This window comes from Coregonus clupeaformis, chromosome 6, assembly GCF_020615455.1.
Source record: "Coregonus clupeaformis isolate EN_2021a chromosome 6, ASM2061545v1, whole genome shotgun sequence".
NCBI classification, from domain to species: domain Eukaryota; kingdom Metazoa; phylum Chordata; class Actinopteri; order Salmoniformes; family Salmonidae; genus Coregonus; species Coregonus clupeaformis.
Genome location: NC_059197.1, coordinates 3,552,418 through 3,618,811, shown reverse-complemented (window position 1 = coordinate 3,618,811; position 66,394 = coordinate 3,552,418). Strand labels below are relative to the sequence as shown.

General features: G+C 43.2%; 3 protein-coding genes across 5 annotated transcripts in view; 1 reads left to right on the top strand and 2 right to left on the bottom strand.

Moving 5' to 3' along the window:
- LOC121567326 (RNA-binding protein FUS) overlaps positions 1-11,215 on the top strand; it is a 22,309-nt gene extending 11,094 nt beyond the window's left edge. For both annotated transcript variants that reach the window (XM_041877282.2, XM_041877281.1), the window contains 6 exons: positions 214-343; positions 428-532; positions 9,944-10,055; positions 10,198-10,277; positions 10,434-10,587; positions 10,779-11,215. In XM_041877282.2, the coding sequence (XP_041733216.1) occupies positions 214-343; positions 428-532; positions 9,944-10,055; positions 10,198-10,277; positions 10,434-10,587; positions 10,779-10,818 (621 nt within the window). In that variant the 3' untranslated portion in view covers positions 10,819-11,215. The remainder of the gene's footprint in view (positions 1-213; positions 344-427; positions 533-9,943; positions 10,056-10,197; positions 10,278-10,433; positions 10,588-10,778) is intronic.
- A 16,652-nt stretch (positions 11,216-27,867) lies between these two features.
- On the bottom strand, positions 27,868-45,234 carry LOC121567328 (protein FAM124B). 2 transcript variants are annotated; one of them, XM_041877283.2, is made up of 5 exons: positions 44,136-45,234; positions 40,267-40,355; positions 34,001-34,032; positions 32,997-33,790; positions 27,868-31,274 (listed from the first exon to the last, which is right to left on the bottom strand). In XM_041877283.2, exons 3-5 carry the CDS (start codon positions 34,014-34,016, stop codon positions 30,429-30,431), a joined length of 1,656 nt encoding a protein of 551 aa, XP_041733217.1. In that variant the 5' UTR covers positions 34,017-34,032; positions 40,267-40,355; positions 44,136-45,234; the 3' UTR covers positions 27,868-30,428. The 2 variants fall into 2 exon arrangements, with proteins under 2 accessions (XP_041733217.1, XP_041733218.1); XM_041877284.2 differs by lacking the exon at positions 40,267-40,355.
- A 93-nt stretch (positions 45,235-45,327) lies between these two features.
- LOC121567327 (cullin-3-like) lies at positions 45,328-64,744 on the bottom strand. Its single transcript, XM_045217352.1, has 16 exons — positions 64,504-64,744; positions 59,237-59,434; positions 54,000-54,113; positions 53,152-53,312; positions 52,071-52,185; positions 51,542-51,770; positions 51,022-51,167; positions 50,536-50,712; positions 49,391-49,561; positions 48,738-48,845; positions 48,197-48,321; positions 47,944-48,040; positions 47,501-47,635; positions 47,012-47,198; positions 46,500-46,645; positions 45,328-46,366 (listed from the first exon to the last, which is right to left on the bottom strand). The coding sequence occupies exons 1-16, from the start codon at positions 64,564-64,566 to the stop codon at positions 46,235-46,237; spliced, it is 2,304 nt and encodes a 767-aa protein (XP_045073287.1). The 5' UTR covers positions 64,567-64,744; the 3' UTR covers positions 45,328-46,234.
- Positions 64,745-66,394: the final 1,650 nt, after the last annotated feature.

Sequence of the window (66,394 nt, the reverse complement as noted above, 5' to 3'; positions counted from 1 at the left end):
TATGGTGAGCAATATGTCTGGAACATCAAATCGCAATAAAATCACAGTATCGAATCGAATATACATATAGAATTGTGAGAGTCGTAATACGTAACATATTGGCGCCTAAGTATCGTGATAATAACTTATCGTGAGGTCCCTGGTATTTCCCAGTCCTCATGGCTGCCCAGATTTGTGTGTCCCCGTGTTAACCTTTGTGTCCTGTTTTGATAGTTGAACAAGAAGACTGGCTTGCCCATGATCAACCTGTACTCTGACAAGGCTACTGGAAGACTGAAGGGAGAGGCCACGGTCTCATTTGATGATCCACCTTCTGCCAAAGCGGCCATTGAGTGGTTTGACGGTAAGGGTGTGCTCTCTAATCCCATTCACATATGCTGTGTACAGTTCTTCTGTTCCATTCTCATTGATGTCCATTTTCTTCTAGGCAAAGAATTCCAAGGGAAACCCCTCAAAGTGTCTTTTGCCACCAGAAGAGCTGAGTTCACGCAGAGGGGTGGCGGTGCAGGAGGAGGAGGAAGAGGAGGTGGTGGTAAGTTTCATTCACTTTTGGGTGACAAACCATTCAAATGTTTGTCACCCAAACTACCCGTGGGTGAGTTTCCCAAAAACACAAGATTGTCTTTGTGCTAAAGATGAGCTTTCAATCCATTGTTAGGCAATAGGGGTATAACGATTCACCGTTACGAATCGGAATCTGGTTCAAATGTTTAAGATATAAGTGCAAATGTAGCATGCATCGGGCAGTAAAACTCCAATGGGCGGTAGGCCTATTCCTGATTTTTGCACATCTGTGCAGCATCTTCTGCATTTAAATGCTTGTGAAATGGATTGTGCAACATTAGGCTTTATTAGTTAATTGACAACCAGGGCCGTGCTCAGACCTTTTGGAGGGGGCATGTGCTCAAACAAAAAAAGGGCACCCCCCCCCCCCCCCAAAAAAAAAAACACGGTCACAGACTCCTTGAGGGGAAAGCAGAACAATCTGATGAGTGAAGTATTTTACACAACTATTTTGAACTGGAATAAATGTTACTTATTAACCAACAGGACCAACAGAATTCTAGTCAAAATAGATGTAAGAAATAATGTAGCCTACCATTACTATATCCAACCCCACTCCATTTGTTGCCACTATCCCAGTGGTTTGCAAACTTTTTGACCCGCGCTGCCCAAAAAGGAGTGGTACAGAAATTGCGGACCCCCCCCCCCCACATAAAATGTTGCATCTTCATCCTATAATATTGAAGGCAATGTGACGTTACAGCTGCTTATCTTAAGACAAACGGTGCATTCGGAAAGTATTCAAACCCCTTCCCTTTTTCCACATTTTGTTACGTTACAGCCTTATTCTAAAATGGATGAAGTTATTTTTTCCCCCTCATCAATCTACACACAATACCCAATAATGACAAAGCGAAAACAGGTTTTTAGACATTTTTGCAAATTTAAGTATTCAGACCCTTTGCAATGAGACTTGAAATTGAGCTCTGGTTTATCCTGTTTCCATTGATCATCCTTGATGTTTCTACAACTTGATTGGAGTCCACCTGAGGTAAATTCAATTGATTTGACATGATTTGGAAAGGCACACACCTGTCTATATAAGGTCCCACAGTTGACAGTGCATGTCAGAGCAAAAACCAAGCCATGAGGTCGAAGGAATTGTCCGTAGAGCTCCAAGACAGGATTGTGTCGAGGGACAGATCTGGGGAAGGGTACCAAAAAACCTCTGCAGCATTGAAGGTCTCCTAGAACACAGTGCCCTCCATCATTCTTAAATGGAAGTAGTTTGGAAACACCAAGACTCCTTGAGCTGGCCGCCCGGGCAAACTGAGCAATCAGGGGTGAAGGGACTAGGTCAGGGAGGTGACCAAGAACCCGATGGTCACTCTGACAGAGCTCCAGAGTTCCTCTGTGGAGATGGGAGAACATTCCAGAAGGACAAACATCTATGCAGCACTCCACCAATCAGGGCTTTATGGTAGAGTGGCCAGACGGAAGCCACTCTTCAGTAAAAGGCACATGACAGCCTGCTTGGAGTTTGCCAAAAGGCACCTAAAGGACTCTGACCATGAGAAACAAGATTCTCTGGTCTGATGAAACCAAGATTGAACTCTTTGGCCTGAATGCCAAGCGTCACGTCTGGAGGAAACCTGGCACCATCCCTACGGTGAAGCATGTTGGTGGCAGCATCATGCTGTGGGGATGTTTTTTAGCAGCAGGGACTGGAAGACTAGTCCGGATCGGGAGAAGGATGAACGGAGCAAAGTACTGAGATATCCTTAATGAAAATCTGCTCCAGAGCACTCAGGATCTCACCTTCCAATAGGACAACGACCTTAAGCACACAGCCAAGACCACGCAGGAGTGGCTTCGGAACAAGTCTCAATGTCCTTGAGTGGCCCAGACAGAGCCCGGACTTGAACCCGATCGAACATCTCTGGAGAGACCTGAAAATGGCTGTGTAGTGATGCTTCCCATCCAACCTGACAGAGCTTGAGAGGATATGCAGAGAAGAATGGGAGAAACTCCCCAAATACAAGTGTGCCAAGCTTGTAGCGTCATACCCAAGAAGACCAAGGATGTAATTGCTGCGAAAGGTGCTTCAACAAAGTACTGAGTAAAGGGTCTGAATACTTATGTAAATGTTATGTCTTTCAATTTGCGAAAATGTATAAAAAAACAGTTTTTGCTTTGTCATTTTGGGTGGGGGTTATATTACCACTGAAAAAGGGCACTTTGGAGACGGGAAGGGCAAAGGGGCGTGTGCTCTGCACAGGTAGAGCCCCATCTGTGCGTGTGCTTGGTGACAACCAATGTAATTTGCTAGGTAATTGTCATAACATTTTACCGGAATCAAAGTATGCTACCGGAGACACTACTCATCTGCTGATCTGGGCTTAAATCATTTAGATTTTATTTGGATTGTTAATGTTCCCCAATCAGTATATTTAGTCATTTTTAGTGTAAAGTTGATACATTTGTAACAAGGACAGCGATCACTTTTGCGAGCCACACTACATGGTCGACGCGACCGGGAGGAGAAGAGAACCTCTGAAAAAAGCTCAATTTTAAATGTAAATATTGATACATAACTAGCTCAAACACTTATCTGCAAAAATGACAAGATAATTAGTGGGTGACGAGTTGAGATCGTAAGTGGGGGGGACAGAAAGCATACATTTCTCCCACCCCCTTATCTGAGGTGGGGTGGTAGATGCCCAGTCTCCCCTATGGTTCAGCTCCGGTGCGTACATACACCATACACAAATACATAATTCACTCACACACATCTCAGAAAAGATGGCTCTGAAAGATCCAGCACCTGAGCGCCATCAGCAGCAGATTTTAATTTAGAATAGGAAATTCAAGCGTTTATGCAACAAATGTTAGCGCATCTATTCGCATCGAACAATCTCATAGATTCGTTCCTCTAATCAAACTGAATCGCACCGCATCGTTTCAAATTAAAAAGTATCTAAATCGAATAGTCTTGAAATGGAAAGCTGCACGCCCCTAATAGGTAATGGACGAATGATCTTAATGCTAAAGACTAGATGGACATTTTCCATGAAGGAACATTTTGACTTCAGCTTTTCGAAAGTATTTTTGTGGCAGTGGATAGGATAGCCTGAACATGTGAAAGATGGTTTGGTGTCTCTAGCTTGATCTAGGTTTGGGCAGTATACCGGGGTATTGCGAAATGCTGATTGACCAGGTGAAGGCTATGATCCCTTATCCCTCACTTGTTAAATCCACTTCAATCAGTGTAGATGAAGGGGAGGGACAGGTTAAAGAAGGATTTTTAAGCCTTGAGACAATTGAGACATGGATTGTTTGTGTGCCATTCAGAGGGTGAATGGTCAAGAAAAAATATTTAAGTGCCTTTTGAACGGGGTATAGTAGTAGGTGCCAGGTGCACCAGTTTGTTTTCAAGTTTCCCGTGTGTCTCAAGAATGGTCCACCACCCAAAGGACATCCAGCAAACTTGACATAGCTGTTGGAAGCATTGGAGTCAACAAGGGCCAGCATCCATGTGGAACGCTTTCGACAACTTGTAAAGTCCATGTCCCGTCGGGGGAGTGCGCACAACTCAATATTAGGAAGGTGTTCCTAATGTTTGATATTATTATAATAATATGCCATTTAGCAGACGCTTTTATCCAAAGCGACTTAGTCATGTGTGCATACATTTTTACGTATGGGTGGTCCCGGGGATCGAACCCACTACCCTGGCGTTACAAGCGCCATGCTCTACCAATTGAGCTACAGAGGACCACAATGGCCATTTTGAAGCTTATCTTTCAACAACAACAAAAAATGCAAAAATATTCTCAAATAACTTTGTAAGTTAGCCGGCTAACTCCTTGATCCTGCTTGATAGTATACCCCTCTGGGCTAGCTCCCTCCAAGTCAATCGTTCCCATACGATGGGCTGATGAAGATGAAATCAAACAGAAAGAAGAGAACGGCGCTACATGGAACATACCATTATCTAACAATAGGGGTATTCATTGTCTATCAAACAACTGTTAATGTGCTAGATATTTTACACATTAAATACGAACAAAGCTATATTCAGCACACATGTTTTGAAGGTTACTTGGTTTCAAATTATTATTATGCGTAAGAAAATGTAAAACAATTAACTCAGAAGTTGGTTCATCCCAGCATCAGGTCAGAGTTCATAATTGCCGCAGTGTGTGTGCGGCTGTGCGCTCATGTTACTGGGTTTTTAATTTGTAGAAAAGTGATTCATCAATTTTTATTTTTTTAAGAAAAGAGAATGGCCTCCGGTAAGTTTAGTGTGAACTAAGTTTGTGATTTGTTCAATGTAATTTTTTTGTCACATTTGTTATAACATTTTTTATGAAACTGCTGAGACTGATGGTCTCAGTTAGCGAGCTAAAGTTAGCGTTAGTTTAGCAAGGTTTCAGGTGCGACCATCAGAGAATAAACCCTATCCATAGTTTGTTTGCGAATGTATTACACAGTGTAAATGTGTGTGTGCGTGCGTGCATACATGCATACATACGGTGACACAGTGAATTTGTTTTTTTGGCTCTGTACTCCAGCACTTTGGTTTTGAAATGACCAGTGGGAAATGACTAAAGTGCAAACTGTCAGCTTTAATTTGAGGGTATTTTCATCCATATAGGGCGGCAGGAAGCTTACATTTACATTTACATTTTAGTCATTTAGCAGACGCTCTTATCCAGAGCGACATACAGGAGCAATTAGGGTTAAGTGCCTTGCTGAAGGGCACATCGACAGATTTTTCACCTAGTCGGCTCGGGGATTAGAACCAGCGACCTTTCGGTTACTGGCAGTACGCCTCTTAACCACTAAGCTACCTGCCGCCCTTAGTGGGTAAGAGCGTTGTGCCAGTAACTGAAAGGTCGCTGGTTCTAATCCCCGAGCCGACAAGGTGAAAAATCTGTCTGTGCCCTTAAGCAAGGCACTTAACCCTAATTGCTTCTGTAAGTCGTTCTGGATAAGAGCGTCTGCTAAATGACTAAAATGTGAACAGGTAAAAAATTACAGCACTTTTTGTAAATAGTTCTCCCATTTTTAGGGGACAAAAAGTATTGGGACAAATTCGCCTAGAGTTTATGTCTGTGCCCCCACGGATATCTAATTAGCGTTTGTGTGCGCCATCATGCGCATGTTGGTTTTCTCTATCCCCACCAGAACCTGTGCGTTCATGACACTCAGGTTAAAATACCAAAACCAACTATATACAGTTTGGGATGGGTCATTTAGCTAGCCTGCTGTTGCTAGCTAAGTTGTCCTGAAAATAAACATTGGTTTGTTATTTTACCTGAAATGCATATGGTTTTTTTTTAAATATTTTTTTTTGTTGCCTGGTCTTGGTAGAATTTTGACCCATGTTGAGTCATACAAAATCGTGTGTTCTCTACTCCGGCAATTAGTCCACAGATAAACAAACTAGGTTTCCCCTTTTTTTCTCCTTGTTCATTCTTCTTCTGTGGGTGTGTTATAGTTGGCAACCAACTTTAAGGTGCATTACCACCACCAACAATACCGGAGTGTGACCCTAATTCATCTTTCAATCACCCATGTGGGTATATGCTCCTAAAAACCAAGTTCTTTTTTAGCGCCTGGTTACGAAGACGCTCGTTGCCTCGTGCGAGACGTTTGTATGAAATTGAGTAACATGTATGTGTACATTTATTTAGCAACACTCACACACCAACGCGGGTGGTGTGGTTAGCATGTATGCCAATGGCGGCCTTTCACATCTGCGGTGGAAGGTGGCAGAGCTACAGGGGTGTTTGTCAGGCCATGAGAGCGCCTGAAAATCGGTCTTTTCAAGAAAACGTTTGAAGCGTCCGAGCAGTTTGGCCTATAAACTAATATGACCACTATATGGGAAGATGACTCTCACGTTTTGCTCTACGACCCCCACAATTGTGGCGAGGCTCGTCTGAAGTTGGTACCGCCGATCTGCCAACTTCTGTCTGTAGCGTCCGAACAGTTTGGGCTACACTAATATGACCCCTCTATGGAAAGGTGAGACTCTCGAACAAGCACATGTCGGTGTTGCTCTAGGACGCCCACAAGCCTCACAAGATTCCTCTGAAGGTAGCCCAGTACCAGTTAAAACAATGAATGGAAGTACAGTGATTTGAAAGTATTCACACCCCTTGACTTTTTCCACATTTTATTGTGTTACAGCCTGAATTTAAAATGCATTACATTTAGATTTTTGTCACTGGCCTGTACACAATACCCCATAATGGCAAATTTGAATAGTTTTTAGTAATTTATTAGTTAGTATTCAACCCCTTTTGATATGGCAAGCCTAAGTAAATTCAGGAGTACAAATGTGCTTAACAAGTCACATAAGTTGCAGGGACTCGGGTCTGTGTGCAATAAGTGATTTTTGAATGACTACCTCCAACTCTGTACCCCACACATACACATTTTTGTAAGGTCCCGCAGTCGAACAGTGAATTTCAAACGGATTCAACCACAAAGACCAGGGAGGTTTTGCGAAGAAGGGTACCTATTGGTAGATGGGAAGAAAAAAAACAGACATTGAATGTCCTTTTGCGCATAGTGAAGTTATGAATTACGCTTTGGATGACGTATCAATACACAGTCACTACAAAGATAGAGCCTTCCTTCCTAACTCAGTTTCCGGAGAGGAAGGAAAACACTCAGGGATTTCACGAGGCCAGTGGTGACTTTAAAACAGTTACTGAGTTTAATGGCTGTGATAGGAGAAAACTGAGGATGGATCAACATTGTAGTTACTCCACAATACTAACATAAATTACAGCAGGAAAAGCAAGCCTGCACATAATAACAAATATTCCAAAACATTTATCCTGTTCGCAACAAGGCTTTAAAGTAATACTGCAAAAAATGTGTCAAAGCAATTCACTTTTTGTCCTGCATACAAAGTGTTATGTTTGGGGCTAATACAACACATTACTGAGTACCACTCCATATTTTCAAGCATAGTGGTTGCTGCGTCATGTTGTGGGTAGGCTTGTAAACGTAAAGGACTATGAAGTTTTTTTTTAGGATAAAAAAGAAATGGAATGGAGCTAAGCACAGGCAAGAACCTGGTTGTCTGACTTCCATCAGACACTTGGAGATGAATTCACCTTTCAGCAGGACAATAACCTAAAACACAAGGCCAAATCTACATTGGAGTTGCTTACCAAGAAGATGGTGAATGTTCCTGGGTGTCGAGTTACAGTTTTTACTTAAATCTACTTGATAATCTATGGCGAGAACTGAAACTGGTCGTCTAGCATTGATCAACAACCGATTTGACAGAGGTTGAAGAATTTTGAAAAGAATGAGAACGTTGCACAAAGTCTTGGGTGTCTTCTTATGACATGCATTATTTGAATTAGGTCCACAGAATTATACCTAGGGGGAGCGGCTTCTATGGGGGAACTTTGAAGGTTCTTTGAGCTAGCTAGGTAACTAACAATCTTTAGTTATCTAGCTAACAAGCTTGTGTGTGCAGAGCGGCACCATAATTAAAAACACGTCTTACCTTTTTGTAGTTTATAAATCCATTGTGAAATGTGATAACTAGGCCTATAGTATCCTTAACCAGCATTGAAAAAGTTAATCCATTCATCTCTAGCTAATAAAAAATTGCTCTCCCCATCTTCTGAATCAAGCTTGTAACTACAGTACTGTAGCCTATTCTGGGGAGGGGCAGGTAGCCTGCACACGCACTGGCAAAGATTTTCAGCTTGCATGCAGACACAGGTTTCTGAGTGAAAGAGGGCTTTCCATAGGTGCTTTGTTGCATTTTGTTGTGGGAATAGGTAAAAAAATGCCTGAAGCATAAAATAACGGTTCTGTTCCGGAACAGTATGGATCACTTTCGTTCCAGGTTCCATTTATGTTCCTTAAAAATGTATTGTTCTGTTCCCCTGAACCATTTCCAACTCGTTTTTATAATGCATGTAAGGATATTGGTCTATAGATATTGTACACCCAAGTTTTGGAGAAATCTGTTTATTGTTGTCAAAAGATGTTGAAACATTTATACCATTTTCAAAATGGTGGATGATCCATCACGGTGACATCATTGGTCCAAGAGGCAAATTTGTTATTTGGGAAGAGGAACCGATGTGCCAAATTCCAAGACTGTAGGTTGAACGATGAGGTGGGGCTGACCTTTTGAAGTCCAAGGTGGTTCATAGCGCCACCATTTGGCAGTTGCACCACGTGTAACGAGATGTATTCATGCATCATTTTACACCATCCCACCAAGTTTGATCTCTGTAGGTCTTACCATTTCAGACCTATAGCTCTCCAAAGAAAATAAAAAAATACTCAACCATTTATAATAGGGTTCCAGCCTTTTCATCATTACTCTATTGTTCTAAATTCAATCACCCTCTTCATCATCATTTTTGCCTGTGAGTATCCATGGCAATGGCTCGATTTGGTGTGCTCAATGACGAGGCATGAGAGCTGTTAGCTGGCGTTAGCTAGCTACTTTGTCACTCAATACCGAGAAACAGCTGTAACTTTTGATTGGTAGTAGATAATTCTTTTTCTGATTCTTGATTTGAATAGCAGAAAAGTAGACCAAGATGTCATACCCTCTAAGTTTAAGTTTAAGTCTAAAGTCCTGTGACAGTTGTCAATTTCACGTGTTTGGGGAAAGATGTGATGCGGTTACTGAAACCGCTGTATTGGTAGCAGATATTTTTTCTGATTTGAATAGCAGAGAAGTAGATGAAGATTTCATACGCTCTAACGTTTTGGGGAAGTGGTCAATTTCAGTTTTAAAAAACGTTAGAGAAAATGTTGATGCGGTTAGTAAAATAGCTGTATCGTTTGATCGTTAAACATTTTTGTTCAGATTTGAATAGCAGAATAGTAGAGGAAGATTTTATACACTAACTTTTTATGTTGTTCACAAAGTGGTCAAAGTAGCTGATTTGTGCCAAGTTGCGTTATTGCATTTACAGTGAATGGAATGTTGAAGTCGTCACAATGGGACCTTTAGAATGCTGAAAAAAGTCCCATGATAGTGAATTAAGATGGGCAAAAAGCTTAGTGGTTTAAAAAGTACAGAAGATATCAAAGTGATATACAAGCAACTCCATCCTGACCGGTCTACACGTTTTAAAGTTTGAACGGCGTTTCTAGCTTAAACGGTGTACGAGGAGTAGCGTGCTAAAGAATAACTATAAGAAATATGTAAAAGATTAAAAGTGGGGACTCTTGCTTCCCAAGCCCAAATAATAACTAGAAGTCAGAAATATGTGGTACAATTTAAAGTGTGGCTGCTTTTGCAAGCCACAATAATTATTTGTTTCTGGGAAATTACTTTCCCATAAATGGGTTTTTGGAACCCATTTGTTGAAGCTAGGCCTTCAGAGGTCTTTTGTCCCTTGCACTTAAATAAGTGGTGTTTGATGTGGCTCTTTAGGTTTTGGCGGCCGTGGTCGTGGACGTGGGTTTGGAGGAGGAGGAGGAGGAGGTGGTGGTGGTGGTGGACCCAACTTTGACATCAAGGGAGGGGACTGGCCATGTCCTAACAGGTATTTATTGCAATATTTTATTTGAAGCGGGGCAGACACAATTGAGTCATCCATTGCACATTGTATGTGCCACTGAATTCTGTTCTGATATGGAATGGCTACATCTTTGAATGTGATGGTTGACAATTGTTCCCCTTTTCAGTTCTTGTGGCAACATGAACTTTGCGCGTAGATACGAATGCAACAAGTGTGGCACACCGAAACCAGGGGACAGCGGAGGAGGTATGTGATGATGGATATTGCTATGAGCCTTTTGTAGAGAGAACTGGGTGTCAGGTACACTATAGGGGGTAGTTGAGTAATTTAACCACTAATACTATAAACTATTATTACTGCTGTGTAGGAGAACTTGCTCTAATGGCTGGTTTGTGTTTGCAGATCGTGGTGGTGGAGGCAGAGGAGGGTATGGTGGTGACAGGGGCGGTGGCTACAGAGGGCGTGGGGGATTCCGTGGAGGTGACCGCGGTGGTGACCGCGGTGGTTATGGCGGAGGTGGATATGGTGGTGACAGGGGCTACAAGATGGGAGGAAGGTAAATTTGATTACAGCGTCATTTCCCTCCCATGCAGTTAGACATTTGACCAGAAGATGGCATACCTGAGATGTGAAAGTGAACTGTAGAATATTGAATTAGGGTTACTTTTTTGTCTGATTTTGCTCTAATAGTAATATAATATAATATAATTTACTATGGGTCTATTGTTTTCCCCCTTCTTCCCTCAGAGGTGACCATAGAGAAGACAGAAGAGACCGGCCATACTAAGCATTCACATGGACACCATTCCAGAATGCCCAGGGGTTGGGGTTGGGTTAAGGGGAAGGGAGTGGGGGGATTGATCTACACTTTGATTTGCATACCTTTCATTACCAATGCATCTTCACATGTATTGCTTCTGATCTGTCTTGTTGGGAGGTCAGGGAAAGATGTGCAGCTACTGTGAAAGGACTTTTGGGCTGATAAGCAGGGTTGTTGGTGTAGAAAGGGGCAGGGTCAAATGTCATGTTATTTTGTTTATTTTCATTTCCCCGATTTCTATTAGGTCCAGGCATTGTGAGGTAGACTTCTAAGACTTCGTATTATTGTTTTGTCAAATTTAAATGAACTGTTTTACTTGGGTTTTTTCTTTTTTTCCAAATGATATTAAACTGTTCCGATCTTAGTGTCTTCATGTATGTTTTATTTCAAAGTTCTAGTGGCTATCTATATGATTTGTTTAGTGCTTGGGTAGTAATTGCTAAGTATCCAACACTAGCAACATAATACTCCAGCACTAAGTAAGCATGTTGTCAGCTCTTTAAATATCTGTAGGTCAATTAATTTGAACAATATTGAGGTAGCCTATACAAAGTACCAAGAGAAGGGAAGTTTTGACATTCAATGTACAGCATTTTGCTTTCAGCTCTCATCCAGCCCTTGAGCTGTGTGGGTGGTACTGTCTCTCCACTATGTGAGCAAAATAACTGGGACAGGAGTGGCTGGTGTAGCCTACACAACACTGGGATCACAAACATTGATATAGCCCTGGTTGTTGCACATTAGACAAGTAGTACTTGGACATTTCTTATTTGAATTTACATGTATGGTTATGATGTCTGTGTGGTTAGTCTAATGGTATTGCAAATGTCATACAATGAGTTTTTGGCTCTCCGGACCAGAATAAATTGTGGCATGTCGGTGCATGGATTATAACTGCGCTGGTACTCAAGTCAGTGGTTTGCATGCCAGTGTCAACGGACTGGTGGGTCGAGACCGATGAGGCAGAGGTACTTTTTTTGTATTTTTAGGAGTTTTCCTATGTTTACAACAACTTTAGAAATAGCCTATTTTTTACAAGATATTCTAACACTGGCTGTGTTTACACAGGGAGCCCAATTCTGATCTTTTTTCCAATAATTGGTCTTTTGACCAATCACAGATCTTTTTCAGACCTGATCTGATTGGTCAAAATACCATTTAGTGAGGGAAAAAGATCAGAATTGGGCTGCCTGTGTAAACTCAGCCTTAGTATATGATGTTGTGTACAGATGAATGAATATAGTAATTTGACTCACTTAAATTGAGCCAGGTAGCATACGCCCACAGCAACTGTCAATTTAAAGTCTGGTTGTTTTAAGAGGGATAGGCATTTCCTCAGATTGAGCTATGATAATGCAGAACCAAAGGGTAAATGGTTGTCTTGAGTAAAATCAATTAGAATCTAATGCATGAGCATAAGACTTTGCTATGTTTTTTCCAACATTTACATTTTAGTCATTTAGCAGACGCTCTTATCCAGAGCGACATACAGTTAGTGAGTGCATACATTTTATTTTTTACTATTTTATTTTTTCATACTGGCTCCCCGTGGGAAACGAACCCACAACCCTGGCGTTGCAAACGCCATGCTCTACCAACTGAGCTACATCCCTGCCGGCCGTTCCCTCCCCTACCCTGGACGACGCTGGGCCAATTGTGCGCCGCACCATGGGTCTCCCGGTCACGGCCGGCTACGACAGAGCCTGGATTCGAACCAGGATCTCTAGTGGCACAGACCACTGCGCCACTCGGGAGACAACATCTTGTGCTCAGGGTTGGATGGGTTTTGGGGATTATTATTTTGCCTATGTGACCTGGGCAAATTCTAGCATGCATTTTACCTTTCAGCAAGATTCCACAGCTAAATTCTGCCACGTATAAATACCCAAATGAAAACGAGCATCCTGTTCTACTGTGGTTACACTGACTGTCCACAACACCATTACAGTTCCTGTTCAGTTTTCAAACATAAAATATAGCCTAACATTTTAAACGTTTTACCGAACTCAATTTGTTATACTGTTTCAGTATTTACATAAAAAGTAATGCAACATGCAACAATTTCAAATATTTTACTGAGTTACCGTTAATAAAGGAAATCAGTCAATTGAAATAAATTAATTAGGCACTAATCTACGGACTGGGAATACAGATATGCATCTGTTGGTCACAGATACCATAAAAAAAAGATGGTACGGCCGTGGATCAGAAAACCAGTCAGTATCTGGTGTGACCACCATTTGCCTCATGCAGTGCGACACATCACTGCATAGAGTTGATTAGGCTGTTGATTGTGACCTGTGGAATGTTGTCCCACTCTTCAATGGCTGTGTGAAGTTGCTGGATATTGGCGGGAACTGGAACACGCTGTCGTACACGTCGATCCAGAATATCCCAATTGTGCTCGTTGTCTGTAGCTATGCCTGCCCATACCATAACCCCACCGCCACCATTGGATACTCTGTTCACAACATTGACATCAGCGAACCGCTTGCCCACACAACACCATACACGTGGTTGTGAGGCCGGTTGGATGTACTGCCAAGTGTTTGGAAGTTTATGGAAGAGAAAATAACATTCAATCTCTGGCAGCAGCTCTGGTGGACATGAAATGCAAAAACAATTCCAGATGGTTTTTTAAAGACATGTAGAAAGGCCCTAAGGAAAAAGTTGAAGTTTACAAGGCTGAGGCAAATTAGTGTCTGATTTCATAATGTTTAAATACCAAGTAAGTGTGGGAGTCTCATGAAAAATAATGATTTTTGACAACATTTATTACAGGGCTTCCTGGAGAAATATGGCTACCTGCACCAGGACAATCACATACAGTGAGGGAAAAAAGTATTTGATCCCCTGCTGATTTTGTACGTTTGCCCACTGACAAAGACATGATCAGTCTATAATTTTAATGGTAGGTTTATTTGAACAGTGAGAGACAGAATAACAACAAACAAATCCAGAAAAACGCATGTCAAAAATGTTATAAATTGATTTGCATTTTAATGAGGGAAATAAGTATTTGACCACTCTGCAAAACATGACTTAGTACTTGGTGGCAAAACCCTTGTTGGCAATCACAGAGGTCAGACGTTTCTTGTAGTTGGCCTCCAGGTTTGCACACATCTCAGGAGGGATTTTGTTCCACTCCTCTTTGCAGATCTTCTCCAAGTCATTAAGGTTTCGAGGCTGACGTTTGGCAACTCGAACCTTCAGCTCCCTCCACAGATTTTCTATGGGATTAAGGTCTGGAGACTGGCTAGGCCACTCCAGGACCTTAATGTGCTTCTTCTTGAGCCACTCCTTTGTTGCCTTGGCCGTGTGTTTTGGGTCATTGTCATGCTAGAATACCCATCACGACCCATTTTCAATGCCCTGGCTGAGGGAAGGAGGTTCTCACCCAAGATTTGATGGTACATGGCCCCGTCCATTGTCCCTTTGATGCGGTGAAGTTGTCCTGTCCCCTTTACCAGAAAAACACCCCCAAAGCATAATGATTCCACCTCCATGTTTGACGGTGGGGATGATGTTCTTAGGGTCATAGGCAGCATTCCTCCTCCTCCAAACACGGCGAGTTGAGTTGATGACAAAGAGCTCGATTTTGGTCTCATCTGACCACAACACTTTCACCCAGTTCTCCTCTGAATCATTCAGATGTTCATTGGCAAACTTCAGACGGGCCTGTATATGTGCTTTCTTGAGCAGGGGGACATTGCGGGCGCTGCAGGATTTCAGTCCTTCACGGCGTAGTGTGTTACCATTTGTTTTCTTGGTGACTATGGTCCCGGCTGCCTTGAGATCATTAACAAGATCCTCCTGTGTAGTTCTGGGCTGATTCCTCACCGTTCTCATGATCATTGCAACTCCACGATGTGAGATCTTGCATGGAGCCCCAGGCCGAGGGAGATTGACAGTTATTTTGTGTTTCTTCCATTTGCGAATAATCGCACCAACTGTTGTCACCTTCTCACCAAGCTGCTTGGCGATGGTCTTGTAGCCCATTCCAGCCTTGTGTAGGTCTACAATCTTGTCCCTGACATCCTTGGAGAGCTCTTTGGTCTTGGCCATGGTGGAGAGTTTGGAATCTGATTGATTGATTGCTTCTGTGAACAGGTGTCTTTTATACGGTAACAAGCTGAGATTAGGAGCACTCCCTTTAAGAGTGTGCTCCTAATCTCAGCTCGTTACCTGTATAAAAGACACCTGGGACCCAGAAATCTTTCTGATTGAGAGGGGGTCAAATACTTATTTCCCTCATTAAAATGCAAATCAATTTATAACATTTTTGACATGCGTTTTTCTGGATTTAGTTGTTGTTATTCTGTCTCTCACTGTTCAAATAAACCTACCATTAAAATTATAGACTGATCATTTCTTTGTCAGTGGGCAAACTTACAAAATCAGCAGGGGATCAAATACTTTTTTCCCTCACTGTACACAATGCCGCAGAGGTCAAAACAGCAGTCCGGTACGGTACTACTGTCTCTCAAATAACTCTGTCACTCTTTTGAATTGTCTCCATCTCCTTCACGCAATGCCGTTCTCTGTCCCACAAGGTACTGTTCTTCTACCTTATGTTTTTTCTCTCTTTGTCCTCTTCATGTGTCCCCCTTACATTCTCCACTGGCTAAGACTTGACCACTCTGTCTCGCTCACACTGTACTTCACAGTCTCACTCTCAGTTCGACCAGGGGGGCATAGAGTAGTCTTCTTCCTCAGAGAGCCTGTTGCCCAGTGGAGCAGAATATTTATGTTGGCCCGAAGACTCAAGTCGTAATCTAATTACTTACATTGGAATATGCACTTATCAAGATCTCTGTTGGCTGATAAGAGTCAGTTCTAGGCTATTAGCCTGGTAGCTGAGTCAGGCTGTGTGGTGTTAAGGGGAGGGTGTAGGTCTGTGGGCCAACCCCTGGGGGGGGTCATGTAAAAAGGCAGACAGTAAAATACTCCCTCATCACCACCACCACCGCACTGGGAAACCTCCTCTGTTGAACCCGCTCCTCCTAACCACTTGGATGTAGAGTTAAAATCTCACTAAGAATGTTATACTGTTGATGTACAGTGCCTTCAGAAAGTATTCATACCTATTGACTTATTCCACATTTTGTTGTGTTACAGCCTGAATTCAAAATTGATAAAACATATTTTTTTCTCAGCCATCTACACATAATACCCCATAATGACAAAGTGAAAACATGTTTCCGTACCCATTGGATGCAGTGATCATAATATATTGGCTATATCCAGGAAAGCCAAAGTTACACAAGCTGGGCCTAAAATAGTGTATAAGAGATCATACAAAAGATTTTGCTGTGACTCTTATGTGGATGATGTTTAAAATATTTGTTGGTCTGATGTGATTAATAAGGAGCATCCAGACGCTGCACTTGATAAATGTATGAAATTGCTTATTCCAATTATTGATAAACATGCATCTGTTAAGAAATTGACTGTTAGAACTGTTAAGGCTCCATGGATTTCTGAGGAATTGAAAAACTGTATGGTTGAAAGAGATGGGGCAAAAGGAGTGGCTAATAAGTCTGGCTTACTGCAAATTGAGAAATTATGTGACTAAACTCAACAAAAAGAAGAAGCTGTATTCTGAAGCTAAAATCAATTATATAAAGAATTATGGAAAAAAAACTTTGGAGTACTTTAAATTAGATGGCTTTTTCATAACAAAACCATTTGATGTTGCCAATTTTTATTATTATTACTTAATTGGCAAAGTGGGCAAACTTAGGCAGGAAATGCCAACAACAAACAGTGAGCCAACGTACTCATGCATAAAAAAAACAAATAATGAAAGAAAATAATTATAAGTTAGAATTTTGTAAAGTTAGTGTGGGAGAGGTGGGAAAGTTATTGTTATCGATCAATAATGACAAACCTGGCATTGACAACTTAGATGTAAAGCTACTGAGGATGGTAGCTGACTCTATAGCCACTGCTATCTGTCATATATTTAATCTGAGCCTAGAGGAAAGTCTTTGTCCTCAGGCCTGGAAGGAATCCAAAGTCATTCCGCTACCCAAGAGTGGTAAAGCGGCCTTTACTGGTTCTAACAGCAGACCTATTAGCTTGCTGCCAGCTCTTAGGAAACGGTTGGAAATAATGCTATTTCTCTGTAAACAAATTAACAACAGATTTTCAGCATGCTTATAGAGAAGGGCACTCAACATGTACTGCACTGACACGAATGACAGATGATTGGTTGAAAGAAATTGATAAGAAGATTGTGGGAGCTGTACTGTTAGATTTCAGTGGAGCCTGTGATTTTATTTAACATAACCTGTTGTTCAGAAAAAGTATGTGTTATAGCTTTTCAACCTCTACCATATTGTGGATTCAGAACTATCTATTTACAGTTGAAGTCGGAAGTTTACATAGACTGTGCCTTTAAACAGCTTGGAGAATTCCAGAAAATGATGTAATGGCTTTAGAAGCTTCTGATTGGAGGTTTACCTGTGGATGTATTTCAAGGCCTACCTTCAAACTCAGTGCCTCTTTGCTTGACATCATGGGAAAATCAAAAGAAATCAGCCAAGACCTCAGAAAAATAATTGTAGACCTCCATAAGTCTGGTTCATCCTTGGGAGCAATTTCCAAATGCCTGAAGGTACCACGTTCATCTGTACAAACAATAGTATGCAAGTATAAACACCATGGGACGACGTAGCCGTCATCCCGCTCAGGAAGGAGACGCGTTCTGTCTCCTAGAGATGAACGTACTTTGGTGCGAAAAGTGCAAATCAATCCCAGAATAAACAGCAAAGGACCTTGTGAAGATGCTGGAGGAAACAGGTACAAAAGTATTTATATCCACAGTAAAACGAGTCCTATATCAACATAACCTGAAAGGCCGCTCAGCAAGGAAGAAGCCACTGCTTCAAAACTGCCATAAAAAAGCCAGACTACGGTTTGCAAGTGCACATGGGGACAAAGATCGTACTTTTTGGAGAAATGTCTTCTGGTCTGATGAAACAAAAATAGAACTGTTTGACCATCGTTATGTTTGGAGGAAAAAGGGGGTTTCTTGCAAGCCGAAGAACACCATCCCAACTGTGAAGCACGGGGGTGGCAGCATCATGCTGTGGGGGTGCTTTGCTGCAGGAGGGCCTGGTGCACTTCACAACATAGATGGCATCATGAGGAAGGAAAATGATGTGGATATATTGATAGGTAACAACACATCTGCCACACTGATCCTCAACACGGGGGCCCCTCAGGGGTGCGTGCTCAGTCCCCTCCTGTACTCTCTGTTCACCCATGACTGCATGGCCAGGCACGACTCCAACACCATCATTAAGTTTGCCGACGACACAACAGTGGTAGGCCTGATCACCGACAACGATGAGACAGCCTATAGGGAGGAGGTCAGAGACCTGGCCGTGTGGTGCCAGGACAACAACCTCTCCCTCAACGTGACCAAGACAAAGGAGATGATTGTGGACTACAGGGAAAAAAAGAGGACTGAGCACGCCCCATTCTCATCGACGGGGCTGTAGTGGAACAGGTTGAGAGCTTCAAGTTCCTTGGTGTCCACATCACCAACGAACTATCATGGTCCAAACACACCAAGACAGTCGTGAAGAGGGCACGACAAAGCCTATTCCCCCTCAGGAGACTGAAAAGATTTGGCATGGGTCCTCAGATCCTCAAAAAATTCTACAGCTGCACCATCGAGAGCATCCTGACTGGTTGCATCACCGCCTGGTATGGCAACTGCTTGGCCTCCGACCGCAAGGCACTACAGAGGGTAGTGCGTACGGCCCAGTACATCACTGGGGCCAAGCTTCCTGCCATCCAGGACCTCTATACCAGGCGGTGTCAGAGGAAGGCCCTCAAAATTGTCAAAGACTCCAGCCACCCTAGTCATAGACTGTTCTCCCTGCTACCGCACGGCAAGCGGTACCGGAGTGCCAAGTCTAGGTCCAAAAGGCTTCTCAACAGCTTCTACCCCCAAGCCATAAGACTCCTGAACAGCTAATCATGGCTACCCGGACTATTTGCACTGTCCCCCCACCCCATCCTTTTTACGCTGCTGCTACTCTGTTAATTATTTATGCATAGTCACTTTAACTCTACCCACATGTACATATTACTTCAACTATCTCAACTAGCCGGTGCCCCCGCACACTGACTCTGCACCGGTACCCCCCTGTATATATAGCCTCCCTACTGTTATTTTATTTTACTTCTGCTCTTTTTTTCTCAACACTTTTTTGTTGTTGTTTTATTTTTACTTTTTTTGTTAAAAATAAATGCACTGTTGGTTAAGGGCTGTAAGTAAGCATTTCACTGTAATGTCTGCACCTGTTGTATTCGGCGCATGTGACCAATAAAATTTGATTTGATTTGATTTGATTTGAAGCAACATCTCAAGACATCAGTCAGGAATTTAAAGCTTGGTCGCAAATAGGCCTTCCAAATGGACAATGACCCCAAGCATACCCTCCAAAGTTGTGGCAAAATGGCTGACCTCAATCCTATAGAACATTTGTGGGCAGAACTGAAAAAGCATGTGCGAGCAAGGAGGCCTACAAACCTGACTCAGTTAAACCAGCTCTGTCAGGAGGAATGGGCCAAAATTCACCCAACTTATTGTGGGAAGCTTGTGGAAGGCTACCCGAAACGTTTGACCCAAGTTAAACAATTTAAAGGCAACGCTACCAAAGACTATGTAAATTTCTGACCCACTGGGAATGTGATGAAATAAATAAAAACTGAAATAAATCATTCTCCCTACTATTATTCTGACATTTCACATTCTTAAAATAAAGTGGTGATCCTAACTGACCTAAGACAGGGAATTTTCACTAGGATTAAATGTCAGGAATTGTGAAAAACTGAGTTTAAATGTAGTTGGCTAAGGTGTATGTAAACTTCCAACTTCAACTGTAATAGAACTCAGAGGGTTTTCTTTAATGGAAGCTTCTTTAATGTCAAGTTTGGTGTACTGCAGGGCAGCTCTCTAGGCCCTCTACTCTTTTCTATTTTTTACCAATGACCTGCCACTGGCATTAAACAAAGCATGTGTATCCATGCATGCTGATGATTCAACCATATACGCATCAGCAACCACAGCTAATGAAGTCACTTTAACCCTTAACAAAGAGTTGCAGTCTGTTTTGGAATGGGTGGCCAGTAATGAACTGGTCCTGAACATCTCTAAAACTAAGAGCATTGTATTTGGTACAAATCATTCTCTAAGTTCTAGACCTTATCTGAATCTGGTAATGAATGGTGTGGCTGTTGAACAAGTTGAGGAGACTAAATTACTCTGTTACCTTAGATTGTAAACTGCAATGGTCAAAACATTTAGATTCAATGGTTGTAAAATGGGGACAGGTCTGTCTGTAAAAAAAGAGATGCTCTGCTTTTTTGACACCACACTCCACAAAGCAAGTCCTGCAGGCTCTAGTTTGATCTTATCTTGATTATTGTCCAGTCATATGGTCAAGTGCTGCAAAGAAATACCTAGTTAAGCTGCAGCTGGCCCAGATCAGAGCCGAGTGTCTTGCTCTTCATTGTAATCAGAGGGCTAATATTAATACTATGCATGCCAGTCTTTCTTGGCTAAGAGTTGACTGCATCACTTTTTGTTTTTATAAGAAACAATGTGTTGGAAATTCCAAATGGTTTGCATAGTCAAATTACACACAGCACTGACACACACACTTACCCCACCAGACATGCCACCAGGGATCTTTTCACAGTCCCCAGGTCCAGATCAAATTTAAGGAAACGTCCAGTATTACACAGAGGCATGAGTGCATAGCGCAAGTGAACAGCAAACCTGGTTTCAAAAAACAAATGAAGCAACACCTCTCGGCACAATGCCTCTCCCCCATGTGACCTACTTGTTGTGTGTATGTACTAACGTATGTGTAACTAATACACGCACACTACATGTTAATGTTTTTAAATGTATGTAAATAGTAAAGTATTTTGTCTGTAATGTATTTTTCGTTATGTGTCGAATCCCAGTGAGACCAGCTGTCGCCATTGGCGTTGGCTAATGGAGACCGTAATAAATCGAATCAAAATGTTTTTAGAAAATGTTGCACATTTATTGAAAATGAAATACAGAAATATCTAATTTACATACAGTACCAGTCAAAAGTTTGGACACACCTACTCATTCCAGGGTTTTTCTTTATTTTTACTATTTTCTACATTGCAGAATAATAGTGAACACATCAAAACTATGAAATAACACATATGGAATCATGTAGTAACCAAAAAAGTGTTAAACAAATCAAAATATATTTTATATTTCAGATTCTTCAAATAGCCACCCTTTGCCTTGATGACAGCTTTGCACGCTCTTGGCATTCTCTCAACCAGCTTCATGAGGTAGTCACCTGGAATGCATTTCAATTAACAGGTGTGCCTTGTTAAAAGTTAATTTGTGGAACTTCTTTCCTTCTTATGCGTTTGAGCCAATCAGTTGTGTTGTGACAAGGTAGGGGTGGTATACAGAAAATAGCCCTATTTGGTTAAAGACCAAGTCGATATTATGGCAAGAACTGCTCAAATAAGCAAAGAGAAACGACAGTCCATCATTACTTTAAGACATGAAAGTTTCTTCAAGTGCAGTCGCAAAACCATCAAGCGCTATGATGAAACTGGCTCTCATGAGGACCGCCACAGGAAAGGAAGACCCAGAGTTACCTCTGCTGCAAAGGATAAGTTCATTAGAGTTAACTGCACCTCAGATTGCAGCCCAAATAAATGCTTCACAGAGTTCAAGTAACAGACACATCTAAACATTAACTGTTCAGAGGAGACTGCGTGAATCAGGCCTTCATGGTCGAATTGCTGCAAAGACACTACTACTAAAGGACACCAATAATAAGAAGAGACTTGCTTGGGCCAAGAAACACGAGCAATGGACATTAGACCGGTGGAAATCTGTCCTTTTGGTCTGATGAGTCCAAATTTGAGATTTTTGGTTCCAACCGCCTTGTCTTTGTGAGACGCAGAGTAGGTGTGTGGTTCCCACCGTGAAGCATGGAGGAGGAGGTGTGGGGGTGCTTTGCTGGTGACACTGTCTGTGATTTATTTAGAATTCAAGGCACACTTAACCAGCATGGCTACCACAGCATTCTGCAGCGATACACCATCCCATCTGGTTTGTGCTTAGTGGGACTATCATTTGGTTTTCAACAGGACAATGACCCAAAACACACCTCCAGGCTGTGTAAGGGCTATTTGACCAAGGAGAGTGATGGAGTGCTGCATCAGATGACCTGGCCTCCACAATCACCCGACCTCAACCCAATTGAGATGGTTTGGGATGAGTTGGACCTCAGAATGAAGGAAAAGCAGCCAACAAGTGCTCAGCATATGTGGGAACTCCTTCAAGACTGTTGGAAAAGCATTCCTCATGAAGCTGGTTGAGAGAATGCCAAGAGTGTGCAAAGCTGTCATCAAGGCAAAGGGTGGCTATCTGAACCAGCCAGTTTATCAGTGGCTTGCGAAAATATTCACCCCCCTTGGCATTTTTCCTATTTTGTTGCCGTACAACCTGGAATTAAAATTGATTTTTGGGGGGTTTGTATTATTTGATTTACACAACATGCCTACCACTTTGAAGATGCCAAAACAATTTTTTTGTGTGAAACAAACAGGATATAAGACAAAAAAATAACAAAAAACTTGAGCGTGCATAACTATTCACCCCCCCCCCCCAAAGTCAATAGTTTGTAGAGCCACCTTTTGCAGCAATTACAGCTGCAAGTCTCTTGGGGTATGTCTCTACAGTGAGGGAAAAAAGTATTTGATCCCCTGCTGATTTTGTATGTTTGCCCACTGACAAAGACATGATCAGTCTATAATTTTAATGGTAGGTTTATTTGAACAGTGAGAGACAGAATAACAACAAAATAATCCAGAAAAACGCATGTCAAAAATGTTAAAAATTGATTTGCATTTTAATGAGGGAAATAAGTATTTGACCCCCTCTCAATCAGAAAGATTTCTGCCTCCCAGGTGTATTTTATACAGGTAACGAGCTGAGATTAGGAGCACACTTTAAAAGGGAGTGCTCCTAATCTCAGTTTGTTACCTGTATAAAAGACACCTGTCCACAGAAGCAATCAATCAATCAGATTCCAAACTCTCCACTATGGCCAAGACCAAAGAGCTCTCCAAGGATGTCAGGGACAAGATTGTAGACCTTCACATGGCTGGAATGAGCTACAAAACCATCGCCAAGCAGCTTGGTGAGAAGGTGACAACAGTTTGTGTGATTATTCGCAAATGGAAGAAACACAAAATAACTGTCAATCTCCCTCGGCCTGGGGCTCCATGCAAGATCTCACCTTGTGGAGTTGCAATGATCATGAGAACGGTGGGGAATCAGCCCAGAACTACACGGGAGGATCTTGTCAATGATCTCAAGGCAGCTGGGACCATAGTCACCAAGAAAACAATTGGTAACAACCTACGCCGTGAAGGACTGAAATCCTGCAGCGCCCGCAAGGTCTCCCTGCTCAAGAAAGCACATATACAGGACTGTCTGATGTTTGCCAATGAACATCTGAATGATTCAGAGGAGAACTGGGTGAAAGTGTTGTGGTCAGATGAGACCAAAATGGAGCTCTTTGGCATCAACTCAACTCGCCGTGTTTGGAGGAGGAGGAATGCTGCCTATGACCCCAAGAACACCATCCCCACCGTCAAACATGGAGGTGGAAACATTATGCTTTGGGGGTGTTTTTCTGCTAAGGGGACAGGACAACTTCACCGCATCAAAGGGACAATGGACGGGGCCATGTACCGTCAAATCTTGGGTGAGAACCTCCTTCCCTCAGCCAGGGCATTGAAAATGGGTCGTAGATGGGTATTCCAGCATGACAATGACCCAAAACACACGGCCAAGGCAACAAAGGAGTGGCTCAAGAAGAAGCACATTAATCCCATAGAAAATCTGTGGAGGGAGCTGAAGGTTCGAGTTGCCAAACGTCAGCCTCGAAACCTTAATGACTTGGAGAAGATCTGCAAAGAGGAGTGGGACAAAATCCCTCCTGAGATGTGTGCAAACCTGGTGGCCAACTACAAGAAATGTCTGACCTCTGTGATTGACAACAAGGGTTTTGCCACCAAGTACTAAGTCATGTTTTGCAGAGGGGTCAAATACTCATTTCCCTCATTAAAATGCAAATCAATTTATAACATTTTTGACCTGCGTTTTTCTGGATTTTTTTGTTGTTATTCTGTCTCTCACTGTTCAAATAAACCTACCATTAAAATTATAGACTGATCATGTCTTTGTCAGTGGGCAAACGTACAAAATCAGCAGGGGATCAAATACTTTTTTCCCTCACTGTATATGCTTGGCACATCTAGCCACTGGGATTTTTTCCCATTCTTCAAGGCAAAACTGCTCCATCTCCTTCAAGTTGGATGGGTTCCGCTGGTGTACAGCAATCTTTAAGTCATACCACAGATTCTCAATTGGATTGAGGTCTGGGCTTTGACTAGGCCATTCCAAGACATTTAAATGTTTCCCCTTAAACCACTCGAGTGTTGCTTTAGCAGTATGCTTAGGGTCATTGTCCTGCTGGAAGGTGAACCTCCGTCCCAGTCTCAAATCTCTGGAAGACTGAAACAGGTTTCCCTCAAGAATTTCCCTGTATTTAGCGCCATCCATCATTCCTTCAATTCTGACCAGTTTCCCAGTCCCTGCCGATGAAAAACATCCCACAGCATGGTGGTGGCAGCGTCATGCTGTGGGGATGTTTTTCATCGGCAGGGACTGGGAAACTGGGATGGTGTTCTCTGGGTGATGAGAGGTGTTGGGTTTGTGCCAGACATAGCGTTTTCCTTGATGGCCAAAAAGCTCAATTTTAGTCTCATCTGACCAGAGTACCTTCTTCCATATGTTTGGGGAGTATCCCACATGCCTTTTTTCTTTAAGCAATGGCTTTTTTCTGGCCACTCTTCCGTAAAGCCCAGCTCTGTGGAGTGTACGGCGTAAAGTGGTCCTATGGACAGATACTCCAATGTCCGCTGTGAGCTTTGCAGCTCCTTCAGGGTTATCTTTGGTCTCTTTGTTGCCTCTCTGATTAATGCCCTCCTTGCTTGGTCCGTGAGTTTTGGTGGGCGGCCCTCTCTTGGCAGGTTTGTTGTGGTGCCATATTCTTTCCATTTTTTAATAATGGATTTAATGGTGCTCCGTGGGATGTTCAAAGTTTCGGATATGTTTTTATAACCCAACCCTGATCTGTACTTCTCCACAACTTTGTCCCTGACCTGTTTGGAGAGCTCCTTGGTCTTCATGGTGCCCTTTGCTTGGTGGTGCCCCTTGCTTTGTGGCGTTGCAGACTCTGGGGCCTTTCAGAACAGGTGTACATATGCTGAGATCATGTGACACTTAGATTGCACACAGGTGGACTTTATTTAACTAATTATGTGACTTCTGAAGGTAATTGGTTGCACCAGATCTTATTTAGGGGCTTCATAGCAAAGGGGGTGAATACATATGCACGCACCACTTTTCCATTATTTATCTTTTGAATTTTTTGAAACAAGTTATTGTTTTCATTTCACTTCACCAATTTGGACTATTTTGTGTAATCCATTACATGAAATCCAAATAAAAATCCATTTAATTACAGGTTATAATGCAACAAAATAGGAAAAACGCCAAGGGGGATGAATACTTTTGCAAGGCACTGTACATCACCCTGTTCACGAAAATGGATCGCTCCTTCAGACACTGAGTCACATGGCCGTGGCTTGCTATATAAAGTATGCAGACAGGCATCGAGGCATTTGGTTGTTGTTTGATTAAACGTTAGAATTGGCAAAACGAGTAACCGAAGCGACTTTGAGTGTAGTATGATCGTCGGTGCCAGGCGCGCCGGATCCAGTATCTCAGAAATGGCTGCCATCCTGGCCTTTTCATGCACAACAGTGTCTAGGGTTTACCAAGAGTGTTGCGACAAACAAAAAAAACCAGTCAGCGGCAGTCCTGTGGGTGAATACAGCTCATGATGAGAGAGGTCGAAGGAGAATGGCAAGAATCTTGCAAGCTAACAGGTGGGCCACAAACAGACAAATAATGGCGCAGTACAACAGTGGTGTTCAGAACGGCATCTTGGAACGCACAACTCGTCGATCCTCGTCACGGATGGCACTGGGTTCCACTCCTATCATCTAAAAACAAGAAGAAGCGGCTCCAGTGGGCACGCGATCCCCAACGCTGGACAATTGAGGAGTGGAAAAACATTGCCTGGAACATGACAGCGAGTTCAGTTTACTTCAGTGGCCTGCGCAGTCCCCAGACTTCAACTCAATAGAGCATCTTTGGGACAGGCTGTTCATAGCATGAACGTACCGCTGTCCAGTCTGCAGCAACTGCTTGATGCCATCGCGTCAGCATGGACCAACATCCCTGTGGAACGTTTCTGACACCTTGTAGAATGCACTGAAGAATTCAGGCTCTTCTGGAGGCAAAGGGGGGTCCGAACCAGTACTAGATGGGTGTACCTACTAAACTGGCTTGTGAGTGTACAATACAGTGCATTCGGAAGGTATTCAGACCCCTTGACTATTAACACATTTTGTTACATTACAGCCCCTCATCAATCTACACACAATCTACACACAATACCCCATAATGACGAATCAAAAACAGGTTTTTAGATTTTTTTAGCAAATTTATAAAAAATAAAGAAACTGAAATATCACATAAGTATTCAGACCCTTTACTCAGTACTTTGTTGAAGCACCTTTGGCAGCGATTACAGCCTTGAGTCTTCTTCGGTATGACGCTACAAGCTTGGCACACCTGTATTTGGGTTGTTTCTCCCATTCTTCTCTGCAGATCCTCTCAAGCTCTGTCAGGTTGGATGGGGAGCGTCGCTGCACAGCTATTTTCAGGTCTCTCCAGAGATGTTTGACTGGGTTCAAGTCCAGGCTCTGGCTGGGCCACTCAAGGACATTCAGAGACTTGTCCCGAAGCCACTCCTGCGTTGTCTTGGCTGTGTGCTTAGGGTTGTTGTCCTGTTGGAAGGTGAATCTTTACCCCAGTCTGAGGTCCTGAGCGCTCTGGAGCAGGTTTTCATCAAGGATCTCTCTGTACTTTGCTCCGTTCATCTTTCCCTCCCAGTCCCTGCCGCTGAAAAACATCCCCACAGCATGATGCTGCCACCACCATGCTTCACCGTAGGGATGGTGCCAGATTTCCTCCAGATGTGACACTTGGCATTCAGGCAAAATAGTTACATCTTGGTTTCAGCAGACAAGAGAATCTTGTTTCTCATGGTCTGAGAGTCCTTTAGGGGCCTTTTGGGAAACTCCAAGTGGGCTGTCATGTGCCTTTTACTGAGGAGTGGCTTTCGTCTGGCCACTCTACCATAAAGGCCTGATTGGTGGAGTGCTGCAGAGATGGTTGTCCTTCTGGAAGGTTCTCCCATCTCCATAGAGGAACTCTAGAGCTCTGTCATAGTGACCATCGGGTTCTTGGTCACCTCCCTGACCAAGGTCCTTCTCCCCCCGATTGCTCAGTTTGGCTGGGCGGCCAGCTCTAGGAAGAGTCTTGGTGGTTCCAAACTACTTCCATTTAAGAATGATGGAGCCCACTGTGTTCTTGGGGACCTTCAATGCTGCAGAACATTTTTGGTACCCTTCCCCAGATCTGTGCCTCGACACAATCCTGTCTCGGAACTCTACGGACAATTCCTTCGACCTCATGGCTTGGTTTTTGCTCTGACATGCAATGTCAACTGTGGGACCTTATATAGACAGGTGTGTGCATTTCCAAATCATGTCCAATCAATTGAATTTACCTCAGGTGGACTCCAATCGAGTTGTAGAAATATCTCAAGGATGATCAATGGAAACAGGATGCACCTGAGCTCAATTGAGTCATAGCGAAGGGTCTGAATACTTATGTAAATAAGGTATTTCTGTCTTTTATTTAACACATTTGCAAACATTTCTAAAAACCTGTTTTCGCTTTGTCATTATGGGGTATTGTGTGTAGATTGATGAGGGGAAAAAAATAATTGTATACATTTTAGAATAATATGTGGAAAGTCAAGGGGTCTGAACACTGAATGCACTGTACGCTTAAGCTTTGTCTTCTTAAAGATTTCTTAAGAATGTTTATGCTTTGGTATTACACTTGTACATTTCAGATATTCAACAAAACCAACTGAATGTGTAATTAACTTTTTTGAGATAGTAAAAATGATTTATTTTTATAAAACTGCGTGCGAGATACAGATATAACTTAGTTGGAACACTGCTGCCTTCCAGTGGTTAAATTATTTCATTGCAGACTTATAAAATGTAGAGTACTGTATAAGACATTTTGTCTCCTGAAACTGACCTAATCCAAATGTATACTTAGCCGTCAGTGTTGCTGATACTAAACCAAGAATATTCCTAGTTTAGTTCCCCAATAAATATACATATTTTTGAGAAAGGGCATCGGCAAGATTATAACCTGTGACCTTCTGTGCTAGTAAGGGAGAGGGCACCATAACAATATATATATATTTTTTTAAAGGTCAGTGAGTTAGTCATTTCCTATATCAGTAGCCTAGATTATAAAGTTGCATTGGGATTTATCAAGAGCGAACAACTCTTTTGCATATAAATACTCCTAAGGGGTGGATTAAATACATATCGCGGAAGATCCGTGTTAAAATGTCAAGGTAATTTCCGATTGAGCCGACATATGCAGCGTTTACCGTGAATGCAGTCTCCGCGAACGTGGGAATATCGCCTTTAATTTTAATTGAGCTATATTCCGGATATTCCGCAATACTTCTGCGATACAGATTGAATCCAGCCCTAAGTCATTACTCCACGTGCTTGACACAGGCTTACATCACTTTGTTTTGAGCCAACTTCACCATCGGCTTTGAATGGGGCACCCGGCTCATCATGACTGGTGGGACAGGCCGGTTTCAAAACAAATGCAATCACTTTTCACCCAGTGCAAACTCCGCCCACCCGGACCAGCACTAACATCCTCATTACCAAACTCTGCCCACTGAGCTTTTATCCAACCAATCAATTTGTCCCGACTACCTCCGGAGGTGGTCAGGAAGATCTATATAAGATCTGATCACAATCAGTTATTTTAATAGTCTACGCCTGTCTAAAAATGTGGGCACAATCAGAATGTGGACGAGATCCGTACAGATGTTAGCACCAGGTATAAACAGGGCTCAATAGATGGTACCCAATGAATCAGTACAAAGGTATTGGAGTTACATTCACCAACATATCATCATAATGTCTTAAGAACAATCTGAAACAAATGACAGTATATTCCCAAATTAGTCAGAATAGTCAAAAATAATTTAGTGATGCATAATGCAGGTTCATAATATAAAAAACAAATCATGATTAAACAACAACCGTCCTATTTCACAACTCACCTCTTTATAAACTCATTAAATTATTAAGGGATGGTTTCCCCAGACACAGATTACGCTTAGTCCTGGACTAAAAGGCACTCAATGGAGATTCTCCATTGAAAGCGCTTTTTAGTCCAGGTTTAGGCTAATCTGTCTAAGAAACCGGCCTCTAGACGATCAGTTTGGTAAACATTGTCTAGCGCTAGGTTATAGACAGCCTTACAAGGCCCCATGGTAATGTCAGCCAACACTTCATACATTTATACAGTATCATCTCAGACAAGCAGTATCTCTTAGCTCTCTAGTCCTTCGTTGTATTCTCATCTTCAATCCATCTTTGAATACACAGATTACAAAAATATGTAGCCTAACCACAGTCCTTGAAACAAACAGCTTTACGAAAAGGTTTCCTGAAAATATATGAATTATCAGCTCCCATAGTATTTATGTCTTATCAAAATGTGTAGTGTCCTTTCAACACAGTGGTTTGGCAAGGTCTCCTCAACACAACCTATGGTTTAGTATAGTATTAGAAGATACAACAGTCATTGTTGAAATACCATTTGTGTTAATCCTAGAAAAATAGGATAATGATACTGTCCAATACTAACCTCTGACCCAGGAGTCAGACCCAATAGACAGTGCTTTCTTGGGGTAAGGATTTAGGTCAGCTAGAGATACGCTATCACTCTGATACCACACAGATAAGCTTCCACAGTGCACAGACAACCACAACAACTTACCAACCACACACACACATTTATCTACCCACTCGTGGCACATATTTGTATCCATTTCTACTTCCACTGGTAATAAAATGCATAGTAGCTTAGTTAGTTAATACAATAATTGTGTATCTGAAATCCCTGGGCGTAACAGTTTCATTTACTATAGGCTTCAACCCTATCCTAGCCTAGCTAGTTTGCGTCCAAAAGGGCACCCTATTCCCTATATTGCACACTACTTCTGACTAGAGCCCACCAGCACTACATAGGGAATAGGGTGACATTTTGCACGCAGACCTAGACTGGCATGACAGTCTTAGCACCAGGAAGTTAGGTCCCTTGTGTCTCCGTGGTTTCAATGAGCTTCCCCGTCTCTCTCTCTGGAGGGAGGGAACACCAAGTTACATTATGTTAGATGGTGACAAAATGTCCTACAACTGCCTGCCTGCCACATTGCAGAAAGGAGTCAGATGAAGAACTCATCTATTGGGTCTGTATTGTGTGTGGGTGACAACAGAGCCTTTGCTGCTGGCTTAGCAGGAGTCCGTGGCCCCACAGGCCCTCTGGAGTAGCTCTGACCCGGCGATGCCCAGCTGATAACACTGCTGTCCCAGGCTTGTGACCCTACCTTGCACCCGGGGCTGGCAGCTTTGGTAGGGCTGCTCACAACCCAAGTCCTGTGGTGGGGTGGAGGTGTGTGAGCATCCGGTAGACAGGCACTCAGCTCTCTCGCCAGGCTCTCCAGGGCAGAGGCCCCCACAGCGGCTGGTCTCTCGGAACGCGGTTTCACCGAGACGCCTGTGTCCCTCGAGCTGGTCGCCATGGTGAAGTCTGTGTCCGAGCACGGGGTCGTCGTCACGGGGACGCCCGTGTCCACATTGGTCTCCGGCTCTTCCTCCTCCTCCAGCAGCAGGTGGGAGATGGACAGGGAGGGCCGCGCCGGGGAGGCGGAGCATGAGAGAGGGGAGGAGTCGTGGGGGTGGTTGACGGATAGCGTGGCGGGGCTGCTGCGCTGGGACGAGTAGCAGGAGCTGCCTGGAGGGGTGCTGTAGCAGCTGTCTGAGCCCATGCTCTCCCCCCCTCCCCCACACCGCAGACCCCCGGGTAAGACAGGCCTATCCAGGCCTGGGTCGGTGCGCGGCCTGTTCCCCGGCCGGGTCACTGGGGTCATCTGGCCGCAGGGCTGCAGGGCGTGGGCTGCTGGGGGCGGGGCGGACACGACGCTCCTCAGTAGGCCTCTGGGCGAGACGCTGGGGCATGTCAGAGGGAAGGCACAGGTCAGGGGTCGCTGAGGCTGCTCTGGGGCTTTCACCTGGGGGACAGAGACTGACAGTCTTAACTTTCTCTGGAAGAATTGAGGTGAAAGGAATGGAGGGTTCAACAATCATGGAGCCCACAGAGACAGGAAAAACAACAAACCTAAGTTCCAATTAAAGATGCACTGTGCAGAAATCATTCCGCCATTTCCTGGTTGCAAAAATTGTAATAGTTCGCCTAATTTCAGTTTCTGTGACAAAACAAGCAAGTATAGTGTAGAGATTCATTGTACCATCTATACTGCTGTGAAATATAATTTCCATAACCAAAATATTGTATTTTCAGCTGGTGAACAAAAACAAAAGTAAGAGACACAAAAACTAAACTTAAGCACGGGAAGCACATAGAACTGCTTCTTAGATTTGCTTTCAATGGGAATGACAGATCTATAACTCCTATTTCTATGTGAATTTGGTCGGGTCGGCCATAAAATTACATATTGCAGCTTTAAGATTGACAACCAAAATCTTAGCTTGTATCCAGCCCATTCGGACGATTAATGCCTCTCAAAGTTACTATGTATTTATACAGTGTTGCAATGGGGAAAGTATGTTTCAATGTTAACCATTTGATGCTTTGCCTTCCTGAACACAGCTTTGGCTTGGAGTGTTTTCCATTTACTGGCCAACATCTCGTGAAGGAAAGGTAAATGAGAGTGTTTGATACTGTAGAAAACCCGAGGATGCCTGGAGGCCATCTTTCTGGGCATTTATATCTGAGTAGGGGAATGCAGTGCAGTGATATGCCGTGAGCTCCAAATGTATTGGGACAGTGACACGTTTTGTAGTCACAAGCTTGATGTATGAATATGGGACCAAATACTACACTTTTGACTACTTTAATACACATCAGTGAATTTGTCCCAATACGTTTGGTCTCCTAATGTGGGCACCATGTACAAAAAGTGCTGTAATTTCTAAACGGTTCACCCGATATGGATGAAAATACCCTCAAATTAAAGCTGACAGTTTGCACTTTAACCTCGTGGTCATTGTATCATTTCAAATCCAAAGTGCTGGAGCTCACTGTATCTCTGTGCTGCACACGCACACTGTATTTACATTCTTCTACTACTGGCCCACTCTTGAACCTGATGTTTTACAAGACAATCAGCCTGAATGCAGAACAGCAGTCTCACTGTAGCCAAAAGATAATCATAGAGTAACTTCATCCAGAGCTACGTGTTTTCCAGAGGAGTTGGGTGGGAGGAGCTATAGGAGGACGGGCTCGTTGTAATGGCTGGAATGGAATCCATGGAACGGAGTCAAACACATTGTTTCCATGTGTTTGATGCGTTTGGTACCATTCCATTGATTCCATTCCAGCCATTACAATGAGCCCGTCCTCAGCTCCTCCCACCAGCCGCCTCTGGTGTTTTCACAGCCATAGAGGATTGCTTCCAATAGCTCCTCAGGGGGCAGAAACCACAGAGGTTTCACATAGCAGCTAAACATTTACCACAACTCTAAACCCAAACATATTTCCATCTCAAGAAACAACTGGGCTTGGCACGTCTCATCGTTTAAATGTAGGGACAGAATGGAGCGAGAAGACACAGTGTGGCGAAGGTAAGACAAAAGGTAAATCATAAAATACACGGTAGCTCATTTCCTCTATATATATTACTTGCACTACCTCTGACCACAGAGCCACATAGGAGTCTGAATAAAAGTACCCTAGTGCAATATAGGAAATAGTGTCATGTCAATTAAAATACCTGGAAGAGTATCTTGTTCCCGTCCAGGTCTTCGGTCTGCCAGCGCGTGGCACTGATGGGCGTGCACGGATTCGGCAGCAGTGGCACGAGCTGACCCATCTCCTCCACCCTGAACTGCAGCACGGCTGAGTTGCAGGCCTCCACCCTGACCCCTGGGGAGAGCTGTTTGAGAGCCAGCTGTAGACACAGCCCCGGCTCCGTGTAGAGCGTGAACCAACAGAACCCCGGCTTCTGCTCCTCCGCCTGCCTCTGCAGCACCGTCTCGTAGAGCCGCACCGCGTCGTCAAAGTTATCGTAGCCGCTGTAGAGCGTCACCCGCAGCATCTCCCCGCCGCAGTGCACCGGGCGCACCCCCCACACGGGCATCCCCGTGCCCAGGCTGTAGAAGTCTCGGCTGGGCAGGAGGTAGGGACGGAGCAGGGCGTTCGCCGGGGAGGTGGAGGAGGTGATGTGGACGCCCCCGGTCCTCCCGCCGCAGCTCTCCGTGTGGTGGTACTGCCAGGGTGGGCGCTGCAGGAAGTCCAGCACCCGGAGGATGCGCTCCTCGCCGTAGGCCTCATGGAGGAAGACGGTCACAGCCAGGGAGGGGTACCCGGCCACGGGGCACAGGCGGGAGCGGGCGTAGTCGCGGAGGGGGCAGGCCCGCTCAGAGACGTGGAAGAGGCGCAGGCTGGGGCACACCCAGCGGAGGAGGCGGTCCAGGGTGTGCTGCAGCAGGAGCGAGTCCCCAGGGTTGGCCAGCAGGTGCATGCTCATCATCAGGGGCTCCTGGACCCGACTGGCCAGAAGCTCATCTGACAACACAGCCACAGAGGATCAGAGTTAGGGAGGTATGAACCAAGAAGACATAAGAATCACAATGAAACTGAAGAAAAACCCTTCCACTGACATTACAGAATAAGACAGTCAGTTTGAACAGAATATTGTCCATATCAGAAGAGACACCAACAACATGCATGTGCAAAAGAAACCATCATCAGTGATACAAATGGTATAATACTTACTGCTTGATGATGTCATCTTACTGTAATCAGATCTAGAAAAGAAGTGAGTGGCAGACAATTATAATAAGGCATTTCCAAAAACACATCATGGAAAAACAAATCAATAAGCCATTATTGTTATAGCACACACTAAAACTATACCTCTGTACCATAATCTGTTCAGTAGTAAATGATCTAGCAGCCAGCTACCCCTCATGCTTGTAATCAAATGTGGGGCAATACAAATAGTCCGGGTAGCCATTTGATTAGCGGTTCAGCAGTCTTATGGCTTGGGGGTAGAAGCTGTTAAGAAGCCTTTTGGACCCGGTACCACTTGCCGTGCAGTAGCAGAGAGAACAGTCTATGACTAGGGTGGCTGGAGTCTTTGGCAATGTTTAGGGCCTTCCTCTGACACCGCCTGGTATAGAGGTCCTGGAAGGCAGAAAGCTTGGCCCCAGTGATTTACTGGACCGTATGAACTACCCTCTGTAGCGCCTTGAGGTCGGAGGCCGAGCAGTTGCCATACCAGGCGGTGATGCAACCAGGCAGGATGCTCTCGATGGTGTAGCTGTAGAACTTTTTGAGGATCTGAGGACCCATGCCAAATCTTTTCAGTCTCCTGAGGGGGAATAGGCGTTGTCATTCCCTCTTCACGACTGTCTTGGTGTGTTTGGACCATGATAGTTTAAGGAACTTGAAGCTCTCAAACTGCTCCACTACAGCCCCGTCGATGAGAATGGGGGCGTGCTCGGCCCTCCTTTTCCTGTAGTCCACGATCATCTCCTTTGTCTTTATCACATTGAGGGAGAGGTTGTTGTCCTGGCACCACACATCCAGGTCTCTGACCTTCTCCCTATAGGCGGTCTGATCATTGTAGGTGATCAGGCCTACCACTGTTGTGTCGTCAGCAAACTTAATGATGCTGTTGGAGTCGTGCTTGGCCATGCAGTCGTGGGTGAACAGGGAGTACAGGAGGGGACTTAGCACGCACCCGAGTGGCCCCTGTGTTGAGGATCAGTGTGGCAGATGTCTTGTTGCCTACCCTTACCGCCTGTGGAGGCCCGTCAGGAAGTCCAGGATCCAGCTGCAGAGGGAGGTGTTTAGTCCCAGGGTCCTTAGCTTAGTGATGAGCTTTGAGGGTGTTGAACGCTGAGCTGTAGTCAATGAACAGCATTCTCACTTAGGTGTTGGGGCGGTATGCGAATTGGAGAAGGTCTAGGGTTTCTGGGATGATGGTATTGATGTGAGCCATGACCAGCCTTTCAAAGCACTTCAGGGCTACAGACGTGAGTGCTATCGGTCGGTAGTCATTTAGACAGGTTACCTTGGTGTTCTTGGGAACAGGGACTATGGTGGTCTGCTTGAAACATATATGTATTACAGACTCAGTCAGGGACAGGTTGAAAATGTCAGTGAAGACACTTGCCAATTGGTCAGCGCATGCTCTGAGTACACATCCTGGTAGTCCGACATATTCCAGTCTGTGCTAGCAAAAGAGTTCTGTAGCTTAGCATCTGCGTCATCTCACCACTTCCGTATTGAGAAAGTCACTGGTACTTCCTGCTTTAGTTTTCCCTTGTAAGCAGGAATCAGGAGGATAGAATTATGTCAGATTTGCCAAATAGAGGGCGAGGGAGAGCTTTGTACGCGTCTCTGTGTGTGGAGTAAAGATGGTCTAGAGTTTTTTTTCCTCTGGTTGCACGTGACATGCTGGTAGAAAATGGAGCGCCGCCTCTGGGTGAGCATTTTCTTGTTTGCTTATTGCCTTATACAGCTCATTAAGTGTGGTCTTAGTGCCAGCATTGGTTTGTGGTGGTAAACAGACAGCTACGAAAAATATTTTGCTCTTGGTAAATAGTGTAGCCTACAGCTTATCATGAGATACTCTACCTCAGGCGAGCAAAACCTTGAGACTTCCTTAATATTAGATTACACCCACCAGCTGTCATTGACAAATAGACACAGACCACCACCCCTTGTCTTACCGGAGGTAGCAGTTCTGTCTTGCCGATGCACGGAAAACCCAGCCAACTGTATATTATCAATGTAGTCGTTCAGCCACGACTCGTTGAAACATAAGATGTTACAGTTTTTAATGTCCCGTTGGTAGGTTAGTCTCAAACGGAGCTCATCCAGTTTATTCTCCAATGATTGCACGTTGGCCAATAGGACGGATGGTAGAGGCGGGTTACCCACTCGCCAACGAATTCTCACAAGGCACCCAGACCTGCATCCCCTGTACCGGTGTCTCTTCTTCATGCAAATGAAGGGTATTTGGACCTGGTCCGGTATCCGCAGTAAATCCTTTGACTCGTTAAAGAAAAAATCTTCATCCAGTTCGAGGTGAGTAATCGCTGTTCTGATACCAGAAGCTCTTTTCGGTCATAAGAGATGGTGGCAGAAACATTATGTAGAAAATAAGTTACAAACAACGTGAAAAAACACACAAAATAGCACAATTGGTTAGGAGCCCGTAAAACGGCAGCCATCTCCTTAGGCGCCATTCTTACAAGACATGATTCAATGAGTCATGACTCAAATACATTGATATAGTTTCATTCAATCAATGAATCAACATTTACTGCTGGTGTTATTTTCTCCCTCATGGCATGACGAGCGATAGCTTATAAACTGAAAGAACTTATACGATAAGATTGATTGGCTTCATTCTCTCATTTATACGTTTCACACATTCCCAATCCAGACCCAAATACACATTTAAGTTACACACACACGGGGACCTCATTAACATAATGTGATGGGTATATGGTCTTCTCTAGTCACTACAGAAAATTGCAAAAGAATAACATTCTAAAACAAGAATCTCCACCTACAGCAGTCAAATGATTTGGCATAAATAGAAGCAAGCGCCAACAGTTTGATAAAAAAGTGCATAACACACGTGAAAGCATTACAATATTAGTGGGAATATGTCCATGATAAAAACAAGAGAATGGAATATAATTGAATACATTTGAAAAAAGATGAGCTGAAATGCAACCACCACTCCCGCGTGGATCACTATTTCTAAAATCAATATGGACAGCGCCGGTGCTAAAAGTTAAGTAGGCTAATTTACTAACAGAGGACTTTGTTGAAGCACTAAGAAATAAGAGGTAGGCTTATACCTGTTTGACAGACGCAATTATGTTATCCATATACAGTGTATTTGTCGGTATAGCCATTTCCTCCATTACGGTCACCATGCACTATTTAAATAGGCCTACCTCCTTTCTGCGTCGGACTCGGGCCTCATGTCTGGGGTGAAAAATCTACTTTTGAAAGGTACCATGATTCTCAGATTGAATTATTTGTAAAAGGCAAGTTTTGTTGCAAACAAGACACACTGGTTTGGCATTGGAGAAATACGGTAAGATGAATATATTTTAATAGAGTAGGTAGGCCTATTAATTAGGGATGCACATTTCGGTCAATTTTGCTGCCGACTAACTAACCCTCATTAACCCGTCAACAAACAGTAAAAAAAATCTAAACAGTCAAATGACATGACCAACAGAAAATGCTATTAGAGATCTGTATATAATGACGAGATGCTTATGTTTCCGCACTAACAATGGGAGTCGGCCCAAGGTGGGAAGGCAGGCGACAAGCTTAGGCCCAAAATAAACCCATAGAAACATATTGGTCTTATTTTGGACTGATTTTGGCAAGAGTGAAACCTCTCGCTTTGCCTCTTCCTCTGATACTATTGCGAGCAGTTGTGACAGAGATTAAAATCTCCATTAGAAATTTAGAAAGAGGGGGAATGTAATAGCAACAACTATGATGGGTTGCTAATATGATTCGGAATGTGCCTTTGGCTTCTGGACCATGAAAGAAAGTTGATATGAAAACCAATAGTGTAATAGATTGGTCTATTAACATGGTAATCTGCCTAGATACGATTATCACTTACCTGATTGGTTAATCCTGTAACCTCTTAATTTTGATACGTTGATAGAACGTACTGCCTCGAACATTTCTGTGTTGTACTACCATGTTTTGGATTAGTACATTTCCCAACGGAGTTCCTCACTCCTGTCCAGTTATTATTAGTTATTCTATAGGTGATAAAACCAAAAAGACTACAAAAATGGCGACGGTGGATTCAAAAGAACAAACGTGTGGATTGTAAATGGAGCAGCCGTGCACCTGGCAGGAAGAAAATACAGAAGAAACTGATATTTCACGGACCGAGGCACGTGAGCTAGCTACTGCTGAGGATATTAGCCGAGATAACAGTAGCGATGGAAAAATGGCTACTATGCAAGTAGGACGAGTACAGAGAATAGCGGGAGGATTTAGAAAATTATGTTGAGCGTTTGGAGCAATAAATGTTAGCAAATTACATTAAAGACAACAAGAAGGTCTGTGTGTTTCTTTCTGTGATCGGTGCGGAAATGTGTGAAATATTAAAGAGTATGATCACACCTGATACACCAAGTATGTTGCAGTATGACGAACTGAAACTAGTGTTGCTAGCTCACTACAAACCAAAACCGCTGGTGATTGCGGAGCGGTTTCGTTCTAAAAAATTTAACCAGATTATGCTGTGGCTTTGCTGCGGCACTGAGAAATCAGTTTGGAAGTGGACTGTGCTCTGAAGCTATGCAGCACAAGATGCTAGCAGAGAAGAATCTAACATTCAGAAAGTCATGTGAGATGGCATTATCAATGGAGTTAGCTTCCAAGAACACCAGGGAGTTTTCAGGGAAAGCAAGAGGCTCAAATCAGTAAATGCAGTGAATAAAAATGCTAAAACATTTCCCAGGAGAGGAAAAGGACAATGCACTGTGCAGCAATGACAATGGAGAGAAACAGTATTTAAAAAATGACAAGGCAAGATAATGTTGGTCAGCAACCATGCTACAGGTGCGGAGGAAAACATTCTGCTCGTGATTGCAGAAAAAAAATAAGAGAAATGCCATGTCTGTTCTAACGATGGACACATAGCCCGTACCACAGGAGGTTGTTGGCAGCTTGCAGACGGTGTTGTCAAGACTACCAAGAGAAGAGAAAGACATCACAGCTGAGGAGGGAAGCATGTTTTACTTCTCACAAGTGGATGAGCTGCCAGTGTGTGCAAAAGACATTGAGCAAAGTACAAGAAAAGATCCGCTACTCAGCAAAGTGTGGAGTTACACTGTAAATGGGTGGCCAAGCTGAATGAAGCACTGAAACCATACTTCATGTGAAGACACGATTTGTCTGAAGATCAAGGCTGTGTACTCTGGGGGTTTGCGAGTGATCTACCCCCAGCACACAGACAGAGACTGTTGGAGGACTTTCACCACAAACATCCTGGCATCTGTTGGATGAAGGCCTTAGCCCATAGCTACATCTGGCGGCCAGGGTTGGACAGTGACATAGAGAAGAAAGTGCAGAGTTGACAAATCTGCCAAGCAGTACAGAAGATGCCAGCTGCCGCACCATGTTTGGAGATGGCCCGAGAGGGTGTGGCAGAGAATTCACATAGACTTTGCTGAAAATAAAAAGCAGTACTTTTTAGTGATCATCGACAGCCATTCAAAGTGGTTGGAAGTTTTTCTAGTCTTCAATGACATCAACGAACCTCATCGAAAAGCTACGTAGCCTGTTCGCAGCCTATAGATTGTGCGAAGAAATTGTCTCTGATAATGGACCCCAGCTGGTCTCTTCTGATTTCAAACAATTCCAAAAAAATAACGGAATCAAGCAGACCCTTGGTCCTGCCTACCATCCTACCTCAAATGGTGCAGCAGAAAGGTCAGTCCAGATATTCAAGCGAGCACTGATGAAAAACGTCTTGGAGGACAACAGACAATCTACTGTCTCTCTCAAGCATCGCTTAGCCAACTTTCAGCTCCTGTACCGCAGTACCCCCCACACAGTCACAGGTTGAACCCCTGCCGAGCTCTTCCTGAAGTGCCAGATCCGAACACGGTTCAACCTACTCCGACCTGACTTAGCTAAAGCAGTGGAAGAAAAACAAGCCAAACAAAAGAAACACAATGACCATGGTGAACTAAACCTTCAAGTTTTCCAGGAGGAAGACAGTTCAGGCGACAGTAATCCAGAGACTGGGACCTGTGACTTACCTCATTCAGGACAGACAGAGAAAACACACTGTTCACATGTTGCCATGGAGAGGTGCCAAATGGGACTACTTACCTGAGGACAGAGAGCTGTCAACCCCAGAGGACATCCCCCGATATCCCACAGACAGCTCCAGTCCTGACAGATCACCAACGTTCCCAGACAGCAACCTAAGCCCAAGTCAAGTTGCCTAGCCAACACTGGAAACTTACCAACTCCAGCAAGCTCAAGGAGTGCCACAAAACAGCCTGCGGAGCGTAGGTATCCTGAAAGGATCTGTAATGTTCCTAAAATACTTGACCTGTAAGTAACAAAAACAAGACTGTTCAGTTAAGAGACAGAGTTCAAAGACTGAAAAAATCAAAATGTAACCTGCTGACATTTATTGATCTCTGTTCAAATGAATGGGGCTTAGTTTACAATTGTGGTTATGCTAAAAATGTATATGTGAGATGTTACGGTGTAAAAATGTAAGGGGAACAAGTAATAGATTGGTCTATTAACATGGTAATCTGCCTAGATACGATTATCACTTAGATGATTGGTTAATCCTGTTACCTCTTAATTTTGATACGTTGACAAAACGTGCTGCCTCGAACATGCCCCTATGTTGTACTACCATACTTTGGATTAGTAAAGTTTCCCAACGGAGCTCTTCTCTCCTGTCCAGTTATTAGTTATTCTATTAGTGATAAAACCAAAAATATTACAAATAGAACAGCAGAGAAATGCTGGTTAATGAAGAAGTCTTTATAAAATAACAAAAAAGATGCATGACAACTAACGAAAATATACATGCGCCAATTTAATTCCACAGAATTATGCAAATTAGCCTATAGACCGATAAGCATGACCGGTCAAATGTATTTTCAGCAGCTAACCGATTAATGGTTAACATCCATACTATTAATATACATTGGTGATTTTACTACTAATCAGATCGAAATGATTATGCTATTGTCATTGAATTGATTAGCCTAATAACCATGTTAAATGTGTAGTGTAGGGCTATGAATTGGGCAGCTAGTAACCTATTTGCTAATAGGCTAATTATATTCTGGCCGCTGACAAGCTCAGGAACAAATTGGCTGGAGGCCAAGCCTAGTTGCCAAACCCTGTTGTATATTTAAGCAATAAAGCATGAGGAGGTGTGGTACAGTGAGGGAAACAAGTATTAGATCCCCTGATGATTTTGTACGTTTGCCCACTGACAAAGACATGATCAGTCTATAATTTTAATGGTAGGTTTATTTGAACAGTGAGAGACAGAATAACAACAAAAAAATCCAGAAAAACGCATGTCAAAAATGTTATAAATTGATTTGCATTTTAATGAGGGAAATAAGTATTTGACCCCTCTACAAAACATGACTTAGTACTTGGTGGCAAAACCCTTGTTGGCAATCACAGAGGTCAGATGTTTCTTGTAGTTGGCCACCAGGTTTGCACACATCTCAGGAGGGATTTTGTCCCACTCCTCTTTGCAGATCTTCTCCAAGTCATTAAAGTTGAGCCTGACGTTTGGCAACTCGAACCTTCAGCTCCCTCCACAGATTTTCAATGGGATTAAGGTCTGGAGACTGGCTAGGCCACTCCAGGACCTTAAGGACCTTAATGTGCTTCTTCTTGAGCCACTCCTTTGTTGCCTTGGCCGTGTGTTTTGGGTCATTGTCATGCTGGAATACCCATCCACGACCCATTTTCAATGCCCTGGCTGAGGGAAGGAGGTTCTCACCCAAGATTTGACGGTACATGGCCCCGTCCATCGTCCCTTTGATGCGGTGAAGTGGTCCTGTCCCCTTAGCAGAAAAGACCCCCAAAGCATAATGTTTCCACCTCCATGTTTGACGGTGGGGATGGTGTTCTTGGGGTCATAGGCAGCATTCCTCCTCCTCCAAACACGGCGAGTTGAGTTGATGCCAAAGAGCTCGATTTTGGTCTCATCTGACCACAACACTTTCACCCAGTTCTCCTCTGAATCATTCAGATGTTCATTGGCAAACTTCAGACTGGCCTGTATATGTGCTTTCTTGAGCAGGGGGACCTTGCGGACGCTGCAGGATTTCAGTCCTTCACGGCGTAGTGTGTTACCAATTGTTTTCTTGGTGACTATGGTCCCAGCTGCCTTGAGATCATTGACAAGATCTTCCCGGGTAGTTGTGGGCTGTTTCCTCACCGTTCTCATGATAATTGCAACTCCACGAGGTGAGATCTTGCATGGAGCCCCAGGCCGAGGGAGATTGACAGTTATTTTGTGTTTCTTCCATTTACGAATAATTGCACCAACTGTTGTCACCTTCTCACCAAGCTGCTATGCGATGGTCTTGTAGCCCATTCCAGCCTTGTGTAGGTCTACAAGCTTGTCCCTGACATCCTTGGAGAGCTCTTTTGTCTTGGCCATGGTGGAGAGTTTGGAATCTGATTGATTGCTTCTGTGGACAGGTGTCTTTTATACAGGTAACAAACTGAGATTAGGAGCACTCCCTTTAAGAGTGTGCTCCTAATCTCAGCTCGTTACCTGTATAAAAGACACCTGGGAGCCAGAAATCTTTCTGATTGAGAGGGGGTCAAATACTTATTTCCCTCATTAAAATGCAAATCAATTTATAACATTTTTGACATGCGTTTTTCTGGATTTTGTTGTTGTTATTCTGTCTCTCACTGTTCAAATAAACCTACCATTAAAATTATAGACTGATCATGTCTTTGTCAGTGGGCAAACGTACAAAATCAGCAGGGGATCAAATACTTTTTTCCCCTCACTGTATATGGCCAATATACCACGGCTAATGGCTGTTCTTATTCATGACGCAACGCGGAGTGCCTGGATACAGCCCTTAGCCGTGGTATATTGGCCATTTACCACAAACCCCCGAGGTGCCTTATTGCTATTATAAACTGGTTACCAACGTAATTAGAGCAGTAAAAATAAATACTTTGTCACACCCGTGGTATACGGTCTGATATACCACAGCTGTCAGCCAATTAGCATTCAGTGCTCGAACCACCCAGTTTATAATGTGAATTAAATCACCCTTCACCATCATCATTCAGATTATTGACTTGAAGAACTCGTGGATGTTTCTGAAGTGAAATTATGTTGTTGCTCACCAGTGCCCTCTGAAGAAGAAAAAACGATACACTGTAGCCTAACAATATCGCTAGCAAACCGCAGATTTGTTTCACTATAGAAGCACTGTACCTCTTACATTTTAATTCCAGGTTTCATATCAAAATATTTAAGGGCATATCGAATGGTCTGTTCTTCCTATAAATCACGCCAAGCATAGGGTTGCTATAAAATTGAAATGGGAAAATAATATACCCGTGAAAACTATGAACTAGCTCCCCAATACCGTCTGATGTATATATTTAATGTATTACATGAATGGTAAACACAGCCCTCCCGAAAATACATTTACATCGTGTATTAATGCGACTTTTTCCACCCTGCTCAATGTATTCAATTTCAAATGTGGCTCCCAGCGCGGCTTTACTTCCGGGCTATTATGACGCATCTGGCAGTTCCTTCTCACTGAGTCCCTAGCCTAGCAGTGCCATCTCGCGGTGAAAACATGCATTTTTCGTTACTATGACAACGGCTATGTGGTGGGATTAGAAAAGCCTAACTTGTAACTAACCAGCAACAATCAAGCCAACATTTAATTTTTTTGCTAGCTAAGGTTAGTAAAACACATTAAGTTATGCTAGTTTGCCATCTTACTTTTAAGTTCACCTAATAATATTACGCATAATTGTAACTGTAGCAACCTAGCTAATTTAGACCAGAAAGAGGTTGACCATTTACAATTGCCTGTTTTGGCTGTTGCATGCAAAAATGTTCGGCAAGCTAACTTTAGCTACTGTAGCTAGCTAGCTAGTGATTCCCAAGTTTTATGTGATTGTTTTAAATGACTAACGTTAGCTAGTCACAACTTCTGTAACGTTGATAGAAAACACTGAAGTAGATTTAGCTGTGGAACTTATACTGCACAAAGGGGAAATGGTCATGATTCACATCTTGCCAGTCCTTGGATACCACAAACAGATGCTAGCTAGCTAACTAGCTTAAGAAACTTACTCGGCAGTCTCAGCTCCCGAATCCACGTTTTTAATCAACCGTTCCGTTGAATAGAATCGATCTTCGTAGCATTGTCCGATAATGCCACCGGACTTTAATCGAGTCTTATGGAGAAAAGCACATTTTTGCAGTGGCCCTAACTTCTGATGACAAGAATGGGCACCGTTCAGTCAGCCCGTTAGCGAAGTCTGTTTTTTTTCTCACGAGCATCGTTCTAGCCGGGACACTGACGTCATCAGCTGTACTGGTACCTTTAGACATAGCTATTTTATACAGGGAGTAGAATGTCAGATTTAGGGAGGCTGTAAAAAAGTCGTGTCTACTCACGAACACATGAATAACGACGTGTAGAGTTGACCAGGAGAGATGAAAAATGGGAGAAAGGGTTTAGTCTACTAAATGAGGAAAATAATATGCAGAATAGCGCCAGATGGCAGCCGTCGCACCGTCACGTATGAGCAGACAAAGGATAGTCCAGACGGGTTAACTAGACTTTGCGGGGCAAAGGAGGTAATACCACTTCCGTAATGTAAGTAAGACTTGAATCCTGAGAAAATGAGGCCATCATCTGTCACATTTCTGTTAAAGAGTATTAACAACCTTGGCACCTATGACCCCTTTTAGCCCTGGTTACATTGCCACATTCTTGATGTGTTGGAGCATGTGATTTATTTGTAGACATTAGAAATATAATGGTTCTAGTTAGGTGGTAGACATTCTGGAACATTGGAGAATATAATTGGCATCTTCTGTTGGCCACAAATGTCTCATTAATAAATATTTTCTAATAATCAACATTAAATTGTCATAGCAGCTGTCTGTAGTACTTGTGAGATGCACATTCATCCATTGAACCCATGGAAGGTGGCCTACTGTAGCCTCAACCAACTTCATTGCACACTGAGAAATAACATTCACTTGAGAAGGTGATTCAGCAAGAAACATTGCAGTTCTAAAGCAAATGCAGTGACTCAAAGTTGGCTACCACTGTTTGAAAGCAATACAAATAGTTATTGAGTTCCTTATCTTGGCTGCGTAACAGTTTTACTGTGGTTCCCTCTATGAATTAGGCTTTAATTATGGTCAGAGGAGCAGATATTTCACAGTAAAGACAATTTACTGTGGCTTTCTCTCTGCTCTCAGAGAGGAATACACAAGGCACAGCATTGTGAAACATGGAGGCAAAATTCCCTTTGATGTACAATTTCTTTTTCTACATTTAATATGATGAAAACTAGGCCCTGTACAGTCCACTTTAGTGAGTACAATTATTTACAATTTATACACATTAAAACATGGTGCTAAATTGGTTCCAATTGAAATGCAGTAAAGAAAAAAAGAAACTTCACCTTTGGTCTGCATTGGGAAGAACCTACAATTCCAAGGAGAGTAATATTTTCTGGCCTGACGATCCAATTTTACAATAGGCCCCATTGAAAAAGACAAAGACAAAAACAAAACATACACCTTGTATAGAGCATATGTGACTTCTTCTACCACTCCATAAGATAAAGCATGCTATCAAGCAACTGCTCCTGTTCTCTGCAACCCAGCAACAACATCCATGTCCTCTTCTCTTTGATTAAAGCCCTAGAGGGGGGAAAAAATGCCAATAGTATCTGACAACCTGTACAACCAGCATGGTGCCATGAAAAAACACAAACATAACACATTTACATCAACATTTAAAATGGGAGAAATGTCAAATGTCTTCGTGTAGCCAACCCACATTTGCTTGGTATATATTTTGTATTATTTTGTTTATGCTAGTTCTTTTCCTTTGTTTATTGGGTTTGAATGCAGAACATTTGACGCATTCCCACTCTGCCCCCCTAATTCTCCCCAAGGCCACATTAGGAACATGAAACTGTAACAAAGCTAGATCCAATCCCTCCATTTAGCTCTTCTCAGCAGAAGAAATCTAAAATATATTTAAAAAACCTTGTCTTTTTAAATACATTTTTTTTTTCAATGGAAGAAAAGTAAGCTTCCCAGTGTTTCCCAGTATCCGACAAATTTCCAAGTTCATACGCATAACACAAGACCCCCCCAAAAAAGTATTGTTTCTTTTTGTGTCAGGTTTCATTGAATTCACGCCTTTATGCTACATAAGTGTACACTTTGCGATCCTCCGGTGTCCGCGCCAAATATTCCCGCTCAATGAGTCCTTCAATGCGCTTCTTGATGACTACAGGACTGGGGAGGAATCGCGATCGCAGCTGCTGGGTGACCTGGAGAGACGGTACAAACAGACACAATCAGAACCGGATCTCACATCTAATTACTGACGTTAATGAAATACTCAGAGGTACAGCCAGAAGTACCCCGAAACACCTCAATGTTCATACACTGTATTCCACTGACCTCTGCTACCAGTACGTTATGCTGCATCTTCTTTCTAGACTTCATGATGCGGACGATGGCCGCCTCAATCTCGTGCTTCCTATCGTCGTCCACTTTCTGCCGCGTCTCCTTCCTCTCCGGGTCCGTCTCTCCTTGCTTAGCGGCGACTAGTGACCAACACAAGGAAACAAGTTTCAGCCGGGAACCACATATGACAGCTACATGCACAGGACTATATCATTCACGCTACACCAGGTAAATCTGGCTGGGCTATCCAGATGAGTGGAGATCAGTGGGGTTTTCACTACAACTATTTGAGAGGTAGAATCATAGAACTAGAATCTCATTATAGTTCTGTGGGTAGAATGACCCTAGAAGGTTGGTATACATACAGTTCAACGCCATGCTTCAGAATGCAATGTTGAAACAAAATAAATCCTGGTTGTTTTTGTGCCATTTCAGTTATGCATGCCCTAGCTCTTTGAATCTGTGTTCCACAAGACCGGCCTGTATGGCTAAGTGGGTTTGTCTACCTGTCTGGATCTTGACGCGGTGCAGCTTGGAGGTGAACTGATCGTTGACGGTGAACACGTGGCCGTTTTCGATCTCCTTGGACTTGGGCTCCTTGGTGAGGACGCGCTGGGTGGGCTTCCCGCAGGCCAGCGACTGAAGCGCTCGCACCAGCTCCCTCTCCGGGATGTCTGTCTCCTGCTGGATCTCCTACACAGCAGAGAGCGAGAGATGGGGACAAAGAGGAGACATGGAGATGAGGCAGAGGGATCCTTTGATCCATGACTGCACTATACTGAAACCAAAGAATACATTGTTTTATTGAGAAACAAGAGTGTCTAACTTTTTCAGTTCAATATAACTTTACTCATCCCCTCAGGGAAAGACATTGCCAGACCACAAATATCAACATCCTGCACATATAATAAAGACATCACATTGCCCAAATACATCCCCCCTTACAAACGTTACTTTATTCAGTGATGTGCTACACATTCAATTAGCGGCTGTACCTCAAACATGGACTTCTCCCGGTTGTTGAAGAGCATGAGTATTGTCATCTGGAAGGTGGACACCTGCAGTATGTGCTTCCTGGTGTTGGAGCCTGTTACTTGGGCGCCGCCCACCCCCACCTCCGACCCGTCCTCCTGGGGAGAGAGAAGAAGAGAGAAGTCACCACCGGCCGGCCGCCTTCAGGTAACTCAGTCACACAGGAGTAATCATCAATGTAGCCTCTATTCAATCACTGACTAGGTCATGCTTATTTAAACACATACATGTGTGAAATGTTAGTTTAACCCCGCTCCCCACACATCCCTGTTCATCCCATATTCAAAGGCAAGTGCAGCCTTGATACACCTGCTGTTATCAAGGCCTGGTGTTGACATTAGTGGTGTGTGTGTGCATCAGTCTGTCTGTCTGCCAGCCAGTCAGGCAAAGACTGTCCCCTGCATACCTTTTTAATTGGGCCGTAGAAGGTGGCGTTGAGGTCTGCAGAGCCCATGTGATGCTGCAACGTGAGCTGCCTGCCGCTGTGCTTGGCCAGATAAAATCTATGGCAGCAGAACCAGAGGACAGTCACACACTACAGCGTTAAAGATAAACACAGACAATGGACAGCGCCCCGCTTCCACAACCTGCAGCAGAGAATATATGGCCTCTGCTATGCAAAGTAAATGAGATACAGTGAAGAACAAAGATAGACAAACCTTCTAAAGACTTCAAATGCATGTCGAGGAGAAGGGGGGATATTACATTTGGGCGTGGCGGACTGCGTTGGCCAGTAACCTGTCGTCAAGACCCTCACTGTGAGATCGACTCCGCCCAACGACACCTGGGGATGGAAGTTAGATCTACGTCTTTCATTGAGGTTCCCAATGGTCAGAATGACCATCAAAAGCTCCACAAGATGTGCTCTTCGCTTTGACAGAGCTAATGCTAGGTTAAATAAAGAGCAATAGTAATGGCGTCTTTTTGTAGGTACTAACCCCGCCATGGGTCGTTGGACAAAGCCTATGGGAAAATGAATGGAGTTTTTGTACGTTTTTTTGATAAACGCCGAAAATAAGGTATGTGGTAAACACAGGCTTAGGAGATCTTATACTTTTTGTCCCAAAACCCTATTATTTCCCCATAGGAATGGCTGAACGAACCAGAGGTAATTTATTTCAAAAAAAATTTAGGACTACAAGCTGGTTCCCCAGAACCAACACTGGACTGGTTCTGGGAGTGTGTGTCTCTGTGTCTCACCGCCGTTGACTGTAGGTGTTGGCGGAACTCGTCCATGGTTGTGTTTGAGATGCTCATGTCTCGGAACATGCCTTCCAGTTTGGAGGTGAACTGGCAACCACACTCCGTCTGGCCAGGGGAACCAGAGGAAGAGCGAGAGGAAGAGAAAGAGAGAGAGTGAGAGATACGGGATGATACAGATCTAGTCAACAACACTTCACTCGCTCTATCCGTTTCTGTCACACCGACTCTCCAACTCTGCTGAGCTGTAGTTCAACATACAGTTTCTGTGAAGGTCAAGTTAAAAATGCATTGTCATGTGTAAAGTACCAGACCTGGGATCAAAATACAATTTAAAATCATTTCAAATACTTTAGCTTTGCTAGCTTGAGGTTGCCTGTTGCAATTGAACCAATCGAAACGAACCAAAAGTGCAAACCCCGCCCACATGGCACCCCAAGCAGGCTAACGCAAACGCTCAAAGTATTTTAAAGATTTGAAATAGTATTTGAACACAGGTCTGGTATGTACTTATATTGAAAATCTTAAGGTCGCACTTATTAGGTATTGAAGGTTCTACAATACATCTGAAACAAACAGTTGATGAATGTGTTAATGGATGGAAGATCTTAAGATATGCAGCTACTGCACTTCCTCCTCCTCAGTCGCCTCACCTTGAGCTTAGAGATCATGTTCTTCTCCGAGTCGTCCGAGACGCTCTTGTTGGTGAGCAGCCTCCTGGCCAGGTGCTGTTTGTAGTACCTCTCAAACACATCCTTCTCCTGCATGAACCTGAAAAGCACCATGGCCTTGTCCAGGATCGACTCCACCTCCTGCTCCGTCAACTACGCACACAGAACGAGAGGACAGCGAGCGTTACACGAGCACACATACACACTTTAAATGATTACATTTCAAACACTGATTTAATCAAATATATTGAACTCCTTATACAGTGAGCTCCAAAAGTATTGGGACAGTGACCATTTTGTAGTTGTTTTGGCTCTGTACTCCAGCACTTTGGATTTGAAATGATACAATGACGGAGGTTAAAGTGCAGTCTGTCAGCTTTAATTTGAGGGTATTGTCATCCATATCGGGTGAACCGTTCAGAAATTACAGCACTTTTTGAACATAGTCCCCCCCCATTTTAGGGGACCAAAAGTATTGGGACAAAATCACTTATGTGTATTAAAGTAGTAAAAAGTATAGTATTTGGTCCCATATTCATAGCATGCAATGACTACATCAAGCTTGGACTCTACAAATTGGTTGGATGCATTTGCTGTTTGTTTTGGTTGTTTCAGATTATTTTGTGCCCAATAGAAATGAATGGTAAATAATGTATTGTCATTTTGGAGTCACTTTTATTGTAAATAAGAATAGAATATGTTTCTAGACACTTCTACATTAATGTGGTTGCTGCCATGATTACGGATAATCCTGAATGAATCATGAATAATAATGAGTGAGAATATCACCCCCCCCCCTGTTAGCATGTATTGGGGGTATGATAGTTCACGACTCATTCAGGATTATCCGTAATCATGGTAGCATCCAAATTAATGTAGAAGTGTTTAGAAACATATATTATTTTTTACAATAAAAGTGTAAAACATTATTTACCATTCATTTCTATTGGGCACAAAATCATCTGAAACACAACCAAATGTTTGTCACAATCAAATGGCACCTATTTCCTATATTGTGCATTACTTTTACCAGGGCCCATAGGGCGCTGAGCCCTGGTCAAAAGTAGGGCACTATGTAGTGAATGAGGGGAGGACGTTCCTCCCCATTACATCAGAAAACCACTCACTCCTTTTACGCCTTTCTTCAGCTTGTCGTCGATGAACAGGGAGAGGTACTCGGGGGAGCGCGAGTTGAGGTTGAGGAAGTATTCAAAGTCCCCTGCGATGGTCTGCTTGAAGAGCCGGTCGTTGTTGAACGACTCTAGGAGGAAGCGGTCGAAACGCGACTTCAGATCCAACAGACCCTGCAGACAACAAAAACCAGAGGAAGGAAGAAAACGTGACATTATTGGAAAGCAGTGGCACTTACTCCATGCTCTTGTGTACGCTGCCAACTAGAGTCAATATGGAGTATAACAACAGAAATTGCATCCCTGTAGTAGATTTAACAGCATTGGATCGGTGTAAGCATTTGCTGGAGTTTCCACTATTGTTAAATCCATGACCAGAGAGTGTGGAAATGCACAATTCGGGAGAATGGGAATGTAGTCAGAGATCAATTTTTAGTGGACCCCCTGCCCCATGTCAACGATGTCACTTCCTGTGTAAATTACCTGGATGTAATCCACAGGGTTTTTGACCTCGCCCTCCTCTGACACCAGCGCCTTGCCCTGCTCGCGGAGGTAGGAGCTCATGCACTCACACATGGTCTTCAGTCCGTTTGGCACTCTGCTAAAGAGCTTATACATACACGCCAGGTCTGTGTTCACGCACACACATCAGTACAAACACATTAGTATCCAAAGACCACCCACCAATATCTATCACAAGAAATATTGAATTGCTGACATTGATATCAAAACAATGGCACGGGTGGTGCCAAGTATGCACACGATAACAACACACATTCACACAATGTACATTATTCTGCTCTGCAAAAGACTTCTTAAGAGGTATGCAAATGTCTGACAAACTTTAACGTCAGAGTGAAATATCCCTTTCATGAAAAAAGAAAGACAAAAGGTCTGTATCCCAAATGGCACCCTATGCTCTATATAGTGCACTAATTTTCACCAGAGCCCTTACGGCCCTGTCAAAGGTATTTCAATAGTAGTAGTAGTGTGGCAAACTGACCCTCTGTCTTTCCGTTCTTGAGCATGTGGACGAGGCCCGAGTTCTCCATTTCCACGATGGTCTTCATGTGCTTGGAGATGAGCTCCCGCTCCACCACCTTGACGATGGGCTCCTCCGTCGTCTTGTCCAGGCAGTGCAGCACGCGCTCGATCTCCTCATTTATCCGCGCCTCCACTTTCTTTATGTACACGCTTGCGCTGTTCTCCGCCAAAAACTTCTGACTTTCCATCTGGAGGGCAAACAAACACGGGGTTAGGAGCACCATGGGTGATTGAGAGGGCATACACTCGAGCGGGCATACACATTATGTATATTTTTTTGACATTTTAGTCATTTAGCAGACGCTCTTATCCAAAGCGACTTACAATTAGTGAGTGCAAACATTTTTCATACTGGCCCCCCATGGGATATATACAACATGATAATAGTAGGCGAACAACATATATCAATGCAAGTCAACGTGCATGACACATATAGCATTGATGCGAATGAAATGTATGTATAGATGGGGGGGGGGATTCTTACAAACCTGGAAAAACTCTGCAGACATTTCTAAAAACGGGGCCTCAAAGTCCTCTTCGTAAACCGACCTCCCTTCGAGGCCTAAGATCATTAACATCTGACAGGCATTTCTGATCGCCCCCCTGAGAAAGAGAGAGACACAAACAGGGTCAGATTAAAAAACACCTCTACAGATTAATTCTAATTCAGTCCATGTGTCAAGTACAGTTGGGTCTCAAATTGCATTCTATTATGGGCCTTGGTCAAAAGTAGTGTACAAAACATTAGGAACACCTGCTCTGTCCATGACATAGACTGACCAGGTGAAAGCTATTATCCTTTATTGATGTCACCTGTTAAATCCACTTCAAAATCAGTATAGATGTAGGGGAGGAGACAGGTTAAAGAAGGATTTTTAAGCTTTGAGACAATTGAGACATGGATTGTGTAGGTGTTCCATTCAGAGGGTTAATGGGCAAGACAAAATATTTAAGTGCCTTTTGAACGGGGTATCAAGAACTGCAACGCTGCTGGGTTTTTCACGCTCAACAGTTTCCCGTGTGTATCAAGAATGGCCCACCACCCAAAGGACATCCAGCCAACTTGACAACTGTGGGAAGCATTGGGGTCAACATAGGCCAGGATCCCTGTGGAACGCTTTCAACACCTTGTAGAGTCCATGCCCTGACGAATTGAGGCTGTTCTGAGGTGTTCCTAATGTTTTGTATGCTCAGTGTATAGGATGCTATTTAGGTCTGGGTCAGCTCAAAGACTGGATCAAATACTTTTTAAATGCAACAAAGAGAACAATGAAATAATCATGGATTAGGGTTGTGGTTTTCTTTAAAATCGGGAGAAACACTGCTTCCTTCAGCTCAGAAACTGTGGCTCTGTTCGAATTCCTTCAAAGTGCATCCTCCCTTGAAACAGTCAATGCTTTGACATGGCTGGACAGATTAATGCTAGCGTTCCACCGCATGGCTTCCAGTCATTTCCAGTGACTCCACTTGTCCAGTCATTTCAGTGATTCCTTCAACGAAGCTAGGAATTTGTGCACTATTAAAGAAGTCGAACGGGGCCTGTGTATAGAGGGTGTCATATAATTATACCTGTCCACCACCTCGCCCTTCCTCTCCCGTGCGATCATGTCCAGGAGGGTCTGTCGGAGGTGGTCTCGGATGCAGCCGTAGCGCACCACCTGGTCTCTGAAGATGATCAGGCCCAGGTTGTAGACGTTCTCCACGCTGTTCTGCTGCACGTACACCCGGTCCTGGGAAACAAGAGGACGAGAGGGGGAAGCTTTGTCATTCAAGGCTGATTTTGCGTAAGTTTAGCATTTCCCCCACTAATGGTTATGGTTAGGATTGGGGGATGGGAAGCTGATCTCAGATCTGTACCTCACCCCGGAGCGCGTTTGAGACCTGCAGCCAGGAAGCAATGCATTACCAGTCCAAGGGAGGGTTACGAGACGACACTGTATTGAGAAATACAGTCAAATCCTAATAACTAAGAAGTGTGCATGTCCGATTAGCACAAATTGTGCATGTCAGCAGTTACGTTTTCTAAAAGTGTGATGATGATGCAAAACACATATGATGTAGCATCACTTTTAGATGTGTGCTGCATCTTGAAAACGTATCTGCTGACTGGAACAACAGTGGACGAATGAACAAAATACTAAAATATTATATTGGAGTAACATCCCTGGTTTACGTCTGCACCTGGTAGCTGGCAGACCCATGTATTTAGAGAGTTGGGACATTGAGGTTTCTGCATAATGGTGCATTTACATGACTCTACAATACTATGGCAGCCATGTTAGCCCCCCATTAACATTACATGGGGAATATGAAAAGAATGCTATGTAACTGTATGTCTAGAATTAAAACATTCTAAATTCTACAAGTTGGCATAACTCTCTAAATCCATGGCTCTGGTAGCTGGTGGTACCACTCACCATGTACATGAGGATGTCTCTGATCATGACCATGGCCGTCTGGTGGTCGTTCCAGGCTTGGTTCAGTGTTTGGAGGAAGTTGTTGTTTAGTGAGTTGAGGACATCTTCCCGTACCTGTGGGGAAGCAGCAGCACAGTCAGACAGAGAGGCATTCGTTTGATACTATACCAACACCACACTGATAACTCGGCACACTGAGACCATCTCGCTTTCTCTGCATGACACACTCTCTCTGTCTGTGAGTCTCTCCCTCCACGAGCTCCTCTCTCTGAGTGAGTCCATCTCTCTCTGTATGGGACTCTAAAGGACACTGTGCCCATCAATTTCAGGCAGAGAAACGTCATCATCCATTTAGTGAAACAGTGCCCAGCATACTGACACACACAATCTCAATGGAAAGTAAACCCCTCTCAGCTCACTATAAACACTCACTGATGAATATGTTGTACTTACAGTGCCTTCGGAAAGTATTCAGATCGCTTGACTTTTTCCACTTTGTTACGTTACAGCCTTGTTCTAAAATGGATTAAATACAAAAAAATCCTCAGCAATCTACACACAATACCCCATAGTGACAAAGCGAAAACAGAAATACATTATTTACATAAGTATTCAGACCCTTTGCAATGAGACTCGAAATTGAGCTCAGGTGCATCCTGTTTCCATTGATCATCCTTGAGATGTTTCTACAAATTGATTGGAGTCCATGTGGTAAATTCAATTGATTGGACATGATTTGGAAAGGCACACACCTGTCTATTTAAGGTCCCACAGTTGACAGTGCATGTCAGAGCAAAAACCAAGCCATGAGGTCGAAGGATTGTCAGTAGAGCTCCGAGACAGGATTGTGTTGAGGCACAGATATGGGTAAGGGTACCAAAAAATGTCTGCAGCATTGAAGGTCCCCAAGAACACAGTGGCCTCGATCATTCTTAAATGGAAGAAGTTTGGAACCACCAAGACTCTTCCTAGAGCTGGCCGCCCGGGCCAAACTGAGTTCCTCTGTGGAGATGGGAGAACCTTCGGCCTGAATGCCAAGCGTCACGTCTTAAGGAAACCTGGCACCATCCCTACGGTGAAGAATGGTGGTGGCAGCATCATGCTGTGGGGATGTTTTTCAGCGGCAGGGACTGGGAGACTAGCCAGGATCGAGGCAAAGATGAACGGAGGTTAAATGCGATATCCATTTATTTATTTTGCACAAATTTCTAAAAAACAGTTTTTGCTTTGTCATTATGGGGTATTGTGTGTAGATTGATGAGGGAATTTTTTTTTAAAATCCACTTTAGAATAAGTCTGTAACGTAACAAAATGTGGAAAAAGTCAAGGGGTCTGAATATTTCCCAATGCACTGTATGTGTATTAACCTAAAATACCATCACCCAAATTGAAGACTTTTGAGAGAGAAAATTGCCCGCGCTGAAGACATCTAATCTATATGGGTCCGTTAAATCAAGGCCTAGTAAAGGCCCAGTGCACTACTTGTGAAAAAATGTAAACTAAATGTATTTGAGCGTTTACCAGCATTTGATCTGATAATTATCTGTACAAACAGTTAATTGGATAATACTTGTGGAATATAAAAATACTTGCTTGATATGTTTTCCAGTTCCTTTAAATACTTAGCAAATGCAACTTATTATTTTTGAACATAATTTTTTTTACCCCTTTTTCTCCCCAATTTCGTGATATCCAATTGGTAGTTACAGTCTTGTCCCATCGCTGCAACTCCTGTACGGACTCGGGAAAGGCGAAGGTCGAGAGCCATGTGACCTCCGAAACACGACCCTGCCAAGCTGCACTGCTACTTGACACACTGCTTGCTTAACCCGGAAGCCAGTCGCACCAATGTGTCGGAGGAAACACCGTACAACTGGTGACCGTGTCAGCGTGCATGCGCCCTGCCCGCCACAGGAGTCGCTAGAGCGTGATGGGACAAGGACATCCCAGCCGGCCAAACCCTCCCCTAACCCGGACAACGCTGGGCCAATTGTGCGTCGCCTCATGGGTCTCCCGGTCACAGCCCAGGATCGAACCCGGATCTGTAGTGACATCTCAAGCACTGCTGTGCCTTAGACCGCTGCGCCACTCGGGAGGCCCAATGCAACTTATTTCTATCTGAAAACTGAAATGGCCATTTGATTCCTTTTCCATTTTAGTAGATGCTCTTATCCAGAGCAACTTACAGTAGTGAGTGCATACATTTTCATACTTTTTTTTTTATACTGGCCCCCCGTGGGAATCGAACCCACAACCCTAGCATTGCAAGTGCCATGCTCGACCAACTGAGCCACATCACAAACCACTTGATGTCTCAATGTACTCAATTACTGTATTGCGCAAACCTAGATGACCAGCCTATGTACAATACAGTAATGTACATTTACATAGTGGTTTGTAAAGATGGCACATTAATACTGCACAAAAAGTGGTTGTTTTTCATTGTTATTTGATCAAGAAATTTTTTTAATTTAATGTGGATGTTTTGTGTCTTTGCCCATAACTTTGCACCTTTTGATGTAAATGTTTGGGGACAGGGTTTTGTTCTTTCTGGATTCCATTAGAATGACAATTGCAGAGAAAGGGACAGGGCAACAACTTTTCAATTCCAACTATTGAATACTGCAAGATGCTGTTCTTAATTATACAACTACCATTTTTGCCAAAGCTGAGATGCTATATCGGTCCGCTAATACTAGTAAAGGCCCAGTGCGCTACTTTTCTAATTTTTCAGCACCCCTACTTCCCACAGCTATGCATATGTACCAATTGAAAATCATACCGTCTGTATTTCAAAATACCCCGGTATATGGTATATCGCCCAAGGCTAATGGTGTATCAGCTAAATTGCAGTTGTCTGAAAGGAATTCTATGAATTCTACTTCAATGATTGAAATGACACCCACCCTGTATTTAAGAGCATGTTGCGTCTCAACCTATGGTGGGCACAACACCAACACCTCAGATGATATGAAATAGGGTCTAAGCTACAAATACGAAAAAATCAGAGTTTATGGATTTTTCTGATAATTGATAATAAAAGGTAAAAGTTTTCTTTTTTTTTTTTTAGGTAAATTTTTATTTAAGTTTTTTTTCTAGAAATAATCACATAGTTTGACATCACTGTTTGTCCCTCTAATCACTCTGACATCAATGCAAATCAAACACTTAATGAGAGCCCTGGCATCCAGAGTTTGAGCAGAATAGGATCACCTGTTGCGCAGGGAGAGCTAGCTTCTCATAGCTGGTTGATGAATGAAATAAGTGCTCCTGTTGCACAACATTTCTATAGGCTATGCAATAGGCTAGGCTATGCAATCTGTTAAAAAGAGGAGTATCCCATCAGCTTTCTATAGGCTAGGCCTACTATATTTACTTCTCAACTTTCCAAATATGAATCAAAAAAGGCTATGGGTGATTTTTATGATTTGTGGGATATTCTAAATAAAAAATAATTCTACACATATATTAGTAGGCTATATGTAGAAACCATATTAAATGGAGAATACTGACTGAGTATATTATCAAGTGCTTGTCAAATTGTGAATGAGAGGCTGATGAAGTGTGTGTAGCCTGCGCAAGAAAAAGAGCAGAGTGCTTCTCTTTCATGCAACCTTTTCAAATCATCATTCGTCGCATCATGCAGCCTTAGAATGTATTAGAAATCAAAACATATAGCCTTTACGTTTGTATCACAACTAAAGTTGAATAAATAACTGTAAATTAAGCATATAGGAGGACCTGCTTCTTTGTTAACCGCTCAACACAGAATAGCTGCATGTGCGAACTCCCTCGAAAATCGTTTGGGGGAAGAATATCCTATTTTATTCAGTTATTTTCTATTGTATTGTTCTTACTATAAAATAATGCCACAGGAATTATAAGCAAATCTTGCCTGCTAAATGAACTAGTGTAGCCCACTGCCATTTAGCATAGCCAGATCAGGGCCTACCATAAGGACGACTCAAAATATGCTGTTCTGTTCTTCTGGAATAGGCTACATTTTCTTCATATTATAACGTTTCTTTATACCTGCCTAAATATATTTATTGTGATGTGTTAGCTATATTAAATGGATTTATTATACTTTTTTAAATGTAGATGTTCCAAAAGGTCCGCATCAGTGGCTTGTAGGCTATGAGTGGAAGCCGGAGATGCTAAACGTGTTTATGTTAATTAAATGGTCAATTACCGTGAGACCGACAGTTATTTAAATGACAATCACCCGGCTGACAAAATTTCATGACTGCCCCAGTCCTGCATAGATATTTAATTGGCCCAGTAATGTCATTGTTTCCAAATAGTTTGCAGACGCCATAGAAACCTGTCACGGCATCAAGATAATCTGATGCTGCTTCCTGCTGCTACTCATTCAGTGGAATATGTTGGCCTACATGGTGTGTGGTTTAAACATGACTGTTATAGGGATCATGTGATCCACAAACTATCCTCAGACAGATTTCTAACTAATCACACAAACTCTTTCCCAAGGTCAAAGGCTATCACAATCACTGATTGAAGTACCAAAAGGCAGATTGATTGGCTTCCTAGTACCTACATGATTGGACAAAACACAGAGCAAAACCAAAAACACATCCTGCTTCTCTCTCCGAAACAGGATACTTTTTCAATCAGCTGAGCTTGTCATAGATCAGGACTGTGTGTGTGTGCAATTACTGAAAGAGGGCTTTCAAATCTCCAGTCAGATGCCTATGGGCCATAGTGGAGCTGGGCCTTCTGATAGACCCATTCCTTAAACTTTTCTCATTTCATTTCCAACCACTAAATATAATGAATGAATGGGAGCAACTCATGTTTTCCAGATAGTTTGCTTTCTTTTGCAAGTCCGCCGTATCCAGCCATAGTCAGACAGATTCCCTGAGCTTTTCCACCGTAATAGGTTTAATATGAGCACTTCACTTCATCACGCTGTCAGCATACCAAACAGGCCCAACACTGAACAGGCAAACCGGCCTGTAATTTAATATCACCTGGATTCGTGTGACAGACTATCACAAGGTTTGTTTCCTTGCTTTTCAACAATTAAAAGGATATTGTGGTCAAGCTGAGTAACATCTTGTGGTCAAGCTCAGTGACTATTCTCCCACTGCAGAGATCCTGTAAGTGTACTGATGGAAAATACACTAAAGACCTGCCAGTGAAGGGTGATTACTGCCACATACCCGCACAAATCCAGCAAAGGGACGTTAATACCACCCTGCGCACATTGGCCTTACTTTGTTGATGAGGTGCTCGGTGACCACCTCCCGGAGGCCCGTGTAGAGCTTCTCGCCGTGTTTGTGCAGCACCATGGTGTAGGCGTTCCTGTAGAGCTCCTCGAAGCTCAGCCCGCTGTTGTTCTTCCTCTGGATCTCCTGGATGGCATTCTTCAGAAGGTCCCAGATGTTGTTGACATACTTCTCGTCCATCGTCATCTGCAGTGGACAAAGGAAGTAAGAGTGAGAGGAGAGCAGACAAATAGACTGACAGGCCAATGTTTCGGAGATTATTGGCTCCCTCGTTTGAGGTAGAACTGGAGCAAAGCAGCTTGATAGACATTGTGTGCATAGCCTCCATTTTTATCACAGTCTCCTGCTAGGGTGGCCAACTTCTTTAGGTCAGCAATCGGCGAGAGAGACAAGTCTACAGTTGCTGCACTTCTGCAACCCAAAAACCCCTACTTATTTAAAGAGTAGCCTATATTATGATGCAACATCTAACAGTTTGAGTGTAACATTGACAAAAGAATACTCCTCCTCAAAATTCACGATTTATATTCCTACTTTCGATCCTATATGTAAAAGTATATAAAAACAAATCACTGTAAGGGAAACTGAGTAGGTGTGTCCCTATTTGTGTTCCTTGTGATGAACGAAGACTGCAATATCATGATAATATTCCCAATAAGGTTCAAGCCAGTCCATAGCATGAATGAAAGAGTTTTATATTTTCCATATCATATTGCTCACGGCCACCTCTAACTGTGCCTCGTAACATTTGCCTTTCCCCCAAATTCTCCTTTTAACTGGACAGACAGTAATGACACTGTAGCCAACTATCACACTCTGATAAACACGGCCATATTCACAGCTTGATATGAATCCCTTGTCCCCTTTGGCTGCCACATTCAACCATGGCCTGTTAAACCTCTCCAAAGTGAGGCTTGGCCGAAAGCTGCATACAAGGTGTCTGGATATGGCACCATCCACACACACCGACAAACACGAGCATATTTAACAGGAAGTATCAGTGTTTATTTACTTATTGATTTCACCTTTTTTAACCAGGTAAGCCAGTTGAGAACAAGTTCTCATTTCGAACTGCAACCTGGCCAAGATAAAGCAAAGCAGTGCGATAAAAACAACAACAACACAGAGTTACATATGGAATAAACAAAACGTACAGTCAATAACAAAATAGAAAATATATATACAGTGTGTGCAAATGTAGTAAATTATGGAGGTAAGGCAATAAATAGGCCATAGTGCAAAATAATTACAATTTAGTATTAACACTAGAGTGATAGATGTGCAGAAGATGATGTGCAAATAGAGATACTGGGGTGCAAATTAGCAAAATAAATAACAATGTAAATAACAATATGGGGATGAGGTAGTTGGGTGGGCTAATTACAGATGGGCTGTGTACAGGTACAGTGATCGGTAAGCTGCTCTGACAACTGATGCTTAAAGTTAATGAGGGAGCTAAGTGTCTCCAGCTTCAGAGATTTTTGTAGTTCGTTCCAGTCATTTGCAGCAGAAAACTGGAAGGAATGGCGGCCAAAGGAGGTGTTGGCTTTGGGGATGACCAGTGAGATATACCTGCTGGAACGCATACTAGGGGTGGGTGTTGCTATGGTGACCAATGAGCTAAGATAAGACGGGGATTTGAATAGAAGTGATTTATAGATGACCTGGAGCCAGTGGGTTTGGCGACTAATATGTAGTGAGGGCCAGCCAACGAGAGCGTACAGGTCACAATGGTGGGTAGTATATGGGGCTTTGGTGACAAAACGGATGGCACTGTGATAGATTACATCCAATTTTCTGAGTTGAGTGATGGAAGCTATTTTGTAAATGACATCGCCGAAGTCAAGGATCGGTAGGATAGTCAGTTTTACGAGGGCATGTTTAGTAGCATGAGTGAAGGAGGCTTTGTTGCGAAACAGGAAGCTGATTCTAGATGTAACTTTGGATTGGAGATGCTTAATGCGAGTCTGGAAGGAGAGTTTACGGTCTAACCAAACACCTAGGTATTTGTAGTTGTCCACATATTCTAAGTCAGACCCGCCGAGAGTAGTGATTCTAGTCGGGCGGGCGCAAGCAGCGTTCGATTGAAGAGCATGCATTTAGTTTTACTAGCGTTTAAGATCAGTTGGAGGCCGCGGAAGGAGTGTTGTATGGCATTGAAGCTCGTTTGGAGGTTTGTTAACACAGTGTCCAATGAAGGGCCAGATGTATACAAAATGGTGTCATCTGCGTAGAGGTGGATCTGAGAGTCACCAGCAGCAAGAGCGACATCATTGATATACACAGAGAATAGAGTCGGCCCGAGAATTGAACCCTGTGGCACCCCCATAGAGACTGTCAGAGGTCCAGACAACAGGCCTTCCGATTTGACACATGAACTCTATCTGAAAAGTAGTTGGTGAACCAGGCGAGGCAGTCATTTGAGAAACCAAGGCTATTTAGTCTGCCAATAAGAATAGGGTGATTGACAGAGTCAAAAGCCTTGGCCAGGTCGATGAAGACGGCTGCACAGTACTGTCTTTTATCAATCGCGGTTATTATATCGTTTAGGACCTTGTTCGTGGCTGAGGTGCACCCATGACCAGCTCGGAAACCAGATTGCATATCGGAGAAGGTACGGTGGGATTCGAAGTGGTCGGTGATCTGTTTGTTAACTTGGCCTTCAAATACTTTCCAAAGGCAGGGAAGGATGGATATAGGTCTGTAACAGTTTGGATCTAGAGTGTCACCCCCTTTGAAGATAGGGATGACCGCGGCAGCTTTCCAATCTCTAGGGATCTAAGACGATACGAAATAGAGGTTGAACAGGCTAGTAATAGGGGTTGCGACAATTTCGGCGGCTAATTTTAGAAAGAAAGGGTCCAGATTGTCTAGCCCAGCTGATTTGTAGGGGTCCAGATTTTGCAGCTCTTTCAGGACATCAGCTATCTGAATTTGGGTGAAGGAGAAGCGGGGGGGCATGGGCAAGTTGCAGCGGAGGGTGCAGAGCTGGTGGCCGGGGTAGGGGTAGCCAGGTGGAAAGCATGGCCAGCCGTAGCAAAATGCTTATTGAAATTCTCGATTCTCTTAGATTTATCGGTGGTGACAGTGTTTCCTAGCCTCAGTGCAGTGGGTAGCTGGAGGAGGTGCTTTTATTCTCCATGGACTTTACAGTGTGATTGGACAGGGTTCACAGGGATCCGGGAGGTAACATAGCAGGACAATCCATGACCCTACTCAACCCGGGCACAATTATGCAAGGTTGGTATTTGGATTTCTTATTGGTCTGTGTGGCCTAAACCTCAAACCACACATTCCTGAGTGAGTGACGGGGATCAGGATGAAGTGAACCCCTCTGCAACTAATAGGCCTATTCCTCGTAAGTCATTTTTATGAAACCTAGTAACTTACCATAATAAACAAACTGTCATATATCTGAACCTTTTTCTGGCCATGATTACACTGTTTTGTAGAGGAAGTGCACTAACGCCCTGGACCAGAACTACACAAAACAGTCCTATTTTCTGTGGTACTCTGACACCGTTTTAGTCTGTGGCCAGACTCATTGCTGATTCTGAGGACATCTCAGAATGTCTGAGAGAGGTAACATGATGTGATGGCAGTAAACTTTCAACTAGACACTGGGTTTAGCACATTATCCTTTATTTAAGGCCTATGGTAATATGACGTTTATGATGAGTCACTGCCTTGGTGAAGATTAAACTAAACCAGTCTGACAAAACTGGCGAAACTAGCCACCTGATGTCACAATAATTAATTTAGCCCATTCATAGACGCTAACTACCTTTAGCCCGACGCTTGCTCTAAATGTTAACACGAAAGTGGTACGGTTTTGGAAACATACGGAATGTATCTCTCATATCAGCGAGAAATAATGTTCTAAAAACAAAAGGTTAAATTACTACACACCTTTATAGGGTTAGTGTTCCTGCATGGCCATATCTCCAAGTTGCAGCGCTTGTTTCCAGAAGACACCAACTGTGCCAATTTGCTATCTAGGGTGTTCCGATAAGCGTAACTGGGAGGAAGTGTAGTTCATCAACTGGAGGTGCACACATCATATGGATCTGTGCAAATCTGCTACAGTAAGTGTATATATTTTTTATTTAAAAGATCATTTCTCACTGATTTTAAAGATAAGGGCCATATGTTTAGAAAACCTTTTCTCAAGCAATTATTATTTACGTTTCTAAACTTTAAAACACAAAGTCGGAATTGTAGTTCACATGGAGTCAGCCGTGTGCGAAGCTAACCGCTGAAAACCCTATGGAGAGGGTTTTGGAGAGCTTCTGTAGTCTCCCGAGTGGCGCAGTGGTCTAAGGCACTGCATCGCAGTACTAGCTGTGCCACTAGAGATCCTGGTTCGAATCCAGGCTCTGTCGTAGCCGGCCGCGACCGGAGACTCATGGGGCGGCGCACAATTGGCCCAGCGTCGTCCAGGGTAGTGAATGGCCGGCAGGGATGTAGCTCAGTTGGTAGAGCATGGCGTTTGCAACGCCAGGGTTGTGGGTTCGATTCCCACGGGAGGCCAGTATGAAAAATAAAATAATGTATGCAGTCACTAACTGTAAGTCGCTCTGGATAAGAGCGTCTGCTAAATGACTGAAATGTAAAAGAAAATTCAGTGGAGGCACATCCCATCAGAACTGAATACTGTCATCCAATAACTTCGTCCCATTAGCTTTCAAACTGTTTCCCAATTAAACTTAGCGTTAGCTACTTCAATCTTGAATGACAAAGTAACTCGTTATTACAGTCGATGCAAATGTTAGCTAACTATCTAACAGTTAAATTTAGTTAGGGTATCAACATTTTATTGGCATGTAACTAAAGAACCATGTCATGCAAAATAACGTCACCCAACAACAATACTCTCCAACACACCAGTTTCTGAATTGAACTAAATACAACAAGTAATGAGACCACAAACAACGCTACGACGCCAAATATTTAGTTAACGAAACCATGCTTTTCTTCGGGTAAAGATGTTGGTAGTTCGCTAGCTAATGTTAATTAATAATTGTCTGACAACAACAGTAACGTTACTAGCTACTGTAGCTAACAGTAGCTAGCTAGCAGTATGAACCTCTATCCATAACCTCTAGTAGGGGGTAGCTAGATATCTACTTTGTTTACTGAAAGACCGGCCTTGGAAACTGCACACCCCAGCTAGCTAGTTACTCGAACATCGGTGGTCCAGTCACCGCCTGCTGCTGTGCTGGCATGGACAGGTCCTATCAGCCGTGTGTACTTACAGGAAAGGCTCGTATCCTCATCTTGGTGTCCTTTTTGGTGCCGCCTTTGCTGAGATTGGACATGGTTACCTCGTCTGTGTGTTCTGTATTTACATGAAAATATTATCTGGTGAGGTACAGGGAAGTATACTTGTGGAACAGCTTCCACTCGACCTTCCTCGCTGGTCCGTAGTTGGTTGTTGACACCAAACGGCAATGTTCCTCTCTAACGTAGATCTCCACACACAGCAATGGCGGACTACCTAGCTACAGTTCTCACTGTGCAGAGCTCACACGATGCAACTCACGCGAGACTAAGGGTATTGGGCTGGGAAGGGGTAATTTCCTCATGAATAAAATGTTTTGGTCAATAAATTCCATAGGGCTTTGCCAAACACTTAATAATAATATAATATATGCCATTTAGCAGACGCTTTTATCCAAAGCGACTTAGTCATGCCTACTTTTTTGTTTGTTATAAAGCTAGTTTTGTGTCTAAAATTGGGACTGCCTTTCGTCCATTTCTAAAATGCTGGGCTACAGAATGGATTTATATGATAGGCCTATCAAATAGGTAAAATGATTAGGTAGGCTATTTCATGCACACTGTAATCATACACATGACAAATCCAAATGCTTAAATGTTTCTATAGCATACCACCCACTCCATCCCGGCTTCCTAGGAATTATTTGGGCTGGGTCTCTGCACTTGCATGTCTGCATTGGACATCACTTGGCCTTCATGGAGCAGCCATGTACCACCACCCTCTCAATATATCATTAGTTAAATGCAGGCTATACCACGCCAGAGTTCTATCCAAATATAAAGATGGCAAGCTTAGTTCTTCAACTTTTGATCACCTTACATGAGATTTTAACTACAGTCAGCCATTATTAGGATGTAAATATAATGTAGTCTACCTTTGTGATGTCATATATGCCCACATGGGTGAAAAATACAGTTTAACTTTGTTCAGCTGTTTAATTTTCCCATTGAGACCAAGGTGTCTTCTGCAATGGAGCCCTGCATCTTACAATTACACAACAAATTACACATAGAAAATACACCAGAAAATAAAAATACAAAGAGAATACAAAAAAGACAAGAAAACACACATGAAAACAATCACATTCCTTAGCAAAAAGGTCCTCAATCAACACTGATCTGCCCGAAAGGCACCCATACATCCATTTGTAGGGAACTCTGAAGAAACTAAAAACTGTTTTCCTAATTATGTAGCAACAGGGAATTTCCAGTTAGCCATCCCTGTGATCGGGTATGGTAACTTGTACTTATATGGGTAAGTAAAGATGTCAGGTAATGTGGGAGTTTTTGCAAAAGGGCTTTATAAATGAATAAAATGCAGTGTTTCGACATACATTAGGTAAAAGAGGGCCATCCTACTTTCTGATAGAGCAAGCAGTGATGAGTGCAAAACCTGTCATCCCTGATAGAACGAAGTGCACTATGGTAAACTGTATCTAACAGCTTTAATGAAGTGGCAGCTGCATTCATGTAGATGATGTCGCCATAGTCTAGGACAGGAAGGAACGTCGACTGAATGATCTGCATTCTACTATTTAGTGAGAGGCTTAACCTAAAGTGCCTTCAGAAAGTATTCACACCCCTTTACTTTTTCCACATTTTGTTGTGTTACAGCCTGAATTTAAAATGGATTAAATAGAGATTTGGTGTCATTGATCTACACATGTCAAAGTGGAATTTTGTTTGTAGACATAAATAAAAAATGAGAAGCTGAAATGTCTTGAGTCAATAAGTATTCAACACCTTTGTCATGGCAAGCCTAAATAAGCTCAGGAGTAAAAATGTGCTTAACAGATCACATAATAAGTTGCATGGACTCATTCTGTGTCCGATAATAGTGGTTAACATTATTTTTTAATGACTACC

What these genes read in the sequence shown, in the direction of transcription:
- LOC121567328 (XM_041877283.2), bottom strand. An exon ending in GGAACAAGATACTCTTCCAG is followed by an intron (nt 31,275 to 32,996) that starts GTATTTTAATTG and finishes TCTGTCCCCCAG; the next exon opens with GTGAAAGCCCCAGAGCAGCC.
- LOC121567327 (XM_045217352.1), bottom strand. Translation starts at nt 64,566, where the DNA reads ATGTCCAATCTCAGCAAAGGCGGCACCAAAAAGGACACCAAGATGAGG. An exon ending in TGTCTGCAGAGTTTTTCCAG is followed by an intron (nt 51,771 to 52,070) that starts GTTTGTAAGAAT and finishes TTTGCCCTCCAG; the next exon opens with ATGGAAAGTCAGAAGTTTTT. An exon ending in TCTACGGCCCAATTAAAAAG is followed by an intron (nt 47,636 to 47,943) that starts GTATGCAGGGGA and finishes CTCTCTCCCCAG; the next exon opens with GAGGACGGGTCGGAGGTGGG.